Source organism: Octopus sinensis, linkage group LG1 (genome assembly GCF_006345805.1).
Source record: "Octopus sinensis linkage group LG1, ASM634580v1, whole genome shotgun sequence".
Classification (NCBI taxonomy): Eukaryota; Metazoa; Mollusca; class Cephalopoda; order Octopoda; family Octopodidae; genus Octopus; species Octopus sinensis.
In genome coordinates, this window is record NC_042997.1 from 207,764,100 (window position 1) to 207,836,188 (window position 72,089).

Here is a 72,089-nt window from a genome sequence, read left to right on the forward strand (position 1 = left end):
GTAAAAGCACCATCCGTTCGTGTTCGTTGCCAGCCTGGCCTGGCCCCCGTGCCGGTGACACGTAAAAGCACCATACGTTCGTGGCCGTTTGCCAGCTCTGTCTGGCGCCCGTGCCGGTGACACATAAAAGCACCATCCGTTCGTGGCCATTTGCCAGCCCTGTCTGGCCCCCGTGTCGGTGGCATGTAAAAGCACCATCTGTTCGTGTCCGTTGCTAGCCTCGCCCGGCCCCCGTGCCGGTGACACGTAAAAGCACCATCCGTTTCATGGCCGTTTGCCAGCTCTGTCTGGCCCCCGTGTTGGTGGCACGTAAAAGCACCATCCGTTCGTGTCCGTTGCCAGCCTCACCTGGCCCCCGTGCTGGTGACACGTAAAAGCACCATCCGTTTCGTGGCCGTTTGCCAGCTCTGTCTGGCCCCCATGTTGGTGGCACGTAAAAGCACCATCCGTTCGTGTCCGTGCCAGCCTCGCCTGGCCCCGTGCTGGTGACACATAAAAAGCACCCACTACACTCACGGAGTGGTTGGCGTTAGGAAGGGCATCCAGCCGTAGAAACACTGCCAGATCTGACTGGGCCTGATGAAGCCTTCCAGCTTCACAGACCCCAGTTGAACCGTCCAACCCATGCTAGCATGGAGAACGGACGCTAAATGATGATGATGATGATGATGAGATATATATATATATATATATATATATGTATCTTAGAGAATGTTGGTTATGGCTGGTTCATAGGGTTGGCCAGGGTTAGTGGCTTATAACCTCTCTTAAAAAGGCTTGTTTTCAAATACACGGACAAAGAAGAAAGGTCAACCACAAGGGATTGTTCTCATTAGACCACTACCTAAAATTCTTGTCAGCTTGAAGGTCCCAGGATTTCAGTAAGAATTGCCTGAAGTGTAAAACAAGATCTGAAGACATCCGTCTTGCACCCAGCAGCCAATTCCTCTTATGCCTAACTTCTCTCTCAGAACAGTGGCACTCTGTTGAACCTGTACACTTACATAACACATCCAGCAGAGCATACTAGCCTCATTCCTCTCCAACCTTCGCATGCCCTCTACATTTAGGGCCCACATCTCATTACCATGTAGAATTGCTGTCAATATACATACATCATACAATCTTCCTTTCACTCAGAAACCTTTTGGGGCCAATAGAGGTAAAAGCTCTCTGAATTTCCTCTGCCCTATTCTTCTTCTAGCTATCACACTCTTCTTGCATCTCCCCCCCCCACTATTAATTTGGTCCCCTAGGTAGCAGAAATTATCTACTACCTCTAATGAGCCACCAAGTCATTTGAGAAAATCAATTTCTCAAGTTTTTAAGGACCCTGTGCATCTTCCACATATGAAAACTATCTTCTCTGCTAACCTTACTATTAATCTGCTGCACCTCTTGTTTGTCCATAACTTACACTGGGTGCACAGTATGGAGTTCCTGCCTACACCTTTCCTACCAATTGAATAGGGCCACCTACCTGAGTTGGGAAGGATCCTGTCAGTTTTCTTGCTTGCTAGGACCTTAACCATTGCTAAGTTAGAATCCAGGTTTTGCTTCCACACCTGGAATTTCTCTTCTAGCTCTGATATGGAACCAGCTATGAGGACAAGAGGATCAGCATATAGTAGTGCCCGGAGACTGCTGGTCTTGAATTGTTCTGTTATGGCCTGGAGGACAATGATGAAAAGGAGGGGACTAAGGACTGATCCTTGATGAACCCCTGTGTGTGTGTGTGTGTGTTACAGAGTTTTAGGACTTTCAATTCTGTTTATTTTATATTTTTACTTCTAATATTAATTATATAAATATATGCATGTATACACATACACACACACACACACATAAACATATATATATAGATATATATACAAAATGAGAAAATGGAGAAACATACCTAAATCAATCATCAACCATCAGATAATACCCAATCAATACTTTATTAAACCATTACACAACAGCAATGACATTATACATAATATATTACAAATATAACTAGACATAGAAAGAGAAATAGAAAATACAATTACATTGTAGCTGACAGCTGTTTCAGCCGTGAAGACAGGTATGTCCCATTTAACCTATTAGCCATATAAAGCAGGTATAAATGAGACATTAACAAGAATGTCTCACGGCCTCTTCAGAGAATTTAATGTAAGTATGAAAAAAATTTACATATAAATATAAAAATGTGTGCATAGTCACTCATAATTCTACACATATATATATACACAATAATACAATATAAACAATATATATCAATATACATTAACAAACACAATAATGTTCCATATTGAACTCATAGTTCTATAACCAACATCAAGGAAATACATGTACACTCACATTTAAATTTAAAGCAGGCATATATATTTAACAGTCCAGCCTATTAAAATGTATAACCACACAAAAAGTCAATAAAATTAATATTAATATTAATAATAATAATAATAATAATAATAACAACCATGATTGTACCATGTAAAGCAAGCGGACATCCACATATATACTCAATAAGTCGAATTCATCTGTCCGCTTGGTATTGATTTTCATAGATAGATTCGATTGGCTTATAGTTTTAAATTTGAATCACAATGGAAATTTTACGGTTAGTTAGCCAAGAAACATACATACGCGCACGCACATCCACAGATCGCGCGCACATACATACATAGTTATATGTATACACACACACACCCACCCACACACATACACAGCCAAATCATAAATAAATAAATAAATAATATAAGAGGTAGAATCGCAACTATACACATGCAAAACAGAGGAACCCAACCGATTGCACATACATGCATGCAGACATCAAGCCACCCCAAACGACACCATGGCCGTGGTATTAACTAAGTAGATCCACTCACATATTTCCATAAAACAGTAAATGCAAACATACATATAATTATATCCAGATAGAGAATATTAATTTACGGTAATAATTTTACCCTTGCCCACGTAATACAGTAGATGAATTAATTGCATCGCAATTTTTAACATTTATGTATTAGTTTTGTTGGGTACCTCTCTAGCAGTATATTGGATATATGTTATCCCATGGAGCGTTGAATTTACAACCCCTATCTCATTTTATAACTAATATATATATATATATATATATATATTATATATATATATAACTCCAAGAAAGTTAGGGGTTGTGGATCCAACCCACTAAGGGATAATACCTATTTCTTATATACTGTTGGTATAATACCCAATTATTAATACACAAGTGCTTTTAATTGCATTGCAATTAACTTACCTATTGTATTAAAAGGGTGAAGGTAAAGCGGTATTTTAGCATTAATTTATATTGCAAATAAGAAAATGGAGGAGCCCAATAGTTGGTTCATCAAATTTAGGACATTAAAATGTTAACCTGTTTATTTATCAACACGACAACCATAATAACATACATACATTTTCTTATTTGCTATATATATATATTTTTTCTCTTCTTAGCCACAGCATTTGGTGAAGGTGTTTATTTTGCCAAAGACATCCAATATTCTGCAAGTGATACCTATTCTACTCCTGACCATCTCAGAATAAAGAGAATATACCAATGCAGTGTTCTTGTGGGAAGAGTGATGCGAGGACAAAACGGATTGAAAGTTTTACAGGAATCTTACAATTCTGCTGTTGATAATATTCAAAGACCCAATATTTATGTTATTTTCCATGACTCTCAAGCATATCCTAATTATTTGATTACATTCTCTAATCACTGAATATAATTGGAATTCATAAAACACATATAATGTGAACAGGAATATATTTAACAGAAGAAAAACAAAGAAAATACAGGAAATTCTCTAATTCTAGGTGCAACCCCAGGGTCTTTTGTAAGAATAAAACTATTCAATAGAATATTTTTCTATCATTCACACAGTGTTGTTGTCATTTTCTATCTTTTTTTACTTTAGAAATAATTATTGCTAAATATTAAAATACATGAAGGTACATGGCTCAGTGGTTAAAGAATCGGGCTCACAATCATGAGGTAATGAGTTCAATTTCCAGGCTGGGTTGTGTGTTATGTTCTTGAGCAAGACACTTTCTTTCACAATGCTCCTTGTTCAGTGAACTGTAGCAATGAGTTTCCACATCAATGGTGCCAAGCTGTATCGGCCCCTTTGCCTTTCCCTTGGATAACATTGGTGGTGGGGAGAGAGGAGGCTGGTATGGATGGGTGACTACTGGTCTTCCATAAACAAACCTTGCCTGGACTTGTGCCTTCGAGGAGAACTTTCTAGGTGCAATCCCACGGTCATTCATGACTGAAAGGGGTTCTTTACCCTTTTAATATAGAATGCAGGCTGAAGGCGGCAAGCTAGCAGAACCATTAGCATGCTGGGCAAAATGGTTAGCAGCATTCCCTCTGGCTTTACGTTCTGAGTTCAAATTCCATCAAGGTTGATTTTGCCCTTCATCTTTTCCGGGGTCTATAAAATAAGTACCAGTTGAACACTGGGGATCAATATAATCAACACACCTCCTCCCAGTTCAAGGCAATGTAAATGAGACAGTGTATTAACCAGTGGCATAGTTGTTAAGATCATGGGATACTAACCCCAAGATTCCAAGTTCAATTCCAGGCAGTAACCTGAATAATAATAAGAATAACAACATTGAAAAATACCTTAGGAATGAGAACCCAGGTTCAAAATTTCCCCAAGACACCTGATGAAGGCTGGAGGGTATATCAGCCGAAACATGTTAACAACAAACAAGATGAGGTCAAATATCCGTCAAATGTAAATAATGTACCAGTCATGGCTGTCAGACAATTTCTGCAACTACATCACCCCTAACATCTGGCCACCTAACACCCCAGACTGCAATCCCTGCACCATGATTATTATGTATGGAGCGCAATTGAGTGAGGAACCAACAAAACTCCTTGTAACACCAAAGATGAACTGAAGGCAAGGATTATGGCAGCATTGACCAACTTAAACAAGGAGACTGTCAAGAAGAGCTGCAGGAGATTCTGAAGTTGTCTGGAGGTCGTGGTTGAAGCCAATGGTAATTTTATTGAAGGAATTAACTCTTTAGTATTTCAAGATATTTTTATGTAATTTTGGTAAATATGTCTGTTAAAATGAGATGTCAGTGTTATTTTCGTTTCTGTGTAATTCAGACAACAATTTATTCACCGCACCCTGTATATATATATATATATATATATATATATATATAATTTATATATCATCATCGTCATCATAGTTTAACGTCTGCTTTCCATGCTAGCATGGGTTGAACGATTTGACTGAGGACTGGTGAACCAGATGGCTGCACCAGGCTCCAATCTGATCTGGCAGAGTTTCTACAGCTGGATGCCCTTCCAAACTCCAACCACTCTGAAAGTGTATTGGGTGCTTTTACGTGCCACTGGCACGAGGGCCAGGCTGGCAGTACTGGCAACGGCCACACATAAATAGTGTTTTATACGTGCCACCTGCACAGGAGCCAGTCCAGCGGCACTGGCAACAACCTCACCTGAATGTTTTTTCATGTGCCACTGGCACAAGTACCAGTAAGGCAATGATGGTAACAATCACATTCAAATAGTGATATTTACATGCCACCAGCACGGAAACTAGACAACTGCTCGGGCAATGAACATGCTCGGATGGTGCTGTTAGCACTCCACTGGCACGGGTGTCAGTCATTGAATTTGGTTCAATTATGATTTCGATTTTGCTTGCCCCAACAGGTCTTTGCAAGCAGAGTTTAGTGTCCAATGAAAGAAAAAGTACCAGTTATGTGGCACCAGTATCAACCATGACTAAGATTTCACTTAGCTTGATGGGTCTTCTCAAGCACAGCATATCACCAAAGGTCTCGGTCACTAGTCATTGCCTCCGTGAGGCCCAAAGTCCAAAGATTGTAATTCACCACCTCGTTCCATGTCTTCCTGGGTCTATCTCTACCACAGGTTTCCTCTGCAGTCACAGCCCATGTTTCACTACCGTGAAGCATGGAAGTTCGCACACATGTCATACAATCTACCTTTCACTCTGAGTGAGAGACCCTTTGTCACCTGTAGCAGTAGGAGCTCCATGAACTTTGACCAGGCTATTCTTATTCTAGTGGTAACACTTTCTGAGCATCCACCCCAGCTACTGACTTGGTCACCTAGGTAGCCAAAACAATCAACTACTTCTAGTTTCTCCCCCAGGAGTGTAATGGAATCTGTTTTCTGAGTATCAATGGTGTCTATTGCTCCTGTGCATCTGCTCCACATGGAAGCTATTGTAATGGAACTGGTTGTGTCTTTACACTGCTTGGGTGCAACACAATTTCCTTTCTTTTGTTTCTAGAAACTGCCAGTCAGGAACAAAAACGCAACCTTAAAAATATATATGACTCTTTATTTTCTTATTTTTAAAAGAAGTACGTTGGTATATTGGTATCCACTTGGTTCGATATAGCAAGGCTGAATTTTAACATTTGTAAGATTCTTACAACAAATTCAGCAGCAACAGAGCAGGTCAAATCCTAAGCGTCTGGGACAGGAGAATAGGCTGATCACACGTTTAACACGTCCTTTCTCTTCAATAGCCGTGTCTCAAGTCAACGACGCTAACAAGGAACGCGATAGAATTTTCTTCCCCAGTCTCTAGCACATGTGCATGAGGGAACTTCCTTAGGCCTTTCCAGAAGGTTCCAGTCCCGCACACGCACACTGAAGAATGACGTTGCGTGTGCGCACACTGGAAGATGACGTCACTACACTATCTCCCCAGTCAATTTTCCTTTGATAGTGCTGCACCTCTTATGTGTCCATAGCTTTCACTAGGTACATCTTATGGAGTTTCTACCGACACCTTTTCTACAGATCGAGCAGTGCCACTTACATTGAAGGGTGTGTGTTTTTTAGAGTTTCATGTCATCTAAATGGCGAGATTAAAGGAACCGATGCTCTTTGGAATCGAAAACGAACCTCTCATATATTTAAACATAAAAGATAATTGATTGAAAAACATCAAAGATGATACAAATTTTCCGAAGGCAGCAAAAAGCCAAGGCAAAAATAGTTTTAAAGGTTTAGAATCTTTTGATCAAGGTAAAATCTTTGTGAGAGTTTTTTTGAGTTTCATGTCATCTAAATGGCGAGATTAAAGGAACCGATGTTCTTTCGATTCGAAAACGAACCTCTCATATATTTAAACATAAAAGATAATTGATTGAAAAACATCAAAGATGATACAAATTTTCCGAAGGTAGCAAAAAGCCAAGGCAAAAATAGTTTTAAAAGTTTAGAATCTTTTGATCAAGGGAAAATCTTTTTGAGAGTTTTTTTGAGTTTCATGTCATCCAAATGGCAAGATTAGAGGAATCGATGCTCTTTGGAATCGAAAACGAACCTCTCATATATTTAAACATAAAAGATAATTGAATGAAAAACTTCAAAGATGATACAAATTTTCCGAAGGCAGCAAAAAGCGAAGGCAAAACTAGTTTTAAAATTCAAGAATCTTTTGATCAAGGTAAAATCTTTGTGAGAGTTTTTTTGAGTTACATGTCATCCAAATGGCAAGATTAGAGGAATCGATGCTCTTTGGAATCGAAAACGAACCTCTCACATATTTAAACATAAAAGATAATTGATTGAAAAACATCAAATATGATACAAATTTTCCGAAGGCAACAAAAAGCCAAGGCAAAAATAGTTTTAAAGGTTTAGAATCTTTTGAACAAGGTAAAAACCTTTGTGAGAGTTTTTTTGAGTTTCATGTCATCTAAATGGCGAGATTAAAGGAACCGATGCTCTTTGGAATCGAAAACGAACCTCTCATATATTTAAACATAACAGATAATTGATTGAAAAACATCAAAGATGATTCAAAATTTCCGAAGGCAGCAAAAAGCCAAGGCAAAAATAGTTTTAAAAGTTTAGAATCTTTTGATCAAGGTAAAATCTTTTTGAGAGATTTTTTGAGTTTCATGTCATCTAAATGGCGAGATTAAAGGAACCGATGCTCTTTGGAATCGAAAACGAACCTCTCATATATTTAAACATAAAAGATAATTGAATGAAAAACATCAAAGATGATACAAATTTTCTGAAGGCAGCAAAAAGCCAAAGCAAAAATAGTTTTAAAGGATTAGAATCTTTTCATCAAGGTAAAATCTTTGTGAGAGTTTTTTTGAGTTTCATGTCATCTAAATGGCGAGATTAAAGGAACCGATGCTCTTTGGAATCGAAAACGAACCTCTCATATATTTAAACATAAAAGATAATTGATTGAAAAACATCAAAGATGATACAAATTTTCCGAAGGAAGCAAAAAGCGAAGGCAAAAAAAGTTTTAAAGGTTTAGAATCTTTTGATCAAGGTAAAATCTTCGTGAGAGTTTTTTTGAGTTACATGTCATCTAAATGGCGAGATGAATGGAACCGATGCTCTTTGGAATCGAAAACGAACCTCTCATATATTTAAACATAAAAGATAATTGATTGAAAAACATCAAAGAGGATACAAATTTTCCGAAGGCAGCAAAAAGCCAAGGCAAAAATAGTTTTAAAGGTTTACAATCTTTTGATCAAGTTAAAATCTTTGTGAGAGTTTTTTTGAGTTTCATGTCATCTAAATGGCGAGATTAAAGGAACCGATGCTCTTTCGATTCAAAAACGAACCTCTCATATATTTAAACATAAAAGATAATTGATTGAAAAACATCAAAGATGATACAAATTTTCCGAAGGCAGCAAAAAGCCAAGGCAAAAATAGTTTTAAAGGATTACAATCTTTTGATCAAGGTAAAATCTTAGTGAGAGTTTTTTTGAGTTTCAAGTCATCTAAATGGCGAGATTAAAGGAACCGATGCTCTTTGGAATCGAAAACGAACCTCTCATATATTTAAACATAAAAGATAATGGATTGAAAAACAGCAAAGATGATACAAATTTTCCGAAGGCAGCAAAAAGCCAAGTCAAAAGTAGTTTTAAAGGATTAGAATCTTTTGATCAAGGTAAAATCTTTGTGAGAGTTTTTATGAGTTTCATGTCATCTAAATGGCGAGATTAAAGGAACCGATGCTCTTTCGATTCGAAAACGAACCTCTCATATATTTAAACATAAACGATAATTGAATGAAAAACATCAAAGATGATACAAATTTTCCGAAGGCAGCAAAAAGCCAAGGCAAAAATAGTTTTAAAGGTTTAGAATCTTTTGATCAAGGTAAAATCTTTGTGAGAGTTTTTTTGAGTTTCATGTCATCTAAATGGCGAGATTAAAGGAACCGATGCTCTTTGGAATCGAAAACGAACCTCTCATATATTTAAACATAAAAGATAATTGATTGAAAAACATCAAAGATGATACAAATTTTCCGAAGGCAGCAAAAAGCCAAGGCAAAAATAGTTTTAAAGGTTTAGAATCTTTTGATCAAGGTAAAATCTTTGTGAGAGTTTTTTTGAGTTTCATGTCATCTAAATGGCGAGATTAAAGGAACCGATGCTCTTTCGATTCGAAAACGAACCTCTCATATATTTAAACATAAAAGATAATTGAATGAAAAACATCAAAGATGATACAAATTTTCCGAAGGCAGCAAAAAGCCAAGGCAAAAATAGTTTTAAAGGTTTAAAATCTTTTGATCAAGTTAAAATCTTTGTGAGAGTTTTTTGAGTTTCATGTCATCTAAATGGCGAGATTAAAAGGAACCGATGCTCTTTGGAATCGAAAACGAACCTCTCATACATTTAAACATAAAAGATAATTGAATGAAAAACATCAAAGATGATACAAATTTTCCGAAGGCAGCAAAAAGCCAAGTCAAAAATAGTTTTAAAGGTTTAGAATCTTTTGATCAACGTAAAATTTTTGTGAGAATTTTTTTGAGTTTCATGTCATCTAAATGGCGGGATTAAAGGAACCGATGCTCTTTGGAATCGAAAACGAACCTCTCATATATTTAAACATAACAGATAATTGATTGAAAAACATCAAAGATGATACAAATTTTCCGAAGGGAGCAAAAAGCCAAGGCAAAAATAGTTTTAAAGGTTTAGAATCTTTCGATCAAGGTAAAATTTTTGTGAGAGTTTTTTTGAGTTTCATGTCATCTAAATGGCGGGATTAAAGGAACCGATGCTCTTTGGAATCGAAAACGAACCTCTCATATATTTAAACATAAAAGATAATTGAATGAAAAACATCAAAGATGATACAAATTTTCCGAAGACAGCAAAAAGTCAAAGCAAAAATAGTTTTAAAGGTTTAGAATCTTTTGATCAAGGTAAAATCTTTGTGAGAGTTTTTTTGAGTTTCATGTCATCTAAATGGCGAGATTAAAGGAACCGATGCTCTTTGGAATCGAAAACGAACCTCTCATGTATTTAAACATAAAAGATAATTGATTGAAAAACATCAAAGATGGTACAAATTTTCCGAAGGCAGCAAAAAGCGAAGGCAAAAATAGTTTTAAAGGTTTAGAATCTTATGATCAAGGTAAAATCTTTGTGAGAGTTTTTTTGAGTTTCATGTCATATAAATGGCGAGATTAAAGGAACCGATGCTCTTTGGAATCGAAAACGAACCTCTCATATATTTAAACATAAAAGATAATGGATTGAAAAACATCAAAGATCATACAAATTTTCTGAAGGCAGCAAAAAGCCAAGTGAAAAATAGTTTTAAAGGTTTAGAATCTTTTGATCAAGGTAAAATCTTTGTGAGAGTTTTTTTGAGTTTCATGTCATCTAAATGGCGAGATTAAAGGAACCGATGCACTTTGGAATCGAAAACGAACCTCTCATATATTTAAACATAAAAGATAATTGATTGAAAAACATCAAAGATGATACAAATTTTCCGAAGGCAGCAAAACGCCAAGGCAAAAATAGTTTTAAATGTTTAGAATCTTTTGATCAAGGTAAAATCTTTGTGAGAGTTTTTTTGAGTTTCATGTCATCTAAATGGCGAGATTAAAGGAACCGATGCTCTTTGGAATCGAAAACGAACCTCTCATATATTTAAACATAAAAGATAATTGAATGAAAAACATCAAAGATAATACAAATTTTCCGAAGGCAGCAAAAAGCCAAGTCAAAAATAGTTTTAAAGGTTTAGAATCTTTTGATCAACGTAAAATTTTTGTGAGAATTTTTTGGAGTTTCAAGTCATCTAAATGGCGAGATTAAAGGAACCGATGCTCTTTGGAATCGAAACCGAACCTCTCATATATTTAAACATAAAAGATAATTGAATGAAAAACATCAAAGATGATACAAATTTTCCGAAGGCAGCAAAAAGCCAAGTCCAAAGTAGTTTTAAAGGTTTAGAATCTTTTGATCAAGGTAAAATCTTTGTGAGAGTTTTTATGAGTTTAATGTCATCTAAATGGCGAGATTAAAGGAACCGATGCTCTTTGGAATCGAAAACGAACCTCTCATATATTTAAACATAAAAGATAATTGAATGAAAAACATCAAAGATGATACAAATTTTCCGAAGGCAGCAAAAAGCCAAAGCAAAAATAGTTTTAAAGGATTAGAATCTTTTCATCAAGGTAAAATTTTTGTGAGAGTTTTTTTGAGTTTCCTGTCATCTAAATGGCGAGATTAAAGGAACCGATGTTCTTTCGATTCGAAAACGAACCTCTCATACATTTAAATATAAAAGATAATTGAATGAAAAACATCAAAGATGATACAAATTTTCCGAAGGCAGCAAAAAGCTAAAGCAAAAATAGTTTTAAAGGTTTAGAATCTTTTGATCAAGGTAAAATCTTTGTGAGAGTTTTTTTGAGTTTCATGTCATCTAAATGGCGAGATGAAAGGAACCGATGCTCTTTGGAATCGAAAACAAACCTCTCATATATTTAAACATAAAAGATAATTGATTGAAAAACATCAAAGATGATACAAATTTTCTGAAAGATAAGGCAAAAATAGTTTTAAAGGTTTAGAATCTTTTGATCAAGGTAAAATCTTTGTGAGAGTTTTTTTGAGTTTCATGTCATCTAAATGGCGAGATTAAAGGAACCGATGCTCTTTGGAATCGAAAACAAACCTCTCATATATTTAAACATAAAAGATAATTGAATGAAAAACATCAAAGATGATACAAATTTTCTGAAGGCAACAAAAAGCCAAGGCAAAAATAGTTTTAAAGGATTAGAATCTTTTGATTAAGGTAAAATCTTTGTCTTCTCATTTGTTGTCTTTGTATTTATATTTAGGTGAGAGAAGAAATGTAATTTTGAACTTCATTTAATATTGGCATCTCTAGGAACTGAATCAAAATTTGTGCCCTTAAATAAAGTGGGTTTTTGTGTCCTTTATCGTAGCTAAACAAAGTTGTCAAGCCTCCTTAATCCTGCTGCCTGAAAATGAACAGAGGAAATATGCTGGAAATAACAGCCAAATCCCACAAAACTGCGATAACATAATGAAAGAAATATGGAATGAATCTACTCACCTTCTTTTCTGCAAAGGATTCTTTCAGAGTAATCCGTGACAAAGTGAAATGAAAGTGTTTTCGTTTTTGACGAGTGAAACCTCCCAGCCATGGACGGCCGTCGGGAATAAACTTGGGCAAAAGGGTTTGAGAAATGTTATAAGAAATTCTGGGAATCTTTTCTTCGCCGTAAATCCATAAATTTCTCCAAACATAGATCCGTCAACGCCAGACCATTTCCTATCGCCCGAATCACCCAACCATACACTTTGACTATTCGGGACCAACAGACCTCGACTTGCTTTCCGCAACGGAACGGGTTGCGGAAATCTTCGGAATAAGGAGGGGGGTCTTTTTTTTTTAAATTGAAATTTTACAAACAATTTTTCTTTTCAGAATCGGACATCTCCATAGCCGAAACGTGGGATTCCATAAAAACCAATTATTTTTTTCTAAAGGGATGGACGGGTCCCTTTACGTCTCCGCCACGTACTGGTTCAGTGAATTTACGGAATTTACCGAATGCCGTCTCAATCTTTTTTTTTTCTTTACTACCCACAAGGGGACAAACAAGTACAGACAAACGGATTAAGTCGATTACATGGACCCCAGTGCGTAACTGGTACTTAATTTACCGATCCCGAAAGGATGAAAGGCAAAGTCGACCTCGGCGGAATTTGAACTCAGAACGTAACGGCAGACGAAACACCACAAACTTCTCATTCTTTATTTTGGCACAACGGGGCCATAACACACAGAGGGGACAGTACAAGAACTGAGAGGACATTACGGTGGGGATATAAAACATTTGAACGAACGAAGGAAGGATGAATTCTAATAATGGGGGTGAAAATGGATGCATGCTATCCACTCGCAAGCAGAATAAATTTTAAATGTTTTTCTTTTTTCTCTTTTATTCCGTTTTGTATCAGTTTTATAGTCATTAAATTTGCTTTTCCCCACCCTTTTATGTACGGTAGTTGGTCCTCATAATCTATCACTGGCGGCAAGTCATCAAACTCCACGCGTTCTCCTTCTGGGTCGATCTTATTTCCAAATAATTCTCCCAGTTCTTCACATCCTTCTTTGTCAATCACAATTGCCTTGCTGTTTCTCTGGATAATATTCCGTCGTTAACTTCTAAGGCGGCAGGAGCTGGCAGAACCGTTAGCACGCCGGGCGAAATGTTTGGCGGTATTCCGTCCGTCCCTACGTTCTGAGTTCAAATTCCACCGAGATCGATTTTGCCTTTCATCCTTTCGGGGTCAATTAAATAAGTACCAGTCACGCACTGAGGGTCGATATAATCGACTTAATCCGTTTGTCTGTCCTTGTTTGTCCCCTCTGTGTTTAGCCCCTTGTGGGTAGTAAAGAAATAGGTATTTCGTCTGCCGCTACGTTCTGAGTTCAAATCCCGCCGAGGTCGACTTTGCCTTTCATCCTTTCGGGGTCAATTAAATAAGTACCAGTTACGCACTGGGGTCGATATAATCGACTTAATCCGTTTGTCCCCTCTGTGTTTAGCCCCTGTGGGTAGTAAAGAAATAGATAATATTCCGTTATTAACTTCACTCTCGCAACCGTCTTCATTTTGGTTATTCTCTTTTTCAATTTCCGTGTTTTTCGAATATGTCACCATCTGCCATTTCTTCTTTTTTGGTTCTTATTTGTTCCTGTGTTTCCAATTGGTTTTCTACTTTGGTTTCCCTTGTTGCCATTGTTGGAATCTCCTGCTGTGTCTCTTCCAGTTTATTTTCCTTCCTCTTTGGACCCTTTGGCGGTGAGTCTACGTATTCCTTCCTTTTTCTTTTTACCTATTCACCACCTTATTATATTCTTCCTCCACCTTCTCTGGACATTGGTCACTCACTCGCTGGGGTCGCCGCTTCGACATTTTGCTCCTGCTCGTTGCCCCTTGTTGCTGCTATTCCTGTCAATCTTTCTCGTCGTTCTGGGCCACACCTTGCTCTCATGTGTCCCCTTGCTCCACACTGGTAACAGGTCGGAGCTCTTCCCCCCATCACTAACTCTTAATTTCACCAAGTCTTGCAATGTCACCTTATATCACCACCTCTTTCGTTCTCGTTACTTTTAAAACTTTCGCCGCCTCCTCTTCCGTGTTGTACTTAATGCCTCTACGTTCTGAGTTCAAATTCCGCCGAGGTCAACAACCTTGGCTATACACACCATCAAGTAAACCGCAGTCAGCATTTTGTTGATCCAGTCAACCCATCAGTCCACACTCAAAATATTGAGCGTTTATGGCGAATGCTCTAGAATAGTATAATTCGATCTGGAATGGGGCCCGAATACCTGAAGCAGTAGGTCGCTCGGTTCCTTTTCCTAGGGGCTGCCTCACCACCAACCCAGCGACTTCATAAGTTTCTTGTGGGGGCTGCAACATTATATCCATGTTCCTGAAGACAAGGAAGACTATACACAAACATTATTTTAATTAGTATCTTTTAAAACACACAACTGAGGCCCTATGGGTCCCAAATCAAAAGATGGTTGAAGTGTATTACTGGATCATCGGGTGATATGAAATTGCCCAAGTTCATCCCCGCCAAATTACAACAGCGTACATGGCGGAGGTTTTAGTTGTAAAAAAAAAAAAAAGAACACTCTCATTTCACTTTGTCACAGATTACTCTGAAAGAAACCTTTGCAGAAAGATGAGTAGATTCGGTCCATATTTCTTTCATTGTGTTATCGCAGTTTTGTGAGATTTGGCTGTTATTTCTAGCATATTTTTCTCTGTTCATTCGCACACAAGCCGTTCATTTTAAATTTTAGACAGAGGAATGCAGTGGCGAGGGTTGTATGAATCAATTTCGGAGTTTCCTCACAGAAAATTAGAAATGAATTATTTTTAACCAATGCAATAGGTGGACGTACGTGTGTCACTGAAGCCATTCATTCATTCATAAAGTATATAAAACCGGAAACGAACACAGAATTAAGACTGTTGGGGCTACACAAAATCTACCCGACGACTTAGTTTACACATATTGGATCTTTTCGGTTTGAACGGCAGTTTTTAACACAATTTCTAGTTAACTAAACACTTTTAAACTTCGTATACTGGTAGAATGTGTTTATAAAACATCATTTTTTCTTGGCTTTATTGAGAAAATTCTATAGTTTGTAAGATATTTCGTCTGAAATTTCGAGCATTTCGGCAATTTTAACCAATCGTTCACCTCCATTTGGGGTGAAAATATACTGTGCTGTATGAATATGTCCCTCGTTTAAGAAACAGATTGGGTTTATTTACATTTTCGAAGAAAAAAGATATCCTTCCCCCACCCCTAACCCTAACTCTCACCCTAAATATAAAATAGATTGAAATGCAATAGATCGATACTAGGGTTATAATTATGGGTGACATTTTCATTTGACACCGCTAGAAAAAAATCCCATTTCCTATAGCGGTGTCGTATGAAATTGTCACCCATAATTATGACCCTAGTATCGATCTATTGCATTGCAATCTATTTTAGGGTTAGGGTTAGGGGTGGGGGAAGGGTATCTTTTTTTCTTCGCAAATGTAAATAAACCCAATCAATCTGTTCTTAAACAAGGGACATATTCATACAGCACGGAATCTTTTCACCCCAAACGGAGGTGAGCGATTGGTTAAAATTGCCGAAATGTTCGATTTTAAAGTGGAAATATGTTACAACATATAGAATTGTCTCAACAAAGCCAAGAAAAAATGATGTTTTATAAACACATTCTACCAGTATACAAAGTTTAAAAGTGTTTAGTTAACTAGAAATTGTGTTGACATCTGCCGTTCAATGGGTTTAAAACAATGTTTAGGAAACGAATATGAAAAAAAATGCGTGCAAAGCAACGGGAGGTGGGTAGAGGACTTCAGAAAATTCACAAAATCCAAGTTTTCCCCTCATAACCTTTAGGAAAATGGTTTTAAAAATTTTTTTAATGAATTTTTATATAAATACCTTTGAAACGGCATACGTTACGATTATAAAGTAATTTGTTGGGAGAGGACTTTCGGAAAATACCCAAGATCCGAATTTTTCACATTCCACTTTCTAGATATTCTAGCGTATGTTTATTTCTACCCACTTTCAATAATTTTTAGTGTTTTGGCTTCAATTTTGTTTCATTTTCAATTGTTTTTACCCTTTTTTTAACCCTTCATTCTTATTCTCATTCACGGATCTTTTCGGTTTGAATGGCAATTTTTCTAGCGATGTCATATGAAATTGTCACCCATAATTATGACCCTAGTATCGATCTATTGAATTTCAATCTGTTTTAGGGTTAGGGGTTGGGGGAAGGGTATCTTTTTTCTTCACAAAGGTAAATAAACCCAATCTGTTTCTTAAACGAGGGACATATTCATACGGCACAGAATGTTTTTTTGACCTCAATAGATGTCATTGATTGGTTGAAATTGCAGAAATTGAAAATAAAAAACAACATATATCTTACAAACAATAGAATTTTCTCAATAAAACCAAGAGAAAAAGATGTTTTATAAACACATTCTACCAGTATAGGAAGTTTAAAATTTTTTAGCTACCTAAAAATTATGTTAAAAACTGCCGTTCAAACCAAAAAGCTCTGAAAAACTAGCCAAAAACAATAAAAAATATTATAATAATTTCGTTTAGCTGTTGTTCCTAGCATGTCAGGTTTTCTAGTGGTCGTCTGATATTTTTGACATCTGCTATTTCAGTAGACGGTTAGACATGTTCTGTCAAAGTGCAGACTAGCACTAGAAACATATACATGGCGGCATAATTTTAATTTTAATTTTAATTTTAATTTTTTTTTGGCTCAAAAAGCAAAAGCAAGGCCATGTAGGGGGACATGGAGTTATGTACAAGGAGGGTGTTCATACAAAGAGTTCAGGCCATTTCTGGGGAAGAGAGACTTTGAACCGAGCAGTCATCGGTATCTTCACTATCTTGTCCGGCAGCTTATTCCATGGATCCGCAACCCGGACGGAGAAAGCCCCTCTCCTTCGATTGAGATGAAATCGTCGCAGATAGAGCTTTTCGGAGTGACCCCGCAGCCGACGTTCTGGAGCAGGAGTGAAGAACAGCTCTTTCGAGAGGTTACACTTTCCGCTTATGATGTTGTGAGCGAGAATTAGATCTCCACGGCGTCGTCGTTTTTCTAGAGAATAAAGGTCGAGCGTCTTCAGCCTTTCTTCATAAGACAAATTCTTGAGACCGAGAACCATGTGGGTAGCCAGCTTCTGGACTCTTTCGAGATGCTGTATGTCTTTGAGGAGATAAGGAGAAGAGGCTTGAATCCCGTACTCCAATATGGGTCTCACCAGCGTGACACAGACCGGTAGGAATATGGCTGCTGTGAGTATTCTGAATGACCGTTGAATCAAAAACAGAACTCCACGTGCTTTGTTGGCATAATCAAGTCCTAGGCGTCATAAGCGCAGCACTCAAGGAGAAGATTGAGAAGTACAATAGGGGAGAGTACCCAAAAGTATAAAAGCGCAGGAAAGTATACTTCCACAAGGAGGGAAACGGTTACAAAACCAGGCCTACAAGTAAAGTATACGAGATAGACGAAAGATGGAAAGGATACTGGGAGGTGGCCACGGACTTGGAAAGACAAGTAATATTTCCACTAATAAAAACGACAAAAAGACCAGATTTAGTCCTATGGGACAGAGACCGGAGAATAGGAATTTTACTCGAACTGACAGTACCTTGGGAAGAGAACATCGGCAATGCAGAGAAACGAAAGGAGAAGAGGTACGAAAACCTAATCGAAGAATGCAGAGAACAGGGATGGAATGTTGAATATTATCACCTGGCAGTGGGGGCTAGGGGCTTCGTTGAAAGGAAAATGACAATGCTTTTCAAAAGAAGATTTTTTTTTTCTAGCTCCGAGCTGCAAAAACTAATAAGGAGAGTACAGGAGGTGGTCGAAAAAGCCAGCTTCTATAATATGGCTGAAGCGGGAAGACCGAAAATGGCTTGAAAGTCATAACATGCCGGTGGGAAATAACATCACTAGATGAGACAAGCTGACACTGAATCAGCTTCACTGACTGACAGGTGACGGTCATTTAGAAAATGCGCGGACTAAAACTACGCGCCTTCACTAGACAGTTAAGGTGAGACAGTGTCACGTGACAACTTGCTGGGGCTGCCTGCTGGAGCCTAGCAGCAGGTATTTAAAGGGAAAAATTGACAAGTCAGTCAGTCACCGACTGACACTCGCTGACGATACATCGAAGAGGCCAGGGAACAGAAGAAAGAAGAAGAAAGAAGACATGCACCCAACACCAGAGCTGAAGACACCTCCGGAAGCGGGGCGGCCGCCACTTCAAAACAGTAGAGGAGTAGGGGCTGAAACCGGACGTGGTTCCTCCTGATGATGTCTTGAGCTAACTGGATCCTATAAAGGAGCTGTGGTGCATATTTTTTCTCTTGATATAGATATTCTTTCAGATATATATACTGTAACTGTTTTTCTGTGGTGAGATTTTCACACTAACAGCATGAGTTGAATCTGTATTTATCTTGTTGTGTACAAGTTGAATCTTTGTAGATAGAGACGATGTTGTGATGACGTTATGTCTGTCACCTGGTTTACAATAGCGTCTTCACATTATGTTTGGCTTGGCTGTCGTCTGCCTTTCGAACTGGAACATGGTTGAGTAAGCTCTGTGTGGTCTCCGACCAAGACCTTAAAAGGTCTTAAGCCGAAAGACAGTGAATCATCAAATAATCAGTCTATTTATGGAGTTAAGATGGCTCAAATGAAAGGTCCTATCCGAAAGCCGTGATCGGTCAGTTTACACACTGGCGCGAAGTAAGTAGAGAGACAGAACGCACTTAGATGCTAACCAATCAAAATAGTGGACACAACAGGGTTAAACTAGCCAAAGATGTTTGTAATCTCAAACAAGATCATTCTTAATATTTCTCTCAAACAGTGAAGATAGCAATGAAGAAAACAATATTGCTAACACTCTCTTTATCAGTCACTTCCTTTATATGTTTTTTTTCTTTCCATTTTGTCTGTTGTAAATGTGGTGTTAGTAGTGTCATGGGCTGTGATGGAGCTATGTGGTGTTGGTGGAGGGGATTGCAGATGAAGTGGACGAAAGTAAGACTTGCAGGGGCCGGTGAGACAGGCAGAGGGCGTGCGTAGGCAGGAAGCGCATGGGGTCAGTTCGAGCAGAGAGACAAGACGTGTTTAATTCGTGAGAGTGACCGCTGATTCTGCCGAGGTCAACAGGTCAGGCCTTTTGTATTTTTCCCATTTGCTTCCTTTTCTGTTGTCCTTTTCCTCCATCACACTACAGTAAATGATAATAATAAACTTTTATCACAAAGTTTTCATACAAGTAAATTGTGTTAAAAGAGGGCAGAGGGGAAGTGTTTTTCTCGGAAAAACACTGATGTCATACAAAGTTGTTGTTAAACCAATCAACGGCTTAAAAACGATTAAATAAAGATTCAAGTTTCACTTTTGCTCAGAGTTGTGACAGCTACACTTTCAGAGCATCCACCCCACTACTGACTTGGTCACCTAAGTAATGGAAGCTATCAACTACTTCTAGTTTTTCTCCCTGGAATGTTGCAGAAGTTGTTTTCTGGAGATTTTCAGTGTTTATTGCTCCTAAGCATCTGCCATATACAAAAACTATCTTCCCAGTTAGCCTTCCTTTGATATTGCTGCACCTCTTATGTATCCATAGCTTACACTGGGTACATCTTATAGAGTTTCTATATACACCTTTTCTACAGATCGAGCAGGGCCATCTACCTGAAGGCGTTTGTGATTTGTCTACCTTCCTACTGATTACGACTTTGGTTTTAGCTAGGTTGACTCTAAGGCCCTTCAATTCTAATTCCTTGTTTCCACACCTGAAACTTTCCTCGATTTCTGATAGTGACTCAGCTATTAGAGCAAGGTCGTCAGCATAGAGGAGCTCCCAGGGACATCTTGTCTTGAATTCCTCTGTTATTGCCTGGAGGACTATGAAAAATAGGAGGGGATTAAGGACTGAACCTTGGTGGACCCCTACCTCTACCCGGAATTCTTCACTGTACTCGTTGCCAACCCTCACCTTACTGATAGCGTCCCCGTACATGGCTCGCACAGCTCTCACTAACCATTCATCTATCCCTAGTTTCCTCATTGACCACCAGATAAGGGATTGTGGGACCCTGTCAAAGGCTTTCTCTATGTCAACGAAAGCCAGGTACAGAGGTTTATCTTTGGCTAGGTATTTCTCCTGCAGCTGTCTTACCAGAAATATAGCATCAGTGGTACTTTTCCCTGCACGAACCCAAACTGCACCTCATCTAAACTAACTCTCTCCCTAATCAGTTAGGCTATGACCCTCTCCATAACCTTCATTACCTGATCCAACAGCTTGATACCTCTGTAATTATTTGTATCTAAGGCATCACCTTTACCTTTGTAGCAGTTGACTATTATGCTGCTACACCAGTCATTGGGTATGACTCCTTTGTGTATCACCTGGTTAACTAATTGGGTAACTAGGCTATAGCCGACATGCCAGATATTTTGAGCGTCTCTGAAGTGATTCCTGATGGGCCAGTGGCTTTCCCTGTCTTCATACTCTTAATTGCTTTATCTACCAAGGTACTGTCAACTCAGATAGCTGGTCTCTCTGTTGGGTCAGCATTCGGTAAACTCTCTTTCTCCCATTCATTCTCTTTATTGAGCAACCTTTCTTAGTGGCGTCTCCAAATCTCTCTCTTTGCACATTAGATTAATATAAGCAATGTCAACCACTACCACTGTCATCATCGTCATCAATTTTCCATAAAGGAATATGTTGAATACTTTGACAGGATCTGGTGAGCAGCATTGACCTCTAGGGTCAGCTTTGGCATGGTTTCTATTGCTCGGTGCCCTTCCTAATGCCAACCACTTTACAGAGTGGACTGGGGGAAATTTTCCTGCTGTCATTACGAGTGAGGTTGCCAAGACAGAAAAAGAAAAAACTCCTACTAAATGGAGTGAGGAATCAAAAGGGTTATGTAGGGATTATGGTAGGTGTTGAAAGGCTAAAGTACGATCAAGGAGGTACAATAGAGAAAATATAGAGCACTGTTCTGTTTCCAGTTGCCACGCCATTCTGTGTCCACTCATTAAAACTTTTTAATCATCAACAATTTGGCTGTCACGGTTAAGCTTTTACAATGAAGAGGTCTCAACAGTGAAACATGTCTGAAGTTGTCTCTCTATTGCTAAATTCATTCCTTCACCATATGCTGAAGGAATGAACTTGATATTCCTTCAGCATTTGGTGAAGGAGTGAATTTGAAATGACACAGCCAGGAATTGAACGTGATGGAAGTTCCCGGCTCACACCCACAAGGTCGCCTGTTTTTCGTTTGTGATCGTGTAACAGGCATGCGTTTCTTGGTTGACACCAGCGCAGAAGTCCGCATCATCCCTGTTTCCAACACTTCAGGAAAAAGAAAAGGGACACCAGTCTGTCTTCAGGCAGTTAACCACTCACCCATTCCAACCTACAGTGAACAGTCCCTAACGTTGAACTTAGGACTATGCCGCACCTTTCAGTGGGTTTTTGTCATTGCTGAACTGCCGACCCCTATTTTAGGAGCTGATTTCCTGCATTATTTCAGTCTCCTGGTAGACATTAAAAACAGACAACTTGTCGACAGCACCACGCAGCTTACTGTGCGCGGTTTGGCCGCTCGTATGCCCACAACAACTCGTCACAGTTCTATCCTGAAAGAATATCCGGATGTTGCTCGACCAGTGTTCCACAACCAGTCGATCAAGCACAAAGTCACCCACCACATCAAAACCAGCGGTCCACCTGTTGCTGCAAGGCTCAGAAGGATACCACGTGATCATCTCAAGGCCGTCAAGTGGGAATTCCAGCACATGCTTGACCTTGGAATCATCCGCCCTTCCAGCAGCAACTGGTCCTTGCTGATACACTGAATCCCCAAAATATCATCGACCGATTGGCGGGTTTGCGGTGTACTGTACTGTAAGTGATGCGTATCCAGTGCCCTATTTGCAGGATTTTTCTAGCTCGCTGCATGGAGCTTGCATCTTTTCCAAGATCGACCTTGTGCGAGCATACAACCAAATCCCAGTGGAACCTGTGGACGTCCCGAAGACAGCAGTTACTACACGCTTCAGAATGTTTGAATTCCCGTGTATGCCTTTTGGTTTACGCAACGTGGCACAGACATTCTGTTACACATTCATATCTGTGTGTATATGTTGGCACACTTGTATGGTATACATCCCCACTTTTGGCACTATTTTGTTAGTGAACAAACTACACATAACATGGTGGCAGTGGTAAATAATTAATCGGAAACTGTGCCTTTACAGCAAAACAGAAACGCAACGAACCAGGAATTTAACAAACAAAACATCGCTTCGTCTTCGGACAACACGAGGATCCAAAATGGCCACCCCCGTCGCCATACAGATGAATCTACATCCGATCATGAATTGGGACTCCGGTGATATGTTGGAAGCATTTAAGAAATTCAAACAGAAAACTCAACTAGTTTCAAAAGTTTCCTGAAAGGCACAACTGATGATGAGAAGGTAAGCTATATCCTTTTATGGTCAAGCAATAAAGGTATAGACCTATTCAATAGCTAGGATATGTCAGAATCGGATTGCAATAACCTAGATACACTTTTAGAGAAATTTGAAAGGCACCTAGAGCCCAGATCGAACCATAGAATTCACAGATACGAATTCCAGGGCCTGAAACAAGACCCACAAGAAACGATTGACAATTTCCTGTCCAGACTAAAGAATGTTGCCGAAAAATGCAAATTCAAAGATAAGGACGAAAGAATCGTTGATCAATTAATATGGGGGTGTGCTCATAAAGAAGTTCAGAAATCCCTCATAGGTAAGGACGCTCTCCAGTTGATAGAAGCAGTAGACACTGCAAGAGCATTCGAAGCCACTACCAAACAAATGGCCTCACTTACCTTACAAACAAGCTCACTAGGCAGCAGTATAGATATTGTATCTAGGCACAGGACAAAACATACCTGCAAACAAAGAACATGCCAGTACTGTGGTACAGAGCATGAGTTCGATAACCGGAAGAAATGTCCTGCATTCGGTACACACTGCAAAGCATGTGGAAAACTTAACCACTGGGGAAAAATGTGTAGGGTAACAAAATCGCAGAAATACAAGCCCCAATTTTCAAAGAGGAGCGGAAATAGAAGAAGAGATATACATGCCCAACAACAAGAACAAAACACCTCAGAGGAGGAATTCTTGGCAGTCGGCACAATAAATGTGCATGAGATGGGAAATGACGACCAGAGAAAAAATGAGGCATACACAACAATAAGAATACAAAAGAAGTCTGGCAAGAAACGAATAAACATTGACTTAAGGCTGAAGATTGACACTGGAGCCCAGAGTGATATCTTACCTGTCAACCTCTACAAAAAGATGTTCCCAGAACACATGACAGAAGGGGATAAAGTCAAAGAAGGAATCCTCACACCAAGTGATGTAATCCTCACTGCGTACAGAGGTACCAGGATTCCACAACTGGGTAAAACAACTATCACAGGGACACACAAAGGAAAAACAATCAAGTGTTCTTTTTATGTCACAATTCTTGGACTAAATACCTGCAAAAAGCTAAATATTGTGTCAATCAATGCTGAAGTGAAAGCAGCTCCAAGCAGGATTGACAGAGATATGCCTATCAAAGACCGACCACCAATCACAAACAAAGAAGAACTGATAAGCATGTACCCTGAATGCTTTGACGATACAGTCGGGTGCTTTGTGAAATGTCGATATCATATAACAGTCGACCCCAATATCAAACCAATTGTTCACCCACCTCGCCGCGTCCCTCTAGAACTAAAAGAGAAGCTGGAGACAGAGTTGGACAGAATGGAAAAAAAAGAAATATTCACCAAAGTGACACGACCAACAGACTGGGTGAATTCAATTGTAATCAAGGAAAAACCCAATGGTACCCTACGGATATGCCTCGACCCAAGGGACCTGAACAAGGCATTAAAAAGAGAGTACCATCCAATTCCAACCCTTGAAGAAATCACACCATCATTGGCTGGATCCAAATTATTCAGCAAACTGGATGCCAGTAAGGGGTACTGGAATATAAAGATAGACAAAGAGTCATCCATGCTCACTACCTTCAACACACCATTTGGCAGATATCGGTTCAACCGACTCCCATTTGGATTAAAGGTGAGCCAAGATGTTTTCCAGCGCCAAATAGATGAAACCTACCAAGGCTGCAAGGGAGCAATTGGAATAGCAGATGACATCCAAGTGCATAGCAAGGATGAAACCACACATGACTTCAATTTACATGAAGCTATGGAGAAAACCCGACAAGCAGGCATCAAACTCAATGCAGACAAGTGTATAATAAAAGCAAAGGAGTGCAAATTCTTTGGAATTATATACTCTGCAGGGGGAGTTAAACCAGACCCCGCTAAAGTGGAAGCCATCAGAGACATTAAAGATCCTAAAGACAGGAAGGAACTCAGGAGCTTCCTGGGACTCATCCACTACATGGGAGCCTTCATACCCAAGCTGGCCGATCACACTGCAAATCTCCGAGAACTAAACAAAGATGACGTAGAGTTTGATTGGTGTGCTTTACACACAGGATTTCAAAACAATCAAAAAATTCATCAGTAAGGAGACAACTCTGCAATACTATGACAGACGCAAACCAGTAACACTCCAAGTCGATGCTTCTATGAGAGGAGTTGGCGCAGCACTGATACAGGAAGGTAAACCCATTGCATATGCCTCGAAAGCTCTCTCACCCACAGAGGCAAGGTACACAAATATTGAAAGGGAACTCCTGGCAGTAGTATATGGATGCGAAAAGTTCCATACATACCTGTATTGCAGACATTTCAATATAGAAACAGACCATCGCCCGCTAGAACAAATACATAGAAAAAACCTGACAAAAGCACCAGCCAGACTGCAAAGATTACTGTTAAGGCTTCAAACATACGACTGTGACATCAGGTACAAGCCAGGAAAAGACCTGATATTGGCAGATGCTCTTTCCAGACTATCCTCACATGATAAACAGGAGATGGAAGGACTAAGCATAAAGGTCCACCACATTGTAAATGTGACAACCACAAAGCTAGCGGAAATCAAAGAGGAGACCAGCAAAGATGAAGAACTTCAACTCCTTACTCAGATGGTGATTCAGGGGTGGCCAGAAAAGAGACATCAGGTGCAGCCCCTAATTTGTGAATATTGGGCCATCCATGATGATATATCAGTGGAGAATGGAATCCTGATGGCTGGATCCCGAATAATTATACCCAAGTCAATTCAAAAAGAGATTCTTGACAAGATCCACCAAGGGCATCTCGGAATGGAGAAATGCAAGCTCCGAGCCAAGTCAGCAGTATATTGGGTAGGTATGTACAAAGACATAGAGAAGACAGTTTCTACATGCCACATCTGTCAAAAGTACAGAAACTCACAACAAAAGGAGGAAATGATATCTAGTGACATCCCAAGAAGGCCATGGCAAACTATTGGAGTAGATCTGTTCACAGAGGGCCAAGAATGGTATTTGATAATGGCCTGCTACTATTCCAAATTTCCATTTGTGAGAAAAGTGAAAGATCTGACAGCCAAAACAATCACTACAGTGGCTCGAGGACTTCTAGCAGAGCAAGGAATACCAGAGCAGATCATATGTGACAATGGAACCCAGTTCACATCGCAAGAATTCAAAAAGCTAGCCGATGAGTATGGGTTCAATATTACAACTTCATCTCCACACTACCCCAAAGGTCATGGGTTTATAGAAAGACAGGTGCAGACAGTGAAGAGAACACTAGTCAAATGCAGAGAGACTAAGGAAGACCCACACCTGGCACTTCTGTCCCTATGAGCGACACCACTGAGAGCTGACATGAAATCCCCAGCAGAATTGCTGAATGGCAGGAAGTATAAAACTACCCTGCCAACCAAGATCCAACCTCCTATTGACCAGGAAGAGACAAGGGCAAAGCTAGCTGCCACTCAAGAACAATCACAGAGGTATTACAACAAACATGCACAATATTTACCTGAGATTCTTGGAGGACATGTGCATACTCAAGATCCCATAACTAAAACATGGATCCCAGCACAGGTTGTCAGTAGAGCTGAAACTCCAAGATCATATATAATAGAAATGGAATCTGGTAGGCAGCTGAGACGCAACAGGGCCCACATCCGCCCAACACCAAAGCTGTCAAGGACAACGTGTACAACACCTGCTGCATCAGTGACAACACCTACAGAATCATCACCCCAACGGGTACAAACCACCTATCAGCAGCCCAACAACACACCTCAGACACCGGTGCGAAGCACAAGATCCACCAGATGGAGAAAGAACATTCTGCCACCGGTTCGATACCGCTAAAGAAAAAAAAAAGAAATGAAAAGATAAGTAGCTAATTTAGCTAGATTACAAAGCAGAGGCAGAATAATCTCACGGTTTCTGCTGCAGGATTGCCACCTCAGGCTGACAATCCATTAGAGTAAGGGAGACTACTTATATTGTCTTCACTGCCAAAAGACCCCTTTATTTTTTCAAGAAGAAGGGATGTTACACATTCATATCTGTGTGTATACGTTGGCACACTTGTATAGAATACATCCCCACTTTTGGCACTATTTTGTTAGTGAACAATACAAACTGTGTGTAAAACATATTATGTATCACTACGCCGAATGTTGACAAGTCAGTGTAACATGAAAAGTAAATAAACACGTAAAACAATAACAATGGCTTTCATATTGGTTGTCTATCCCATTAGAACCCAAACTACACATAACACATTCCAAAGGTTTATCGACATGGTTACTAGAGATCTGCCTTTTGTCTATGCCTACATAGACGACATACTCATGGCCAGTAGCTCAGACGAAGAACGTGACCTGCACCTGCTATTTGAACGCCTCTGCAAATACAGTGTTGTTATCAACCCCAGCAAGTGTTCGTTTGAGTTGCTTCCCTTCATTTTCTCGGACACATCTCCTTCCCGAGAAAGTCAAGGCCATCGTGGATTTTCCACCACCCACATCTCTCTGCAAATTAAGGGAATATTTTGGCCTAGTGAATTTCTATCAAAGGTTCGTACCCCACCTCGCTGAGATAGTGCAACCGCTCACGGATTTGGTATGTCAGTGAACTTGCAAAAATACAGAAATTGCCCTGAACGAAGATCAATTCAAGATCTCTTTCACTGCCCTGAAAAAAGCGTTATCCAACGCTACCATGTTGGTTTATCCAAAACCATACGCCCCACGATGTTTACTCATTGATGCATCCGATTTCGGAATTGGAGGTGTACTACAGCAGCTTGTTGACGGCATATGGCAACCGTTGTCCTTCTTTTCTAAGCGGTTAAAATCCACTGAAACAAAATACAGCACATTCAGTCAGGAATTATTAGCGGCATACCTGGTCGTTAAGCATTTCCGTCACATGCTAGAAGGTACCAATTTTGCCATATACACCGACCACAAGCCATTGGTATATGCATTTAACACCAAGCTGGATCGCCACTCGCCGAGAGAAATCCGCCACCTCAACTTCATATCGCAGTACACGACAGATATAAGCCACATCAAAGGGACAACCATCTTAGCAACCGATGCACTTTCACGCACGCAGATCAATGCTATCCACACCACGGCTACAATTGATCTGGCACGTATAGCAGCTGACCAGGAGAATGACAAAGAACTTCTAAAGCTCCGGAATTTGTCATCTCTGAAATTTCAGCATGTTCCGCTACCATCATCCACGGCCCATATTTGGTGTGATATCTCCACCAGTCACCAACGCCCTTATATACCACTAACATCATCAAGAAGTTTTCTCCGCTCTGCATTCTCTGTCACATCCTGGTATTTACTCCACTCAAAAGCTGATATCGACCCATTTTGTGTGGACCAGTATCAACAAGGATATCAGAAAATGGACCAAGTGCTGTGTCGTGTGCCAAAAAGCGAAAATCTACCGGCACATAAAATCACCAATCGGTCCCTTTTCGCAACCCGACGCACAATTTCAGCACGTTCACATTGACATCGTGGGACCTCTTCCACCTTCGCAGAATTATACATATTTGCTTACCTGCGTGGATCGTTTTTCGCGGTGGCCCGAAGCTTGGCCCTTATCTGATACATCAGCAGAAACAGTCGCCAAAACATTGGTATCACAATGTGTTTCGCGTTTTGGCACACCCGCAACAATCACCACCGACAGAGGACGTCAGTTCGATTCCCACCTTTTCACCGAGCTGACTCGTCTCCTCGGGTGTAAACACACCCGCACTACGGCTTACCACCCTGAAGCAAATGGCATGGTCGAACGCTTTCACCGCCAACTCAAGACATCTATCAAAGCAGCTCCAGACAGTTCTCACTAGTTGGAACATCTTCCTCTAATCCTCCTTGGAATTCGATCCATGGTTAAGGAAGAACTGGGATATACTCCGGCTGAACTCATCTATGGCACAGCACTCACCTTACCTGGGCAGATGATCGAACCTGTTTTATCACAAGACTTTCCTGACCCACAACAATATGTGCACCGATTACGGACATCCATGTCGCAGTTATCACCTTCAGGCCCCAGAAAACAGAACGTCGTTTCACGAGTCCCAAAAGACATCAACACCTGGACTCATGTTTTCGTGAGGAATGATGGGATACCATCTCAACTTCGCCCACCATATTCCGGGCCCTACAAGGTCACCAAAAGAGAACTCAAGTATTTCGTCCTCAATATTGGAGATAAACGAAATACGGTCTCGATTGATCGTTTAAAAAAAGCCTTCATCGAGGAGGACTTACATTCAGTTCCCTCCTTTCCTCGAACAGACTCAACAACTCCAGCAAACACCACAGATTCTGCACAACCCCGACACACCAAATCGGGAAGAACAGTTTGATGGCCAGCAAGGTTTGTGCAAGTTTTTCGGGTAAGTTCCGAACTCTTAACCTACCCATCTTAAATGAAATGCATACATCAACACATAACTCACATGATTGCTCACATACAAACCAAAAGAAATCAACCAACATTTTGTATACATAAAGAAAAACAAAAAAGGAAAACAAAACAAAAACGTTCCACATCAATGAAAAACTTTCTGTACGTACGTATGTTTTGTTTTCTCTTTAAAATGTTTTGCCTTCTTGTAAAAATATTTTGCTACCTGTATGCTTACACACACTTACAACAGTCACATTCTCATGTGTGCTACCACTCGATCTTTTTCGCCACTGAAAGACACCTTGCCTCTATTAGACCTCTAGTGGGTCGAGTAATCAATAGACGCACATCTCTTTCAACGCGCCGACATATTTCTGCCTGGGTACATATACGTATTGCTCACCATATAGCACACACCAACAGTAAACTTTTGCTTCATATTTTTATATCCCGTTTTTGATATATATTCATTTGTCTGTTACAATGTGTAAATTCTTTCTGCATACACGCAAAAAAATAACATTTCCAATATCGTTCGATCTCTGTGGCTTTCTCACTAGATGTGGGGTAGTGTAAGAATTAACACTTCCTTCTCCAAGCCTAGATTCGAAACCGAATCCAAGAATTCTCGGTCGTCCAAACCATGACGATCAACAGGCACGAAAAAAGGTTTTCTTTGTCCTGTCAAAAATTGATTGATCATCTCCCTTTGACCTGTGACCTCAGCCATGTCATGCGAATTTCAACTGGACAGGGGCTGACCTATTTAGGTACAACTTCTGCCGCAGTATGTCTGTCTTTCTAGCTGCCAGTATTTGTTATAAATACAGTAGTGAATCGAGAAAGCGAGGCAGACAAACGGGGCAGACAGGCGAAAAAAGATATACGACACGACAGGTTTTGGCAGACCGCAGAGGCTGAGAGAAATGTTCGAAGCACCACGGTAGACTACTGTCTAAAATGAACAATGCACACACACAAACACACACAAATGTACTCCATATTTCTAGCAACTCGTTGCAGTTACCAACATTTTGTATGTAGTGTACCTATAACGAATCAAATCCTGTAAATAAATTCTTTTCAATTATGGATCGGTTTACGTATTTGTTTATATACACACTTAACCACTACACACACACACATAAACACACACACACACACATAAACACACACACACACACACATACACACACACACACACACACACACACACATATATATATATATATAAGTACAGCAAAAATTTATATTCAAATGAATATGGTACTTAATTTAGATGCACCAGAATACTGTATGGTGTTATCCATAAAAATCCGTGGGGTGGCTATAATCAAAATAAGCAACAAGAATGACCCCGGTAATTTGGTACGATCGTTTCGTACTACATCATTTTATTAAATGTTGTAAGTATTACAACAGTTTTAAAATGCTGAGCACTCTTCAGCCAATTATAGAGGTTTTCCAATAATACAAAAATTTTCATATCAAGTGGCAACATTATAGAGAAGGTAGATACATAGACAAAGATGTGGATTTAAATTTTAAGAACATTTGAGGTAGTGGAGCTCATCAACTGACTGACTAAGATTCGGTTGCTCCAGATACTGAAAGATTCTGAGAGGGAAGAATAAGTGGAAAGAGACAATAAAGAATTTTCTAATTATAGAAATGGGTTAGGGTTAGGATTATTTCTATAATTAGAAAATTCTTTATTGTCTCTTTCCACTTATTCTTCCCTCTCAGAATCTTTCAGTATCTGGAGCAAACGAATCTTAGTCAGTCAGTTGATGGACTCCACTACCTCAAATGTTCTTAAAATTTAAATCCAAATCTTTGTCTATTTGTCTACCTTCTCTATAATGTTGCCACTTGATATGAAAATTTTTGTATTAATGGAAAACCTCTATAATTGGCTGATGAGTGCACAGCATTTTAAAACTGTTGTAATACTTACTATATTTAATAAAATGATGTAGTACGAAACGATCGTAGCAAACTAACGGAGTCATTCTTGTTGCTTATTTTGAGTATATATATATATATATATATATATATATATGTGTGTTTGCACAGGGATTGCCCCTTTACCCATCTGTGTTTGCACAGGGATTGCCCCTTTACCCATCTCCCGGGGACTCGTCGGACATTTAAAGATAACCACTCACATAAAAATAGCCGCGGCCACAGTCACCTGCGGTTCCCTAGACAGGAAACCACCTCTTCTTCCTCTTTTTTAGCTATAATGAATCTAGCAAAAGAACTGGAAAAAAACATCCGAGCTATCACCCACCACCATCCACCACTATTACCCCACTACACATGCCATTAAAAAGCAATCAAATAAACAAATCACCAAAACAATTAAAACCATCCACTCTCGCCTCAACATTTCTGCTTAATGCCCAAGGCATCAGCCCTTCCACCAATACACAAAAATGGAAGATAAGATTCCTGGAGGACTGGGTCGAGGCCCATCCAAACCACATCCCTTTCTTTGTCCTCACTGAAACCCATCTTAGTGACCTCCACTTGGAAGCCGAGGTGAAAGTTAAAAATTTCAAAACCATTCGTGCTGATCGTGCTGGCAGAAGAAAGGGTGGGACTGCCATTTATGTCCATGATTCATTCTCAACAGAAGCCATGAACATATTTTCCAATGGATACTGCGAAGCAGTCACTGTATTCAGTCAAACCAACAACTTAACAGTAGTTGGGCTCTACAGACCACCCCAAATGCCCCTACCATGCTTCAAGGAATGCCTCAACAGCATAAAGTGTTTCATTCAGCAGTGTCAACCTGACAACATTTTAATGATGGGAGACTTCAACCTTCCCGGGGTTGACTGGTCTACAAACAGTCTGCCGCCAGGTTCTTCTCTCTCAACCCCTGACAGGGAGGCAGTGGAATCGCTTCTTGACTTCATGGATGACTTCTTCTTGTCCCAACTGGTACTCGAACCAACGAGATGTCACAAAAACGTCTTAGACTTAATTTTCAGCAATCACACTGATACTATCCACAATATTGCAGTGGAGAAAACCCTACTCTCCGACCATGACATGGTTCTCTGTGATCTGAGATTTCACTGGCCAAAATGCAAAACAAATGTCATCCCTCCTGTTCATCCATTCGACACTATGGATTTCCACAATGCAAACTGGGAAGCGATCAATAATGATCTTGCACAAGTCGATTGGTCCTTCACGCACACATACACACCCACTAACATCAAAAAGTCCTGGCAGTGACTTGTAGACACCATCACGAACATATGTGCAAGACACACCCCATTAAGATCTGCAAACAAATCTAAGTGTCGAATCCCTAGAAATAGAAAATCTCTCATAAGGAAAATTAAAAGAATCAACAAAAAGATCAACATGCTGAAATACTGTCAACAGCAACACACCAACCTGACTGCCATCTCGTCGCTAGAGATTAAAAAACATAAGCTCCAAAACAACATGATGTCTATCATCAATAGTCAGCGAAGAGCTGAAGAGGCCTGGGCCATAGAGAAGATCAAACTCAATCCCAAAGTGTTCTTTTCATTTGCAAACAAACACAGAGTCACTGGTTCTACTGTTGGCCCTCTGATTGATGAAAATGGTACTCTTCAAGACAATGCCAAAACCATGGGAGAGATATTGCAGAAACAATATTGCTCTGTTTTCAGCAATCCTGATATGACTGATCTGGGCTGTATCAGTGATGTTACTCCCCAATACACTTTATCGGACATAACATTTGGCGCTCCTGATGTCTTAGCAGCAATAAAGGAAATGAAGCATAATTCAGCAGTAGGTCCCGATAGGTTCCCTGCTTGTGTCTTGAAGATGTGTCAAAACCAACTTGCACCCCCTCTAGACAATCTGTGGCGGAACTCACTGGATGCTGGATATATACCAGAAGACCTTCTATCCCAGTCTGTTGTCCCAGTTTTCAAAAAAGGAAACAAATCGCTTGCCGTGAATTTCCGTCCAATCTCACTCACCTCTCATATCATCAAGGTATTTGAGAGGGTGCTGAGATCGCGTATGACTCACTTCCTTGAGAGTCATAATATGCTGAACCCCAACCAGCATGGATTCCGTAATGGGAGAGATTGCCTGACGCAGCTACTGCATCATTTTGATGACATTTTGAGAGCCTTGGGAGAGGGTTCCAACACTGATGTCATCTACCTTGATTTCAGCAAGGCCTTTGACAGGGTTGATCATAAGATCCTTCAGAGAAAGCTGTCCAATATTGTTGTCACTGGAAAGCTGCTGCAGTGGATCAAGTGCTTCCTGTCTAACAGAACCCAACATGTTGTAGTCGAAGGAGTCAAATCCAGCCCAGCCAAAGTCAGCAGTGGTGTCCCACAAGGCACTGTGTTGGGCCCACTTCTCTTCATCATCTACATAAATGATATTACTGACACCATCAAACACAGTAACATCAGAACCTTCGCTGATGATTCCAAGCTCCAGAAGGTCATCAATGGCGTGGATGACCGAATAAACCTTCAGTCAGACCTACTGGCTGTTGTCCAATGGGCGGAAAAGAATAACATGTTGCTAAATGAAGACAAATTTGAACTGATCCACTTTGGAAGGGAGGACGCTCTGAAACTCCCATACTCTCTTCCTTCTGGAGAAATTCTCATGGCATCCAACAACATCAGAGACCTGGGAGTAACAGTGGACAACAACATAAGCTGGGCTACACATATAAGCAGCAAAGTTGACATGGCCCGCAGAATGTGTTCCTGGATTCTCAGAACCTTCCAGTCGAGAGATTCCCATGCTATTATCCTTCTCTTCTCCACTTTTGCTCGACCCCACCTTGAATACTGCTGTCCACTGTGGTCTCCCTACACAAAACAAAATATTATGAGAATTGAAGGTCAATCACAAAAAAGATAGATGGCATGTCAGACCTTGACTACTGGGGTAGACTAGAGAAGCTGAAATTGTATTCACTCCAACGACGCCGTGAACGCTACATTATCTGTATGATGTGGAAAATATTCCATCAGCACTGTCCGAATGATGTTGGCATCACCTTCAAAATGCATCCAAGGCTTGGACCACGTGCCATCCGTCCACAACAAAAATCTAAATCGCATCACATAACGACAATACGGCACAACTATTTCACCTCAATTGGACCTGCTCTCTTCAACATTACACCAGGACACGTCAAAAAAGAAACTGACCACACAAAATTCAAGAAGTCTTTGGACAAATTCCTTCAAACAGTACCGGACAAACCACCCACACCCGGATATGTCTCCGCAAACAATAACTCTCTGCTCGAATGGGCCTTGGTGCCCAAATCCTGAACTGAAAGACTTCGCCAGGTGGTGCTATTAAGTTAGACAGGGCCTGGGCCAATACTGGCCAAAACCTTTGTAAGTTATTCTAAGTTATATATATATATGTATGTATGTATGTATGTATATATATATATATATATACGTTGCAGCTTGGTCCTAGCTGACACCTAAGAGACTGTGTTGCTCCTTGGTTCTTGCTGACACCTAAGAGACGGTGTTGTTCCTTGATCATAGCTGACACCTAAGAAACGGTGTTGCTCTTTGGTCATAGCTGACACCTAAGAGACGATGTTGTTCCTTGATCATAGCTGACACCTAAGAAACGGTGTTGCTCCTTGGTCATAGCTGACACCTAACAGACGGTGTTGTTTCTTGGTCCTAGCTGACACCTAAGAAACGGTGTTGCTCCTTGGTCCTAGCAGACACCTAAGAGACGGTGTTGCTCCTTGGTCATAGCTTACACCTAAGAGACGGTGTTGCTCCTTGGTCATAGCTGACACCTAAGAGACGGTGTTACTCCTTGGTCATAGCTGACACCTAAGAGACGGTGTTGTTCCTTGGTCCTAGCAGACACCTAAGAGACGGTGTTGCTCCTTGGTCATAGCTGACACATAAGAGACGGTGTTGCTCTTTGGTCATAGCTGACACCTAAGAGACGGTGTTGCTCCTTGGTCATAGCTGACACCTAAGAGACGGTTTTGCTTCTTGGTCATAGCTGACACCTAAGAGACGGTGTTGCTCCTTGGTCATAGCTGACACCTAAGAGACGGTTTTGCTTCTTGGTCATAGCTGACACCTAAGAGACGGTGTTGCTCCTTGGTCCTATCTGACACCTAAGAGACGGTGTTGCTCCTTGGTCATAGCTGACACCTAAGAGACGGTGTTGCTTCTTGGTCATAGCTGACACCTAAGAGACGGTGTTGCTCCTTGGTCCTATCTGACACCTAAGAGACGGTGTTGCTCCTTGGTCCTAGTTGACACCTAAGAGACGGTGTTGTTCCTTGGTCCTAGCTAACACCTAAGAGACGGTGTTGTTCCTTGGTCATAGCTGACACATAATAGACGGTGTTGCTCCTTGGTCCTAGCTGACACCTAAGAGACGGTGTTGCTCCTTGGTCATAGCTGACACCTAAGAGATGGTGTTGCTCCTTGGTCATAGCTGACACCTAAGAGATGGTGTTGCTCCTTGGTCATAGCTGACACCTAAGAGACGGTTTTGCTTCTTGGTCATAGCTGACACCTAAGAGACGGTGTTGCTCCTTGGTCATAGCTGACACCTAAGAGACGGTTTTGCTTCTTGGTCATAGCTGACACCTAAGAGACGGTGTTGCTCCTTGGTCCTATCTGACACCTAAGAGACGGTGTTGCTCCTTGGTCATAGCTGACACCTAAGAGACGGTGTTGCTTCTTGGTCATAGCTGACACCTAAGAGACGGTGTTGCTCCTTGGTCCTATCTGACACCTAAGAGACGGTGTTGCTCCTTGGTCCTAGTTGACACCTAAGAGACGGTGTTGTTCCTTGGTCCTAGCTAACACCTAAGAGACGGTGTTGTTCCTTGGTCATAGCTGACACATAATAGACGGTGTTGCTCCTTGGTCCTAGCTGACACCTAAGAGACGGTGTTGCTCCTTGGTCATAGCTGACACCTAAGAGATGGTGTTGCTCCTTGGTCATAGCTGACACCTAAGAGATGGTGTTGCTCCTTGGTCATAGTTGACACCTAAGAGATGGTGTTGCTCCTTGGTCATAGCTGACACATAAGAGATGGTGTTGCTCCTTGGTCATAGCTGACACCTAAGAGACGGTGTTGTTCCTTGGTCATAGCTGACACCTAAGAGACGGTGTTGTTCTTTTTCCTAGCTGACACCTAAGAGACGGTGTTGCTCCTTGGTCCTCGCAAACACCTAAGAGACGGTGTTGTTCCTTGGTCATAGCTGATACCTAAGAGACGGCGTTGTTTCTTGGTCATAGCTGACACCTAAGAGACGGTGTTGTTCCTTGGTCATAGCTGACACCTAAGAGATGGTGTTGCTCCTTGGTCCTAGCTGACACATAAGACGGTGTTGCTCCTTGGTCCTAGCTGACACCTAAGAGACGGTGTTGCTTCTTGGTCATAGCTGACACCTAAGAGACGGTGTTGCTCCTTGGTCCTATCTGACACCTAAGAGACGGTGTTGCTCCTTGGTCCTAGTTGACACCTAAGAGACGGTGTTGTTCCTTGGTCCTAGCTAACACCTAAGAAACGGTGTTGTTCCTTGGTCATAGCTGACACATAATAGACGGTGTTGCTCCTTGGTCCTAGCTGACACCTAAGAGACGGTGTTGCTCCTTGGTCCTAGCTGACACCTAAGAGACGGTGTTGCTCCTTGGTCATAGCTGACACCTAAGAGACGGTGTTGCTCCTTGGTCATAGCTGACACATAAGAGACGGTGTTGCTCTTTGGTCCTAGCTGACACCTAAGAGACGGTGTTGCTCTTTGGTCATAGCTGACACCTAAGAGACGGTGTTGCTCTTTGGTCATAGCTGACACCTAAGAGATGGTGTTGCTCCTTGGTCCTAGCTGACTCCTAACAGAAGGTGTTGCTCCTTGGTCCTAGCTGACACCTAAGAGACGGTGTTTCCTTTTTGGTCATAGCTGACACCTAAGAGATGGTGTTTCCTTTTTGGTCATAGCTGACACCTAAGAGACGGTGTTGCTCCTTGGTCCTAGCTGACACCTAAGAGACGGTGTTGCTCCTTGGTCCTAGCTGACACCTAAGAGACGGTGTTGCTCCTTGGTCCTAGCTGACACCTAAGAGACGGTGTTGCTCCTTGGTCATAGCTGACACCTAAGAGACGGTGTTGCTCCTTGGTCCTAGCTGACACCTAAGAGACGGTGTTGTTCTTGGTCATAGCTGACACATAATAGACACCTAAGAGACGGTGTTGCTCCTTGGTCATAGCTGACAACAAGAGACGGTGTGTTTCTCCTGGTCATAGCTGACACCTAAGAGATGGTGTTGCTCCTTGGTCATAGCTGACACCTAAGAGACGGTGTTGCTCCTTGGTCCTAGCTGACACCTAAGAGACGGTGTTGCTCCTTGGTCCTAGCTGACACCTAAGAGACGGTGTTGCTCCTTGGTCATAGCTGACACATAAGAGATGGTGTTGCTCCTTGGTCCTAGCTGACACCTAAGAGACGGTGTTGCTCCTTGGTCATAGCTGACAACAAGAGATGGTGTTGCTCCTTGGTCATAGCTGACACCTAAGAGATGGTGTTGCTCCTTGGTCATAGCTGACACATAAGAGATGGTGTTGCTCCTTGGTCCTAGCTGACACCTAAGAGACGGTGTTGCTCCTTGGTCATAGCTGACACCTAAGAGACGGTGTTGCTCCTTGGTCATAGCTGACACCTAAGAGACGGTGTTGCTCCTTGGTCATAGCTGACACATAATAGACGGTGTTGCTCCTTGGTCATAGCTGACACCTAAGAGACGGTGTTGCTCCTTGGTCATAGCTGACACCTAAGAGACGGTGTTGCTCCTTGGTCATAGCTGACACCTAAGAGATGGTGTTGCTCCTTGGTCATAGTTGACACCTAAGAGACGGTGTTGCTCCTTGGTCATAGCTGACACATAAGAGACGGTGTTGCTCCTTGGTCATAGCTGACACCTAAGAGACGGTGTTGTTCCTTGGTCATAGCTGACACCTAAGAGACGGTGTTGTTCTTTGGTCCTAGCTGACACCTAAGAGACGGTGTTGCTCCTTGGTCCTCGCAAACACCTAAGAGACGGTGTTGTTCCTTGGTCATAGCTGATACCTAAGAGACGGCGTTGCTTCTTGGTCATAGCTGACACCTAAGAGACGGTGTTGTTCCTTGGTCATAGCTGAAACATAATAGACGGTGTTGCTCCTTGGTCCTAGCTGACACATAATAGACGGTGTTGCTCCTTGATCCTAGCTGACACCTAAGAGACGGTGTTGCTCCTTGGTCATAGCTGACACCTAAGAGACGGTGTTGCTCCTTGGTCCTATCTGACACCTAAGAGACGGTGTTGCTCCTTGGTCCTAGTTGACACCTAAGAGACGGTGTTGTTCCTTGGTCCTAGCTAACACCTAAGAAACGGTGTTGTTCCTTGGTCATAGCTGACACATAATAGACGGTGTTGCTCCTTGGTCCTAGCTGACACCTAAGAGACGGTGTTGCTCCTTGGTCCTAGCTGACACCTAAGAGACGGTGTTGCTCCTTGGTCATAGCTGACACCTAAGAGACGGTGTTGCTCCTTGGTCATAGCTGACACATAAGAGACGGTGTTGCTCCTTGGTCCTAGCTGACACCTAAGAGACGGTGTTGCTCCTTGGTCATAGCTGACACCTAAGAGACGGTGTTGCTCTTTGGTCATAGCTGACACCTAAGAGATGTGTTGCTCCTTGGTCCTAGCTGACTCCTAACAGAAGGTGTTGCTCCTTGGTCCTAGCTGACACATAATAGACGGTGTTGCTCCTTGATCCTAGCTGACACCTAAGAGACGGTGTTGCTCTTGGTCATAGCTGACACCTAAGAGACGGTGTTGCTCCTTGGTCCTATCTGACACCTAAGAGACGGTGTTGCTCCTTGGTCCTAGTTGACACCTAAGAGACGGTGTTGTTCCTTGGTCCTAGCTAACACCTAAGAGACGGTGTTGTTCCTTGGTCATAGCTGACACATAATAGACGGTGTTGCTCCTTGGTCCTAGCTGACACCTAAGAGACGGTGTTGCTCCTTGGTCCTAGCTGACACCTAAGAGACGGTGTTGCTCCTTGGTCATAGCTGACACCTAAGAGACGGTGTTGCTCCTTGGTCATAGCTGACACATAAGAGACGGTGTTGCTCCTTGGTCCTAGCTGACACCTAAGAGACGGTGTTGCTTCTTGGTCATAGCTGACACCTAAGAGACGGTGTTGCTCTTTGGTCATAGCTGACACCTAAGAGATGGTGTTGCTCCTTGGTCCTAGCTGACTCCTAACAGAAGGTGTTGCTCCTTGGTCCTAGCTGACACCTAAGAGACGGTGTTTCCATTTTGGTCATAGCTGACACCTAAGAGATGGTGTTTCCTTTTTGGTCATAGCTGACACCTAAGAGTCGGTGTTGTTCCTTGGTCCTAGCTGACACCTAAGAGACAGTGTTGCTCCTTGGTCCTATCTGACACCTAAGAGACGGTGTTGCTTCTTGGTCCTATCTGACACCTAAGAGACGGTGTTGCTCCTTGGTCCTAGTTGACACCTAAGAGACGGTGTTGTTCCTTGGTCCTAGCTAACACCTAAGAGACGGTGTTGTTCCTTGGTCATAGCTGACACATAATAGACACCTAAGAGACGGTGTTGCTCCTTGGTCATAGCTGACAACAAGAGATGGTGTTTCTCCTTGGTCATAGCTGACACCTAAGAGATGGTGTTGCTCCTTGGTCATAGCTGACACCTAAGAGACGGTGTTGCTCCTTGGTCCTAGCTGACACCTAAGAGACGGTGTTGCCCCTTGGTCCTATCTGACACCTAAGAGACGGTGTTGCTTCTTGGTCATAGCTGACACATAAGAGATGGTGTTGCTCCTTGGTCCTAGTTGACACCTAAGAGACGGTGTTGCTCCTTGGTCATAGCTGACAACAAGAGATGGTGTTTCTCCTTGGTCATAGCTGACACCTAAGAGATGGTGTTGCTCCTTGGTCATAGCTGACACATAAGAGATGGTATTGCTCCTTGGTCCTAGCTGACACCTAAGAGACGGTGTTGCCCCTTGGTCATAGCTGACACATAAGAGACGGTGTTGCTCCTTGGTCATAGCTGACACCTAAGAGACTGTGTTGCTCCTTGGTCATAGCTGACACATAATAGACGGTGTTGCTCCTTGGTCCTAGCTGACACCTTAGAGACGGTGTTGCTCCTTGGTCCTAGCTGACACCTAAGAGACGGTGTTGCTCCTTGGTCATAGCTGACACCTAAGAGACGGTGTTGCTTCTTGGTCATAGCTGACACATAAGAGACGGTGTTGCTCCTTGGTCATAGCTGACACATAAGAGACGGTGTTGCTCTTTGGTCCTAGCTGACACCTAAGAGACGGTGTTGCTCCTTGGTCATAGCTGACACATAAGAGATGGTATTGCTCCTTGCTCATAGCTGACACCTAGGAAACGGTGTTGCTCCTTGGTCATAGCTGACACCTAAGAGACGGTGTTGTTCCTTGGTCCTCGCAAACACCTAAGAGACGGTGTTGTTCCTTGGTCATAGCTGATACCTAAGAGATGGCGTTGTTTCTTGGTCATAGCTGACACCTAAGAGACGGTGTTGTTCCTTGGTCATAGCTGACACCTAAGAGATGGTGTTGCTCCTTGGTCCTAGCTGACACCTAAGAGACGGTGTTGCTCCTTGGTCATAGCTGACACATAAGAGATGGTATTGCTCCTTGCTCATAGCTGACACCTAGGAAACGGTGTTGCTCCTTGGTCATAGCTGACACCTAAGAGACGGTGTTGTTCCTTGGTCCTCGCAAACACCTAAGAGACGGTGTTGTTCCTTGGTCATAGCTGATACCTAAGAGATGGCGTTGTTTCTTGGTCATAGCTGACACCTAAGAGACGGTGTTGTTCCTTGGTCATAGCTGACACCTAAGAGATGGTGTTGCTCCTTGGTCCTAGCTGACACATAATAGACGGTGTTGCTCCTTGGTCCTAGCTGACACCTAAGAGACGGTGTTGTTTCTTGGTCATAGCTGACACCTAAGAGACGGTGTTGCTCTTTGGTCATAGCTGACACCTAAGAGACGGTGTTGCTTCTTGGTCATAGCTGACACCTAAGAGACGGTGTTGCTCCTTGGTCCTATCTGACACCTAACAGACGGTGTTGTTCCTTGGTCCTAGCTAACACCTAAGAGACGGTGTTGTTCCTTGGTCATAGCTGACACATAATAGACGGTGTTGCTCCTTGGTCCTAGCTGACACCTAAGAGACGGTGTTGCTCCTTGGTCATAGCTGACACCTAAGAGATGGTGTTGCTCCTTGGTCATAGCTGACACCTAAGAGATGGTGTTGCTCCTTGGTCATAGTTGACACCTAAGAGATGGTGTTGCTCCTTGGTCATAGCTGACACATAAGAGATGGTGTTGCTCCTTGGTCATAGCTGACACCTAAGAGACGGTGTTGTTCCTTGGTCATAGCTGACACCTAAGAGACGGTGTTGTTCTTTTTCCTAGCTGACACCTAAGAGACGGTGTTGCTCCTTGGTCCTCGCAAACACCTAAGAGACGGTGTTGTTCCTTGGTCATAGCTGACACCTAAGAGACGGTGTTGCTTTTGGTCATAGCTGACACCTAAGAGACGGTGTTGTTCCTTGGTCATAGCTGACACCTAAGAGACGGTTTGCTCCTTGGTCCTAGCTGACACCTAAGAGACGGTGTTGCTCCTTGATCCTAGCTGACACCTAAGAGACGGTGTTGCTCCTTAGTCCTAGTTGACACCTAAGAGACCGTGTTGTTCCTTGGTCCTAGCAACACCTAAGAGACGGTGTTGTCCTTGGTCATAGCTGACACATAATAGACACCTAAGAGACGGTGTTGCTCCTTGGTCATAGCTGACAACAAGAGATGGTGTTTCTCCTTGGTCATAGCTGACACCTAAGAGATGGTGTTGCTCCTTGGTCATAGCTGACACATAAGAGATGGTATTGCTCCTTGGTCCTAGCTGACACCTAAGAGACGGTGTTGCTTCTTGGTCATAGCTGACACATAAGAGATGGTGTTGCTCCTTGGTCCTAGTTGACACCTAAGAGACGGTGTTGCTCCTGGTCCTAGCTGACACCTAAGAGACGGTGTTGATCCTTGGTCATAGCTGACAACAAGAGATGGTGTTTCTCCTTGGTCATAGCTGACACCTAAGAGATGGTGTTGCTCCTTGGTCATAGCTGACACATAAGAGATGGTATTGCTCCTTGGTCCTAGCTGACACCTAAGAGACGGTGTTGCCCCTTGGTCATAGCTGACACATAAGAGACGGTGTTGCTCCTTGGTCATAGCTGACACCTAAGAGACGGTGTTGCTCCTTGGTCATAGCTGACACATAAGAGACGGTGTTGCTCCTTGGTCCTAGCTGACACCTAAGAGACGGTGTTGCTCCTTGGTCCTAGCTGACACCTAAGAGACGGTGTTGCTCCTTGGTCATAGCTGACACCTAAGAGACGGTGTTGCTCCTTGGTCATAGCTGACACATAAGAGACGGTGTTGCTCCTTGGTCATAGCTGACACATAAGAGACGGTGTTGCTCTTTGGTCCTAGCTGACACCTAAGAGACGGTGTTGCTCCTTGGTCATAGCTGACACCTAAGAGACGGTGTTGCTCCTTGCTCATAGCTGACACCTAAGAAACGGTGTTGCTCCTTGGTCATAGCTGACACCTAAGAGACGGTGTTGTTCCTTGGTCCTAGCTGACACCTAAGAGACGGTGTTGCTCCTTGGTCCTCGCAAACACCTAAGAGACGGTGTTGTTCCTTGGTCATAGCTGATACCTAAGAGATGGCGTTGTTTCTTGGTCATAGCTGACACCTAAGAGACGGTGTTGTTCCTTGGTCATAGCTGACACCGAAGAGATGGTGTTGCTCCTTGGTCCTAGCTGACACATAATAGACGGTGTTGCTCCTTGGTCCTAGCTGACACCTAAGAGACGGTGTTGTTCCTTGGTCATAGCTGACACCTAAGAGACGGTGTTGCTCTTTGGTCATAGCTGACACCTAAGAGACGGTGTTGCTCTTTGGTAATAGCTGACACCTAAGAGATGGTGTTGCTCCTTGGTCCTAGCTGACACATAAGAGACTGTGTTGCTCCCTGGTCATAGCTGACTCCTAACAGACGGTGTTGCTCCTTGGTCCTAGCTGACACATAAGAGACTGTGTTGCTCCCTGGTCATAGCTGACACATAATAGACGGTGTTGCTCCTTGGTCCTAGCTGACACCTTAGAGACGGTGTTGCTCCTTGGTCCTAGCTGACACCTAAGAGACGGTGTTACTCCTTGGTCATAGCTGACACCTAAGAGACGGTGTTGCTTCTTGGTCATAGCTGACACATAAGAGACGGTGTTGCTCCTTGGTCATAGCTGACACATAAGAGACGGTGTTGCTCTTTGGTCCTAGCTGACACCTAAGAGACGGTGTTGCTCCTTGGTCATAGCTGACACCTAAGAGACGGTGTTGCTCCTTGCTCATAGCTGACACCTAAGAAACGGTGTTGCTCCTTGGTCATAGCTGACACCTAAAGACGGTGTTGTTCCTTGGTCCTAGCTGACACCTAAGAGACGGTGTTGCTCCTTGGTCCTCGCAACACCTAAGAGACGGTGTTGTTCCTTGGTCATAGCTGATACCTAAGAGATGGCGTTGTTTCTTGGTCATAGCTGACACCTAAGAGACGGTGTTGTTCCTTGGTCATAGCTGACACCGAAGAGATGGTGTTGCTCCTTGGTCCTAGCTGACACATAATAGACGGTGTTGCTCCTTGGTCCTAGCTGACACCTAAGAGACGGTGTTGTTCTTGGTCATAGCTGACACCTAAGAGACGGTTGTTGCTCTTTGGTCATAGCTGACACCTAAGAGACGGTGTTGCTCTTTGGTAATAGCTGACACCTAAGAGATGGTGTTGCTCCTTGGTCCTAGCTGACACATAAGAGACTGTGTTGCTCCCTGGTCATAGCTGACTCCTAACAGACGGTGTTGCTCCTTGGTCCTAGCTGACACATAAGAGACGGTGTTGCTCTTGGTCATAGCTGACACCTAAGAGATGGTGTTTCCTTTTTGGTCATAGCTGACACCTAAGAGTCGGTGTTGTTCCTTGGTCCTAGCTGACACCTAAGAGACGGTGTTGCTCCTTGGTCATAGCTGACACATCAGAGCAAGAGATAGAACATAATTGTTTTATCGGCTGTGGTCAGTAAACTTTAACAAAGGACTGACATTTCCTTGACCAGTACTGGTCTTAGGGTGTTGACTGTGTCCTCACTAATCATGTTGTGTGGAGGATTTCTCGTTCGTTTTGACAATAAGCCCGTTGGTTTGGTTTCAAATCTCAGGCAGGGTCAATCTAAATCTCCACATATGTATGTATGTACGTATGTATGTTGTATGTGTGTGTGTGTGTGAGTATATATATATATATATATTATATATATATATATATATATATATATACATATAAATATATACATATACATATATTCATATATGTATGTGTGTGTGTGTTTGTGTGTTAAGCAAGATATAAATTAGTGGTTCTGCAACCATCTAAAGAATAGCCGATTCCATTGGCCCTCTTGGTGTATTACCTCACTGTGTATAGTCCTAGCTATAAGGTATACGGTAGCAGATAATTTATATGCAAAACCGTGGTTTAATATATATGTGTGCGTGTACGTGGACACACCACCTGACTGTTTGTGGAAAAACGCTCCAACTAATGGCCACCATTGGAGAAAACCGGATAAATTCTGTGGTGACTTAGAAAAATGTAAGTGAAGTCTCTGGAGGTGTCAAAAATGAAAGTGAAATCTTCTCTAACCTACATTCACCTTCCTTTCCTATAAAAAAAACTTTTCAGATTTTTCTTCTTTTGAAAAGTTTTCTTTGTGTCGTCTGTTGTAAATAATAATAATAAACTTTTATCACAAAATGTTCGTACAAGTAAATTGTGTTAAAAGAGGGCAGAGGGGGAAGTGTTTTTTTTCTTTCTGGGAAAACCACTGATGTCATACAAAGTTGTTGTTAAACCAATCAATAGCTTAAAAACGATCAAATAAAGTTTCAAGTTTCACTTTTGCTCAGAGTTGTGACGAGGTAAGTTTTTTTTGTTTTACATCTTCCTAATTTAATTTCTTTAATCCCGTCTCTCCATTGCTTTACAAAAACTTTACAAAATCGATTTCAATACTTTTCCTTACATTATAACTACATGGATTTGTTTCCTCTCAATTTTAAGAATGTATGTGTGTGTGTTTGTGTGTGCATGTGTGCGTGCGTATTTCCAAGTTTTGCAGGTATATGTGATGTGTGTCATTACGTATGTCTGCAAAGCCATCGATATTTTCCCCCATCATCGGAACCTACAGCCTCTTAAAGCTATTTCTAGTAAATTTCATTCAAGAACATCAACTTTTCTGAAAGTTACAAAGAAACAAAATTGTTGGAGGGGCACCTGTCTAGGTATGCCATGTTTTCTTGGTCATAAAATGAAGACCTGTAATAAAGTCACAAATAATTTGTCCCCCACCCTAGGACAAAACCCCCTCGGACAATCCCCCCACCTCTGGTCAAAACTCCCATAGTTTTCCTGTTAATTTTTGGTTACCTGGATTCCATAAAATTATGTTGAAAGTTTTTACGTACGTGAAGCTAGAAATGGCAGCCAAATCTCCTCATATAGGCCACACCCTAGAAGAAGACAATTGTTTCATTATCAGAGATACTAACACGTCAGTTTTATGTTGATATTTAAGACGATGGGGGTTGTCTGGCAAATGACCGCCGCCCCAGTAGAATGAAAATATATAGCAAATCCGGGCTAGGATTGAAACAGGAGTTGTAGTGAGATGCAACCGAAGAGGTATGTGGAAACTTGTTTGGATTTGGTTTGAGAGAATCTCTGAATAAACAGATTCTATTTTTCTTTCGGTTCTTTATTGATCGATGTAATACATACATACACACAGATATAGTATACATTTCATACATATACACACATATACAATGCCTGTATACATTGATAAATGCGGGGTGGGAGGGGGACAGATTCAGAGTTGGAAATGCCGTGTGGTTTTTAGCGAAATCGGAATAATTTGTTATCATCGAAAACGTGGGAATTATTATCAAGATTCCCAACAGGTTTTCTATTAATTGAAGCCGCTTTGGTAAAAGGTTACTCTGTAATGTTTGTTGATCACGGAAATCTATTTACACTTACTCATCATCTTTTTTTACTGAGATTCATTTTCTGTCTTAATTTTATTGCTTTCATTTTGATTTCTTGGGTGTGGCGTTAAAAGGCCGTAACCTGACACATGGGTTTCTGTTTACATGTTTTCTTTCTTTCGTTTCTTTTCTTTACTTCTTTCTTTCTCTCTTTCTTTCCTTTCCTCCTCCCTTCTCTCTCTCTTTCTCTCTTCCTCTCTCCCTCCCTACCTCTCTTTCTTTCTGTCTCTCTCTGTCTGCTCTCTCTCTCTCTCTCTCTCTCTCTCATCGGTCGTGTTATTCCTTGCTCCGCAGTGAAAAATTGTTTTTGTGCCGAAAATTGTTTACTGTTTTGGTCGCCGAGACCACTTCTTTTCTGCTGTTGCAGCAAAGTTTTGCTGTTCTTTCCGCCTTGTTTCAAGAGGGAAACGGCAAAAAACATGAATTTGCCACCAATTTCTTCCGAGTCCGAGGAAAACTTTGAAAATTTGTTTGAAGGCAGAGAGACGAAAATGTGGGAGGAGGAAGGTAAAAGTATAGAGGCGTCTCACGCGCGCGTTACAAAAGCAGACGACAAGATGTCGAGCGAGGCTAAACAAGAGGAAAAGTCGAAATTAAATTTTCCGTGTTCAGCAACTGGCCCCTGTGAAACCATCGTAATAAACACGGAAGATTTAAAGAAATTTCAAGGACTACTCAAAAAAGAAGGTGAAAATGTGAAGTTGCTCCCTCCCAGTGAATTAATTAACCCGACGGAGAGAAAAGCTTTGATGTATAAGACGCACCATGTGAAAAATAGAAAAATTGACTTCACGCTGAGGGAAGCGATAGAAAAATGCTTGAGGCCGATATGGCAACAAACAGGTTATATAACGAGAGGTAGTCGCTTCGGCACTGTATAGGTGCGTTTCCCGAGCGAAGAAAAAGCCAGGGAACATTCAACAATGACATTGAAGTCGGAAGAAGTAGTCCTCCTGCAAACTTACTTAGGAAGGAGAACTTTAAAAGTCAGGGTCAGTGATATACCATCCGTAATAGATGTGGCCTGGGTGGTAGCCGCTATTCTCATGGGCAAAGAGGAAGAAATTACAATTCTTCAAACTAAGAGATACCACCACATGAACTGGATTGGACAAGATTTAGAGCTTGTGATCCAAGCAAACCCCTCAGACTTAGAAAAAATGCCCGGTTCACTTATAATTGCGGAAAATACCAGCCTGGTGGTGGTAGTCGTGGGGAGAAAGCCTAGGTGCTACAAATGTAGCAAGAAAGGCCACATAAAGTCGAACTGTAAGAAGAAGACAGCCAAAAAAAAACGCAGCAGAAGAGGCAAGCACGACACCAAAGACAACGACCACACTGCTAGAAATAGCAGCCACGTCGCACAGACAAATTGCCGAAGTACAGCCGACAGCGGGAGAAAACAACAACAACAACCAGGAGTGGGTCACCGTGGAACCTTCAAAGAGAAGATGGAAACAAAAACTCCACCCTCTTCAGATACACAGTACTATGCTCCGAGATAGACAAGCACACCCTCAGCTGCAAACACACATGTAGCCAAAAAACCACACACACTGGAAATAGCACACACAAACACACACACACCTACCACAAGCACACACACACCTACAAACATCCACGCGTCTACAAGCACACACACACCCCTCCACAATCGCCTAATATAAAAGAGAAACACCTTCACGGTGATAAACAAAAATAATAAACTCTTAAGAGACCAAATTGGTTTAATGAAATCAGCGAAAAAATATATTGCAACAGATTTAAATAGTATAATTCTCGAAAATGTCGAATTTTATACTATAGACAACACAGACTATTTCGAACTAAAAAAATCTTTTGCAGAGGATGTCGGCCCATTACAGATGAACTTTTCGAGCCATCTGTACAGGCAATTCATGAAAAAAATGACCTCACAAACCACAACAGTCACAGACAGAAAAGAGGAGGGTGAAACTACACCCTCTCTTCCGTTAAAACAGTAAGTTTTAAACATACAACTTATTTTTCACATTCTCGTTTAAAATCGGTTGTTTAAATATTCACGGCCTGGGGTTGTATTGGAAGCAAGGCTACCACCTTAATGACCTTGGATCGCATTGTTTGGATGTAATTGTAATTACCGAATCCAGACTGAGTGGGCTGCAGGCTTTTTTGCCCCTTCTAAACGGCTACGAGAAATACATTTCTCCCTGTCGACCGGGAGTGGGGCGGAAGAGTGGCAGCGCTGGTCACAGAAAAACCTGGATTTAGTGATTAGAACTGTCTTTATAGATCCAGAAGGCAGGCTGGTCGTTTCGGATGTGACGCACAGCAGTGGTAAAGTGTTCAGGCTGGTCGCTGTCTATGCTCCCTGCAAAGGAAAAGCCGGGCAGAAAGATAACTTTAAAAGCCTAGAGAATTTTCTCAGCACGTCAAACATGTTAGTATTGCTAAGTGACTTCAACACAATTTGCGATGCATGTGTAGATTATGTTCACTTGAGAAAGAATAGGAGGGGATTACCTCACCTGAACGATCTGCTAAGTCGTTTCGAGTTGGCAGATCGATTCAGACTGGACCACCCAGACACTCCAGCGTGGACCTGGGCAAGAAACGACGGGTCATCCAGATCTTACATAGATAGAATCATTACTAGAAGGAAAGATAAGAAAATACTCAGTGGTCCACAACACCATATTGTCAGCTACAGCGATCACAAATTAGTGACGTGTACACTCGACCTATATAGTATGTGTAGACAAGGTACCGGTTACTGGAAACTAAACAAGTCACTATTGAACTGTAAAGCCTACAGGAAGCGGATTAGACAGTTAGTAATGAGGGCGTTAACTGGATCCATTATCAACAACAAAAAAGAGCCATCAAATTTGAGTCGATTAGGTTTAGCAAAGAATTAGATAGTTCTAGAAACAAATTAGAAAAGGAACTAGTTAAGGCAGTAGATGAGGCAATGAGGTCAGGCAGTGCATCGAAAGTGTTAGCGGCGAGGTTGGCACTCGACCAACATCTCAAAGCTAAACACGAAGGGTGCATTGTCAGGGCTAAGATCCGTGCAATGAGACAGGAAGGGATCAACGCAACTGGTTGGGCCCGGGTGGTAGAGGGCCAGCATGGCAACAACTCAACCATTCGATCTTTGACAGACCCAAATGCTCAATCAGTAAACGGAGATGTGCAAGGTGTTTCTCGATCATTTCACCCAGCTATTCGGGAGGAGTGGCAGACTGGAGCGTCGAGAGAAGCTCGCAGACTTCCTGGCCGGTTCGCCATGTCTATCGAAGCCGGACGCGGAATCTTGTGAGGCGCCGATCACAGCCAAGGAAGTCGAGGATGTGTTGGCAGACTGCGGCAGGGACAAATTGCCGGGACTCGATGGTCTGCCTTACAAACCCTATAGTAGCATGCCAGACTTGTTTGGGCACCTACTTGCATGCGTGTACACCAACTGGCAGCAGAACGGGAGAATTCCCAAGTCTGTGAGCCGAGGGGTGGTAGCGCTGTTAAGAAAGGACCCAAACAATGGAGATTTAATTGATAATTTTCGGCCTATCACTCTGCTTGACACAGAGTTGAAGATTTTGGCCAAGGTCTTAGCAAAAAGGTTGGCGCAGGTCGTGGGTGAACTTGTTGGTGAGGCGCAAACTTGCGCCATCCTGGAAGGACCATCCACGACAATCTCCACTTTCTACGCTATGCCTTAGAAGGGTAAAAGGGATTCCTGGCAAGGGTGGGGCTATGGTCCACTTGGACCAATTGAAAGCGTACGATAGGGTAGACCATCAGTATCTGGCGGCGGCTGGCTTCGGCCCGAGCTTCTGCAGATAGATCAATGCTTTATACAGCAACAGTGAATCGGTAGTTCGGGTGAATGGTTTCTTTTCGGAGCCATTCCGTTTTGAACGTTCAGTACGTCAAGGGTGCCCTCTCTCCCTGCTTCTCTACGTTTTGGCCCTTGAGCCATTGCTGGGGAGGTTGGAAACTATGAGGAGTGCTCCGCAAGATCTAGAGTGTGGAAAGTCAGCTTCGGCGTATGCGGACGACATAACCGTCATCATGTCCCGGGTCGAGTACCTACAGTTAGTGGGTGAGGCCTTAAGAGATTATGAAGCGGTGGCAGGAGCGAAAGTCAACCAGGATAAATCGGTTGGCTTACAACTCATAGGACGTTGGATGGAAGGGCCGGTGAAAATGCTTGGAATTTGGTTAGGTCCAGATCTCCAGATAGAGAAGAATTGGAGCGAGGTGGCGAGAAAGGTGGTTCTCCTAACTCAGACCTGGTCTGAGCAGAAGCTGTCCTTGAAAGGGAGGGCGGAGGTTGCAGAGGTGTTTATCGCCTGACCATCGTGCCTTGCCCCGATTCATGGCTGAACAAGCTGCAATGCATGCTCTTTCGCTTTTTGTGGAGGGGCAGCAGACTTCTTGTAAGGTACTCTATCTGCTGCCAAAAGCCGCAGAGGGGTGGGTTAGGGATGCCGTGGCTAAAAATGTGCAGACATGCGCTCATGCTTAGGCACCTCTGGTTTTACCTGGATGGTGAGCTGGTGTGGTCTCCGTTCATCAAGTTGTTATTTCCACAGTTCGCATCATTTACCAAACTGAGCCCAAGGATCAGGTGTAGACCGAGGTTGCGTGTGTGGCATGCAGAGTGCCATCAGGCACTTGTGCTTCTCTCCCAGTCGGGCTACGCCGGTGGCGGGGGTACTACCTCATTCTTCTATAGAGGGTTAGTAGAGTTTAAGTGTGACGACGTCCTGAGAGAAACCCTAGGCTTCGACGCAGATCAACTGGCCAGCCTGTTCCAAAGAACATTTGGTCCGTGGCCTATGGATAATTACCAAAAGTCCCTGGCCTGGCAATGTTACAGAGGAGCTTTACCTGTTTGAGATAAGCTCTTTAGACATGGGTGTGCACCTTCGCCGGCTTGTGCAAGATGTGAGTGGGACAGTGAAACTGTCCTACATGCGATTGCGCAATGCTCCAAGGTGACTGAACTCTGGGCTTATGTCGAACACCTGCAGTCACATTCAAGAAGAGTACAACTGTCAAGTGAATCTGTAATTAAGGTTGTTCCGCTGACCTCCCTGAACAGGGAGGAGCGAGCCTGTTTTCTCTCGGTAGTTGCTGTGGTGAAAGAGGTAGTATGGAAGACGAGAGTGAAAGGAATTGCAACAGGCATGTTCATCTCCAGTCTCGAGCTAATCAACTTTTTCGTTTTCCACATGAAACGGAAAATAAGGCTGGAGAAGAAATGCCTGTCACAAAGTGTGTTTCGTAAAAGATGGAGAATGTACTCAACTCATCCTCTCCCCCAAATTTTCAGACCTTGTGCTTACAGTAGAAAGGATTAAAATTGACATAGATGTGTAAATTTGATGTTGAAAGGGAGAAAAAAGCAGTTCAACTCCAATTGAAATCAATTTTTTCCTTGTAACATTGCGTCTGCTTAATGTTTGTCATAGAAAGGGCTCCACTCATTTTCACTTAGACATTCGACTCTTGAAAAAGGAGAAGACGGTCTTTCGGAATAGCTACAAATAAAGTTCTTTATATAATGAATTTGGAAATAATCTTTAGGAAAAATTTATTTATTGAACTGCTCAAATAAATAAATTTTTGTAGATTTAATAAATGGAATTTTGTAAAATTTCAGTATGACTTAAAAAATTACAGCTCAACTTTAATTGAAATTTCCTTTTTTTTTGTAACAATTTGAATTTGTGATGAGTGTATTTAGAAACTTTATTTTCCCCTCATTATTTTTTACCAGAATTTCTTTGGGTCCCTGTCTTCCATATAGGAGATTAGGATTTTGTCTCAAAAATATGTTTTCAGAATGTTAATAACTTTTACTCTCCCCACCCCAATTTTGAATTTTTTATTTTTTTCAAAATTATTTTTTAAAAATCCACATAGAAAAATAGAGATTACATATCTTTACTAATTTTTGTTTTTCAGTTTTTCTTAAAGAAACTCAAATTCCTTCCCCCAACCTACACCCATCACCTCCGAATGTTTTACCGTTAGTATTTTTTAAAGCATCGAAGTTTTTCTTGAAATAATGTCGTTTAGCTGTTGTTTCTAGCACGTTGGGATTTCTGGTGGTGGTCTGATATTTTTGACATCTGCTATTTCAGTAGAATTCTATGCATTTGTGAAACATCAGACGAAAGTGAAACATTCTGAGTTTTTAGTTTTTTGAAAGCAGGGAGATGATGGGTGGGTGTGAGGGGAGGAACGGGCATTCTGTGTTTCTTAAAGAAAAACACACAATGAATTTTTTTAAATTCTAAAAAGAGTTTAAAATTAAGAAATTGGGGCACGGGTGGGGGAAAATCAAAATTTTGAAAACTGGATTTTTTGACAAAACCATATTCTCCTATATCAAACACAGATATTCAAAAGAGTTTTTGACAAACACACCATAAATGGGTGGTGTACACATTCTTTACCTTTGCCAAATTTTATGCTTTTAACAGGTGTAGTGTTTATCTTTACTTTAAAAAAGTGTGGTTGTTTGTATGTTTGGAATCTCCATCATCGAAAACAGGAATCCAGTGCAAATAAAATAATTGGAAAGGTTGGTAACTGTGCACCAGGTCTGCCATAAAAATACATGGTGGGTACACACATATTAATGGGGGTATGGTGCAAAATTAGTAAACGGGGCAAAATGAGTAACTTCTGATTTCTTCCTCCCTATATGAAATCCCTTACTTCGTAAGCATTGCATCGCCATTTTGCATTGCTACATTATACTTAGGGATAAAAACTGGTTGTTGCTGTTGAAGTTGTGGAAGTACAAAGCATAGTCAAGGGGCAGGTCCCGTTTTTTTTTGTCAAGAAATTTCTCTTCAACTTTGACCCAATTGTAATTGAGGTTGCTAATAAAATATCTGGATAATTTTTCATGCTAAACAATCAATATTGATTTCTCTGCTTGATTCCAAGTTGATTTTTCCTCATACTAATGTCTAATTTGATAATCTTCAAGTTTCCCAAAAGTTACAACGAGTAATGACTAATTTCAGTAATTTCTTCTCTTTAACTGCATGGTGGGTAAATGTATCATGAAGGGAACATTCCAGCAGATCGTGAAGAAGAAGAAGAAGAATATTTTATGTTGGGTTTTCTTATATTTAGTTGAATTTCATTAATTTCATATCCTGTGCCATTTTTTCCCTGATCCTCTTTCATTTCATTTAGATTTTTAAATGTTATTCTTTTGGCATGTCTGAATGTTTCTGACGTTTTCAGATGGATATCTGTATGCGTCTGTTTTCTGAAGAACTGAAGTAGTTTTTTGTAGGGTAAGTAAGCATTTGTGACAAAAATTTCTTTTATCTCAAACTCAAAAATGCATTAAATGCATCTCATTCGAGGCACATCACAATGTTTTTCCAAATTTCAAGTTTCATTTTGTGAATCTCTGTGAAGTGTGTCAGTATGTATGTGACCCACCTATTTTAATAAGACTAGCATCAACAGAAACCTGAAAAGAAAACCTGCTGTAGAAAGGGTGTCACGGTAGCCAAAAGCTGCCCTTTAATCTCAGATTCCTACAAAGCCCTCCTCACTGTCACTTCTATAATGCTTCACTTGGACATATGTCTTTGTCAAGTCTACAAAGCAATTCCATTATACTTTCTGGCAAATTCTCACAATTTCTCAAAGACCTGCTGTGGAGAGAATATCTGGTTGGTTGTGCCACGGCTAGGATGGAAACCACACTGATGTTCTTCCTCACATCTCTTTTCCAGACATCAAGGAGGCTCAACAAAGAGTTTCCTCGACAATCAGAGCTCTCTCTCTCTCTTCCTTTCTTTCTTGTCCCTTTTTGAAAATGATGATTACCACTCTGACCTGCCATTGCTTTGGTGTCTTTCCAGAGTTCCAAGCCATTTGGAATACATGAGACAGCCAGAGAATACCTTCTCCATTTAAGTCCTTTCACATCTCAGGCTCAGTTTCGTCCTCCCCCCCTTGTGCCGCTTGTCCACATTTTAGCAATTTAGTCACATCTGTGTCTTTAGCGTCTGTTAGTTTAGTCTTCATCCCTAGATGCACCTCCTGTCCACCGGAAGATTTTATTGTAACTGGAAACCAGAACTTTTGGCATTGTCATCATCATCATTGTTCAACCGTGGTCGAGACAATGGAATTTACTATGTTACGCCAGACTTCACGGTCCATCATAGCATTACGGAGGTCCTGTTGCTGGATGCCTGTATCCCTGGAGATTACAGGGCATTGTACAACAGAAAGAACACCTATTTTTCCATAAGTTGTAAGATAGTTGTTTTTACAAAATATGTAAAACATCTGAATGAGGTTTATCAAGAGTATGCACAGTAAAAAAATTAAGTTCTTTAATAATATGTTGTCTTTCAGAGATTCATTAAAAGATAGAGAGAGAGAGTGGGGAAGGAGGGTGTGTGTGCTCATGTGTTCTAAGTTGGTCGATGAAAGCAGTGAGAGAGAATGTCTATTCATGTTATATGAACCAAGATTGGTAAAACAACCTCAAGCAAAGTCAACTTACTCCTCAAGATTCTTTATGTAAAGCATTGGTAAGGCACCAAAGAATGGCTTGTTGAGAATTTGCTGAGCCTTGTTGATTGGCCAGTTGTAATCCAAAAGTTGCACGTTAATCTGTTAAAAAACAAAACGAAAAAAGCAGCAGATTTTGTTTTCTTGCTTTCCACATTTGAGCAGGAGTCACGGTGACTGGCATTGTGACAGGAGTACCACAACCCCAACGAAGCAATTGACCAATCACAATTGCTGTATTATGTGGTTCAAGACCAAGGTGTTGTTGGCAGAAAACAGACCCTGGGAAAAAGCTAGTGAACTTTTGCACATCTTCCTCCCAACTCATACAGATGGCTCACACTAGGAAGGCCAGACTCAGTTGCATTTTATGTGATATTATGCAGAGCCCCTTGTTTGCACATTCCATGACAATACCTCTTACCAGCTTAAAAACTGGACAGTGTTTTTGCTTGCTGTCAACCATTGTCAACTGGTAAACATTTTGATTTTATAAACACAGGCATTTGTGCATTCATTTTCTATCACACGTTTGGCTAACACGTTATTCAGCTGACTTTGTTAAATGTGAAAATATCTTTTGTACATTCTCACAAACACACGTAAACCTTATTACCTTGCATAATGTTGTCAATTAACCCTTTAGCATTTAGACTGGCCAAATCTGGCCCTAACATATAACTTGTTTTATATTTAAACTGGAAAGATCCAGCCTTTGTAACACCTACAATGTCATGCTAAAAAATAATCACGTTATCAAAATGTTTAAAACCCTTTCAGTATCAACCTGGTTGAAACCGGCTCTTGCTCTGTAGTACAAATGTCTTGTTTTCATAAGTTTAGAATTAAAATCTTCCGCCAAACTTTAGTCACAATTTATGTTCCTAACAATAGCTCAATAAAAACAAAGTTATTTAACTAAATTCTTTGTTATATTTAAAATGATTAAAAGAAATACAGAGCATCTCAAAATAAATATGGTAACGAAAGGGTAAAGCCATGTGATAATGGCATCAATTCAAAACAATGTGAATAGACAGGCATTACATTTGACAAAGTAATCCGAATCCACAAGTCATTCTGTAGACATTATGGTTGGAGGCAAGTCGTAAGCAGTATTCTTCACTTGCACGGATGTGCATGAACCACTTGAAGAATTGGATGCAGGTGGATATTGGAGGTGTTAGGATGTTGTTTGAAATAACTAGGGGAAGGATTTTCGTCTCTCCCTTAACTGTGAGAAGGAGAAAGAATATGAGAGAGAGGGAGTGAGAGGGAAAGAAAACCTACTTTGAGTACAAATGATGTATTCAATGCCTTAACAATGTTTTTTCCTAATTATTTTCTTTTCATTTTGCAGAGCAAAAATACATGTTGAAATCATGGCGGAGAAAGGTATTTATTTATTTTTTAATCATATTTATATAAAATTTTCTTTTTTGGATTTAAAGTTTCAAAAATAAAATTTGTGAAAACTTACTGAAAAAGCAATAAAACCATTACCCATCATCATCATCATCATCATTTTTGCATCCCCTTTTCCTTTGCTTGCATAGATCTGATGGAATCCATTGAAGCAGCATTTTCAATGGCTGGGTGCCTCACCTGTCACCAACCTTCACCAGTTTCCAAGCAAGATAATATTCCTCAAATAACAAACGTGTTTCTGTAGAAGATTGGAAACAAAGGACACTGCTTGTTTCTCTGTGTCTGTCATTGACCACCACCGGGGAATGCCAAGAAAATTATATAAACACACACACATTTTTCTTATATACATATGCGTGTGTGTGTGTGTACTGGAATGAAAAGTGCAGGTGCAGAATGCTAGAATATTCTTTTGTATTGAATCTGTAAAAATAAAGGACAAGAAGAAAAAAAGAAACAAAAAATATTTTTGTTGAAGTTAAAATTTGCTAAATAATTTTCTGAAATTGTTCATGAAATAGTGTGTGTGTGTGCGCGCACACACTTTTTGGGGTTTTCTTAATATTTTTTTGCTTTTTATTGCAATTCTTTTATCAATTCATGTCAATATTTCTGATTAAAAAATTTCCTTGTATTAAAGAAAAAACATTCTTATTTTTAGTGTTATATTATTTTTTTTATTTTTATTTTCTTCACAAAACTCATTAACCAAAAATTTTAAATCACTGAAATTGTGTTAAAATTATATTCATGTAGAAGTATTTTTCTGCAATATACACATGACCATGTCAACACTTCTGCTTGGAGTCGTTTACCCCCCCCCAAATTATCGTCAAGACGCACAGCTTTTTGATATCCTCAGAGCTGCTGCCATGAAAACAGCCACGTATGTTTATATTGCGGGCGACTTCAATTTCCCTGAGATTGACTGGGAGGCCTGGTGTAGGCCGCAAAGTGCAGACGACTTCCTTGAACTGGTGCTGAATTCAAATTGGTCCCAAGTCGTTACCTCCCCGACAAGGGGCAACAACACTTTGGATCTGCTATTTATCGCTTCTCCTGAAACAATCATTAGTGTCACTACTGAAGAACCTTTAGGTTACTCTGATCATTCCATGATCATGGCCGATTTGTCTCTGATTGGTTGTAACAAAAACCACAACCATCTTCAGACTGCCCGCATTGACTGGAATAAAGCAGACTGGAGCTCTTATTGTACTGAGCTGCAACGCCCAAACTGGCTCGAATTTTATGCCTCTGGAGATGTGAACACTATACTCCAGAACACTATACAGAATTCAATATGGGCAGCATGTGCAGCATCAGTACCATGCAAGCACAAAAAACCACCAAATAGTGCAATTTGGGAGACTGCAGCAGTCTGACTTGCCAGGAAAGAACGCCGTAATGCTGAACAGGAATACAAATTGCACAAATCAGAGATCAACAGGAAAAAGTGCAATAGGTCAGCCAACCACCTCAAGCAGGTGACAAAACAGGCAGTGCTTGAATTTGAACAACGCATTGCAACTAATCCTGACAGCAAAGTGTTCTGGAAGTATGTGCACTCCCCACTCTCCAGTTGGTCCCCTTCGCAATCCCCACACAGGACAGATTACTGGCAATCCCGAAGAATGTGCAGAAATAATTGCTGGATGCTATGCCGGCATCTTTACTGTCGAAGACCAAAATGTTCCATCTTCATCAACACTGACATCGGACTCTATATCTACTATGCAATTTACACCAGCAATGCTACAACGCCACCTTAAGAATAAACGCAACTATGCCTCTCCTGGTCTCGATGGTGTTACATACCTACTTCTCAAACGCGGTGGGTACTTTCTTCTAAGCCAACTTTCTCTATTCTTCCAATTCTGTCCTGATAATGGTGTTACTCCAGAACAGTGGAAAACTGCCAGTGTTATCCCTCTGTTCAAAAAAGGCGACTGCTCATCGCCTGTCAACTATCGCCCCGTTAGTCTTACTAGCTACATCACATAACTGATGGAATCCTGTATCAGAGAAACCCTCTGGAACTTCTGGAAGTCTCACAGCCTCATCCAGCCGTCACAATTTGGATTTATTCCTAACTCCAGCTGCTGTAATCAACTCATCGAGTTTCTTGAGGATGTTACCCAAATCTCTGATCGTGGATCCTTGGTGGATGTTGTTTACCAGGACTTTGCTAAGGCTTTTAACTCTGTGCCACACAAAAGACTTATGGTGAAGCTCTCTGCATTGGGCATAAGAGACAAACTCTATAACTGGTTGAAGTCCTTTATTTTCAGCCGAAAAGAGGTTGTCACAGTTCTAGGACAGCACTCTTCACCCTATGAGATGACATCTGGTGTACCACAGGGATCTGTTCTTGGCCCCCTTTTATTTGTTACATATGTTAATGACATAGATGCCAACTTAAAGAATGCCACAGTGCTGAAATATGCAGATGACATCAAGCTGTACCTTGAAATAAAGAGGTCAGATCCTGTACACTATAGACCTCTATTGCAAGCAGACCTGGACACAATGCAGCAGTGGATCATGGACTGGCAACTCAAGCTGGCTGTGGACAAATGTACCACCATGCATTTTAGGAGGAGAAACCCAGCGTCCACCTACTCCCTCCACAACACTAATCTCAAAAAGTCTTCATGTGAACGTGACCTGGGTGTTATTGTCGACAGTGATTTGCGTTGGACAAAACACATCGCTAAAATTGTCAAGAAGGCTGAGGGTGTCTTGGCATCACTCACCAAATCCTTTGTGAGACGCTCTCCGACTATCTATCTGCAGCTTCATATAGCTATGGTAAGACCTCACCTGGAATTTGCATCACTGGTCTGGAACCCCTATCTTGCCCAGGATGTTAATCGTCTGGAAGCCGTTCAGCGACGTGCAACCAAAAGAATACCCTCCATCAGGCATTTGCCATATCCTGAACGCCTTACTTCCTTGGGCATGGACACATTGAAACTCTGACGTCTGGCAGCTGACTTGGCAGACACCCATAAAATTATCAACCATCTTACAAACAATAACTCTGAGCACCTTTTCAAACTCCACCCATCTAACACCCGTGGACATATTTACAAAGTCAGAAAACAGCACAGCTCCCATGACTTTAGGAAACATTTTTTCACGCTGAGAGTTGCTGAAGCATGGAACAAACTGCCGGCGTCAGTTGTTAGTTGCAGTATGCTCCGATGGATATGCAACGTCAGTGTGCATGTATGACAAAGTGGAAATGTGCTGAGAGAAAAGTTGGTCGTAAGCGGAACGAATTGCTGCATGCAAGAGACAAGATTGCATTGGTTTGGACATGTGATGTGTATGAATGGAAATAGCTGTATATAGAAGTGTTGATTGCTTAAAGGGGATGGCAGCTGTGGAAGAGAGAGCCAATCTCAAGATGACAATGGATTGAGATGTCTGGTAAAAGAAGGTTCTCGAGAAGACCTGCCCACCCCACTGCTGTGTCTTCCACCCCTATCTAACATTAAATCATTCATCACACCCTACCTCAATAGACCAAAACTACATCTCTGCTCCTCTTCCTCATGCACTATGCTTACCTCTCCCTCTCTTCTCCTGCAATCCTGTCCTTCCTCTCCTGCTGGCATTCACATGAACCCCCTATTCATGCACCCTGGGAAATCCAATACTATCCCATTTACATTCCCATCCTCATACATTAAGAGTATACCCTGGCACATTACCACCGTCTCGCTCTCTCTCTCTCTCTCTCTCTTTCTCTTTCCCTCTGACTCGGGTAACCATGTCTCTCCATGTCGTGCAATGCTTCCCACCCCCACCCAAGTGAATGAAAGTGGATTAGCACATTGCTATAAAATGGAGAACTGTCCAAGTGTCAGCGGTTGATTGGTTGGCAAGCAGTTGACTGTGAGCCATTTGGCAGAGAGTGCTTAACCTCATGTTTCTTTCTTCTGTCCTTCGTTGAATTATTTGTCCAACACACAAGGATGCAAAACTCCACTACAGCAAGACACCTGTTTCCATCCTTCAGTCATACTTTATCTACACATCACCTCACACCACAAAGCCACCTCCTTCAATACCACAGCCCCTCCTCTCAAAGGATCTTTGTTTTGCAAGTTACTTGGTGACCTTGCTGGGTCTGGTGCCATGTATAAAGCATCCAGTCCACTCTGTATAATGGTTGGCATTAGGAATGGCATCCTGCTATAAAAACGATATGAGAGGAGACTTTACCAGTGCAGGTGTCACTTAAAATGCCCCTTGCCCTCTCTGTGAAATGGTTGGCATTAGGAATGGCATCCAAATGTAAAAGCCATGACAAAGCAGACCCCACCCCATTCTACCCCCTCATACCCTAGTCACTTCCTTTTGGACAAGCCTTCTCTCTCTCTCTTGACCCTCTCCCATCTTCCTTCTCCTTCCTTGTCCTACTAGCCTTTCACCCTTTCAGGGTTCAAGAAATTAGTACCAGTTGAATACTGGGGTCGATGCAATCAACTAACCTTCCCTCCAAATTGCTGGCCTTGTGTCAGAATTTGAAATCAAGGGACATTTGGGGATGTGTTGTGCTTGAGAGGACCCATCAAGTCAAGCGCATGTGTGCTGGTGGCACATAAAGAATATCTTTTGAATGTTGGGCCTCCCAGAAGCAAAGTGGCTGAGTTCTTTTCAAGCGTTGGGCCTCACAGAGGCAATGACCAAGATTTTTGGTATTATGTCATGTTTGGGAAGATCCATCAAGACATGTAAAAGCACCCGTTACACGCTCGGAGAGGTTGGTGTTAGGAAGGGCATTCAGCCAAAGAAAACCATGCCAAATCAGACTGGAGTCTGATGCAGCCTTCCAGCTTGTGAGCCCAGTCAAAGCATGGACAAAGGAACTTAAATGATGACGGTGATGATATATCTTTAGAAATGGTTGGGTAGTTATATGTATTTTTAGTGAAATAGTTTTTATTTTTCTTTTGTCTAAATAACTTCATCACTAACTTGTCTCTGATATTGTCATGTCTTTAACCAAAGTACAATATTCTAGAATACAAGAATGAGCCCCGACGAGAAATGTTGAAATTCCCATCTCTACCTTAAAACACACAGTTTTAATGATCTGAAGACCTTTACACAGTTGCTCAGGCTGATAGAAATAGCAGGAAAGTATCCCTCCCATTACACCCTGCCTTCTTCAAAACAGAAGCTACCATTCTAGATATTGGAATGGTCGTGGCTGGATTGTCTTTTGTCATAAATCTGCTCAATCAAATTTTGTTTCTTATATTTTACACTTTACTTATCCCTAAATAGAAATACCTTTTACATTTAAGGATCAGTAAACATTAACTAAAGGACCCATGATCATCATCACCATCATAATGATCATCATCACTGTTTTAACGTCCGCTTTTCCCTGCTTGCATGGGTTGGACAAAATTTGATGATGAGTTGGATTTTCTACAGCTGGATGCCCTTCTTGTTGCCATCCCTCACCTATTTCCAAGTAAGGTAATGTTTCCCAGTGACCAGACATGTTTTAACCCTTTCGTTACCAATCCGCCCAAAGCCGCCCAAATTTACCTATTCATATTTAAATGAGAATATCAGAGCAAATCTCTTTAGTACATTCGTGAAAACATGTATTATACTTCATAAACAGTTCAACTACAGTTTTGTACAATAATTGAAGTGTAATTTTAATTCCGTGTATTTTGGGAGATTTTTTTCCGAAATTTATTCCTATTGTATTTTCAAAATTTATAATTCTGACAAAAAATGGATACAAATTTCATTATATCAAGCAGCGAGTCAGAATTCGAAGGATTTTCTACTGAAAACCTTCATAAATCTAACTCTGTGACTGAAAAAAAAAAGCACGAGGTATTTGATAATGAATCCGATGTTTCATTTTCCGAAAGTGAAAACAGTGAATCCGAGATCTCCGACAGCGATAAAGAAAATGAATTGGCACCTGAATGGAGTGAAAATTTAAAAACTGTTTCTTTCGGTGATTTTTCTGAAGAAACTGGACCAAGCCACAGACTTTCCCAGGAGAGTAAAGCCTTAGACTATTTCTATTTACTTTTTCGAATGAGCCTATTTGAAATCATTACGGCGGAAACGAACCGTTATGCTAAAGGAAAGGATAGTTAGTGGTTTCCCACAACCTTAAATGAAATTAAGACTATTTTGCCATAGATATTATTATGGGTATCAGAAAGTTACCCAGAATAACAAATTCTATCGTAAAATTTTGTTGTATACCCAATTGAATATTAGCTAATAACCCATTTTCTATGGCGATGTTTGAACAAAATTTTAATAATTTTATATTTTGTTGAATTTACCTGTATCTACCTGCAATTAGAGTCACTTTGTGACAAAAATTATAGTATAGAATTGGTTGAGAATATTTCATTAAATTATCTTCCAAAAATCAGATTAATATATTGATAAATAAAATAGTTATAGCTGTTTAATGAAACCAGACTAAATTTATGATTACGTTAGAAATTAATTGAAACACATAAGGGGTGTATTTTGGTCAGAAATATAGTAACAAAAGGAAGATTGGAAATGAAGGACACTGCTTGTATGACAGGGACACTCATTTACAACAAGCACGGAGACAGTAACATACAGACGGACAGACAGACAGATGGCTTCTTTCAGTCTTCGTCTACCAAATCCACTCATAAGGCTTTGGTCAACCCAAGGCTATATTAGAATACATTTGTTCAAAGTGCTACACAGTGGGACTGAACCCAGAACCATATGGCTGGGAAGCAACCATCTTACCACACAGCCACACCTGTGCCTATATGGAGTTGTTAAATAATTGGAACTGCATTTTAATGCTAAAATCTCCATATTTGAAGAATTCTCAAAATCATTTAAAAGTAAAATGTGTTAAAATGTCAGTAAATTGACTTCAGTTTGATTCTTTTACCAAAATTTCATTTATTTCCATTCATTGTATTTATTGCAGATTTTGAGAATGTTCAGAGGATGTGTCCAGAAACCCCCTTGGATGGAAATCAACTGGAAGTGGAAAGAATTGAGGAAATAAACAGTGTTCAAGTGAAAAACGTTTCTTCAAATGTCAGCTCTGAGATTCTTAAAAGCTATTTTGGAGACAGAGAAAGAAGTTCTGGTGGAGAAATTTCTTCAGTTCAAAAACAAACCTCTGATACTTACATTGTAAGTTTTAAAGAGGCGTATGGTAAGTAATTTTTTTTCTCCTCTCATTGTCTAGTCTACCTATCAGAATCAGTTATTATCATTCTTTTAATTCAGGTTTTGTTGGAACTCCTGGTGGCTTGCTATCCACAGCCTTCGGTACCTCTTCTGTTCAGCCATGGAATATTTTCTTGATGATAATGGCTGTGACAAGGTGGCAGACAGCTCTGTCCTCATTTCCTCTTAATATTTTCTGATACTGTCCCCAGGGCCCCAATAATAATTAGTACTATCTCCATCTTTCACGGTCAAGCACATTTAAGAGGATTGTCTACTTGTTCACCTAACTAACTGTGGGTCAAAGGCGTATGCAACATCAGTTATAGAGCACATGTGGTTCACCTTGTCCACAACGACCAGGTCTGTCTTGTTGTACTCAAGCGCTTGGCCCATTCTGCATTGAAAAATCCCACAAGATTTTACAGGTCTCTGCCTCTGTGATTCTCTGTGGTTTGTGTTTGTACCATGTTTTGCTTCTCTCTAAACCAAACTTTCCTCACACTTTCCAATGCAGCACTTTTGCAACCTCATCATGTCACTACAGCTCATATTGGTTCGGGGCAAGTTAGTTAGTTAGTTAATTTGGCTCAAAAGCAAATAGCAAGGCCATGTAGGGGGACATGGAGTTAAGTACAGGGTGGTGTTCATGTAAAGAGTTCAGGCCACTTGAGGTCCAGGGAGGCTTTGAACAAAGCGGTCGTCGGCATCTTCACCATCTCGTCTGGCAGCTTGTTCCACGGATCCGCAACCCGGACGGAGAAAGCTCCTCTCCTTCGATTGAGATGAAATCGTCGCAGGTAGAGCTTTTCGGAATGACCCCGCAGCCGACGCTCCGGAGCAGGAGTGAAGAACAGCTCTTTCGAGAGGTTACACTTCCTGCTTATGATGTAGTGGGCGAGAATGAGATCACCATGGCAGCGGCGTTTTTCAAGAGAATAAAGGTCGAGCGTCCTCAGCCTTTCTTCGTAGGACAAATTTTTGAGACCATGAACCATGCGGGTAGCCAGCCTCTGGACTCTTTCGAGATGCTGTATGTCTTTGAGGAGATAAGGAGAAGAGGCTTGAATCCCATACTCCAATATGGGTCTCACCAGCGTGACATAGAGTGGCAGGAATATGGCTGCTGTGAGCATTCCGAATGACCGTCGAATCAAAAACAGAATTCCACGCGCTTTGTTGGCAGTATGGACGCACTGGGCCGAAGGCGAAAAGGAGGAATCCACCAAGATACCCAGATCCTTTACCTGATCGGTCCTCTCCAGCAGCAGACGACCCGGCTCGAAATCAAGTTGAGTTGCAGGAGTAGAGCCGACAGGCAGATGACAGCACTTTGACACCTTCAGACACAGGTCCCAATCGTTAGACCACTTCCAAATTTGGTGGAGGCATCGACGAAGATCCTCTATACTACCGCGAGGAGCGACCAGTTTGATATCGTCGGCAAATAGAAGGGTGTGTTGCGTGAGGTCGACGGGCAAGTCATTTATGAAGACTAAGAACAACAAGGACCCAAGCACTGAACCTTGAGGCACGCCACTGCTCGCACTGGAGACGTCGGACCGCGAACCATTAACTTGAACTTGGAAGGAGCGATTTGAGAGGAAGGCACCAACCCATCGTACAATATCCGGATGGAAACTATATGCTTGAAGCTTGACAAGTAGTAGGCGGTGGTTTACCGAGTCAAAAGCTTTGGCAAAGTCCAATAAAACGATGTCAACAGCATCACTATCATCGAGGATGCGCGTCACCAATTCTTCCATTACTAGTAAGTTGGTCAAGCATGATCTCTTCGGCACGAAGCCGTGTTGGGAATCAGTGATCGAGGCTGTGTTTAGGAGGTGGAGCATCATACTTTTCTTAAGGATGGTTTCGAACATCTTGCTGATTATTGATGTAAGGGAAACCGGTCGGTAGTTAAGCGGGTCTTCGCGGCTCCCTTTCTTGAAAATTGGGCAGATTATCGCTGTTCTCCAGTCTGCAGGTATAACACCCGTCGCCAATGACATATTGAATAGTCGTGTTAAGGGCTCGCAGATGACCGGAGCCAACGCTTTGATAACCCGTGGGTGTATGCCGTCAGGGCCGTGACCCTTGTTGACATCGAGGCCTTGAATAACACGTTTGACTTCGTCCCGCATGATGATCAATCGAAGCATTGGAGGTACCGATCTATCAAATAGAGGGGGTTCACGACCATCATCTTGTTTGAAAATAGTTGAAAAAGCCTCGGCAAATAATTGACTCTGTTGATAAGGGTCCTCAATCGATACGCCTGTTGAGTCTACCAACGTTGCAATCTGGTTGTTCAAGCGGGAATTCCGCTGGACATGGGCAAAGAAGGTTTTTGGATTGCTACTGGCATTTGCCGCGATTTTGTATTCATAACTGAAGCGTTCTTTCTTTTCAATTTTCACGGCTCGGTCTCGTTGAGTTTTGTACACCTCAAAAGCTGCAGTCGAATCCAGATTTTTGAATTCAGCCCAAGCAATATCTCTGAGTCGATGTTCTCGTTTAACCTTCTTCGTCACCCAGGGCTTGTGTTTCTTCCTCTTTGGAAGCCCAACGGGAACTGCCTGGTCAGTCAAACAGATTACATATGCTTTGAGGGATGACCATAGTTCGTCAACTGAGGACAACGTCATCAGGGATCGCCAGTCCAGAAGCGCGGAAGCCTCGGTTAGAATTTCAAGATTAATTGCAGAGAAGACTCTACGTGGCAGCGAAGTAGTCGTGGGCGTGGAAAAAGTTGTGTGCATGACGAACTTCAGGACCGCATGATCACTCTTGGCAAGAGGGGCGCACACAGATACGTCTGACACTGATCTTGGATAGCGGGAGAATACCAGATCTAGCATAGATGGCTGCTGCCCAGACCGATGCCTTGTCGGATATTCAACATGTTGCGATAGAAAACAATCTTCAGCCACGTCAAGAAGGGCCTGGCCGAACCGGGAAGATGTTGTACAAATTGATGCGGGCCAATCGATCGTGGGAGCGTTGAAGTCGCCTAGTACCAAGCAGTCATGCGAAGCTGAAACGAATCTTATCGCTTCGAGTAGATGAGCATCGTCCTGGGGGTCGGCTAGAGGCGGCCTGTAGACAGCCAACACGGGCAGGCAAAACTCAGATAGGCTCAGCTTGCAATAGACGGCATCGAATTTGGTTGTAGGTTGAGCATTTGTGGGTAGAATACCGCAGGACGGTTTGTGCTCAGACTTAACATACACAGCAACACCTCCACCTTGCCTTTTTCCTCTGTCACATCTGAAAAGGACGTAGCCCTGCAGGTGGATTTCTGAGTCCTTTACTGCTGGAGTCAGCCAAGTCTCGGTGATAGCTATTGATAGCGGTGATAGCGGTGATAGCATTCATTCACAGTAAGGGCAATGGTTTCATTAAATTATTATTATTATTATTATTATTGAGTGAGAGAGCAGTGCATGCCATCAAAGTGATACTGGGGCAAAATATACGAAGCCCAGTATACACATCATGACTATCCGTCTGATAAGGGTACACCAGGCACATGCATCACAACCATATGTGTGCAATATGGTGATCTCATATCTAGATAAACAGTGCATGACCTTGCATGTAGAGCCCAGTTAGAATTTTCTTCTGGTCGAGTAACCCATCCTGCTCAAAAGGTTCCCAAATAAGGGTTGTTTAAGGATTTTGAACGAAACCCCCATGTTTCCAGAGGTGAATAATTCAAACCCCAAAGACTCCCTCTCAACACATGGTTATGATGCTCCCCCACTACTTCTGCTCATAATCAGAGATTCACATATCATCAGCCACTAAGGGACATGCTCAACTGGTTACGGTCAAACAACTGACAAGCAAATCTGTGGTATTGAGCAAAATATTTGTTGCAGCCCATCTTTTATACTAAGGCAAAACAATGTACATGATAACACTTCCAACCAGATCAGAAGCCACGAGAGCCACTGCCTGATACTGCATCAGGGCAGATTATTATTATTGTTGTTGTTGTTATTGAGAGAACAGTGCATGCCATCAAAGTGACACTGATGTAAAATATACAAAGGTACACCAGGCATATGCATCACTACTATATGTGCACAACATGGTGATCTCATATCAAGATAAACAGGGCATGATCTTGCAGGTGGGGCCTAGTTAGAATTTTCTTCAGGTCGAGTAGCCCATCCCGCTCAAAAAGTCACTGAACAAGGTTTTTATAAGGATGATGAGTAAAACACCCATGTTTCCATGTTTCAAAGGTGAATTATCCAAACCCCATAGAATTCTTCTCAGCACATGGTTATAATGCTCCTCCACTACTTCTTCTTGTGATCAGAGATGCACTTATCGTCAGCCATCAAGGGACATGCTCAACTGGTAAAGGACAAGCAAATCTGTGGCATTGAACAGAATATTTGCTGTAGCCCATCTTTTCATACCAAGACAAAACAATGTACATGATAACACTTCCCAATCATTTAAGATCAGATGCCAAGAGAGCAACTGCCTGGTACGGCATCATATCAATAATATTAATACGCTTAGTTTTGTTTGTTTTTGTATGTACAAAGAAGTGAGTGGAAAAGCAAGAGAGAGGAGGACAGAGAGGAAGAAAGAGAGAGTGAGAGAGAAAGAGAGAGTGAGCAAAATAGGCAGTAAGTGGTGGCGGTGTTCGTTTTGTGCTTTTAAATGTTTCAGAGAGAAAGAGAGAGAGTGAGAGGCAGTGATTGGTGTTGGTATTCTTATGTTTTGAATGTTGATACATATACACATTGTTAAATTAAAAGCAGGAGAGGAGGGACAGAGAGGAAGTGAGAGAGAAAGTGAGAGAAACAGTAGAGGCATAGATCCAAAGAAAAGTTGATACATAGACACGTAGTTAAATCAAAGCAAATAACTGCAGCAAATATTGGATGTCACTTTCGCTTTTCATTACCATACGAGGATAAAATTAACTCGCAAGTGGCTGAGTACTCCACAGACATGCATATCATTATCTCAGCCTCACACAGAAATTGACATGGCTTGCCCCTTTGAATTACAGCTAGAATTCATTTTGGCCAGCTGAGTGAACTGGAGCAAGACAGACCTTCAAGTGATCGGAAGAAAACAAATAAAAATCCTATATAGGGGCAGGAAAATTTTTTTAATCTTTAGGGTCAATATGGATATTAAACCAGTCATAACAGTGGCATTTGTGGGCCTCACAGAACTGGAGGCCAAGCCCCCAGATCACAGGCTATTGTTATCAAATTGAGAGTGAATACATGATGGAATAGCAATTATTTCATCTGAGCATTGATAATGCTAAACACACAACATTTTTGACTTACGATATGGAACATTTTCTTTTCTTTCACTTTTTTTAAAAAATGGCACTCCATTGGTTATGATGATGAGGTTCCTGTTTATCTGATCAACAGAACAGTCTGCTCGTAAAATTAACGTGCAAGTGGCTGAGTACTCCACAGACATGCATGCCATAATGTAGTTCTCAGGGAGATTCAGCCTCACACAGAATGTTATAGGGCTGACCCCTTTGAATTACAGCGACAACTCATTTTGGTCAGCTGCAGCAAGGTGAAGTAGAGTACCTTGCTCAAAAACACAGTGCGCTGCAAGGAATCGTACTTGTGACTTTATGATCATGGGCCGAAAACACCTAAGCACTGAGCCACATACCTTCACTCTCTTAACCATAGAGAAAAGGACTGAAATGAGAGAGGCAGAGAAAGGAAAGCCTCAGTCATTTAAAATGACAATTAGACTGGAATACGATCGATCTTTCCTTGCTTCTTTACTCTTAACAATGAAGAAGAGGGAAAGACATTTAGGAATGAATAGAGGGAAAATTCTTTATTCTAGGAGTTCTCTCTTCTTTCCTCCCACCCACCAGTACTTATTCACCTCCTTTCATAGTTCTTCATGTCTTTTAGTTGGGGGGAAAGACCACGTTTTTATTTTCAGGCATGTTTAATGTTTTCTCCACAAACTACAATCAAGCCCCACTCTGTTCCTTTTCTTTTCATACAAAAACTAATCCAAATTTCGAACAGGATACAGCTGTGAAAAGAGCCCAGAAAAATGAGTAATACCCCTTACAAAATGGGTGGGGGAGAAAAGTTGCGAACAGGTGGCTACATGAAGTTCAACTCTATACTTTAAAGAGTGTCTACTGACCAAAGCCTCATGAGTGAATTTGGTAGATGGAAACTGAAAGAAAATATCAAGAGAATAAGCACCAGGCTTACAAAGAATAAGTCCAGGGGTCGGTTGCTTCAACTAAAAGGCAATGCTCCAGCATGGCCACACTCAAATGACTGAAAGTAGTAACAGAGTAAAAGAGTAACATATATATATATACAAGAAAAATTTAGATTCAGACGTATTAAGTACTTAAGCTGAGGCACCAGAATTTAGTATGGTATTATCCATACAGTTTCAAAATAGCGTGATTAAAATCAAAATAAGCAACAGGACATCCAGAGGTAATGCAGTACGATCGTTTCAAGCAACTCTGTTTAATTGAACAATGCAATCATTACATCAATTGAAATGCAGAGCAATCCTCAGCTGCATAAATACATAGGATTAAATTAAAACAGATGGACACATTAGTATAATTTTACCTAAAACCTCCAAGAAGGTAAGGAGATAGACAGAGATCATGCTGTTTTCACTTCAGCTTAGAAGTTACTAAGGCATTAGGAAAAGAAACTTTTAAGGATTTAGCTTAGTCACTGATGTTTTTTGGGAGGTCAACTTTAATTTATAGTCTAGTTTATCTTTGTACATGAAGATGAAAGGCAGAAGAATAATACGTACTGTCTGTTAGGGAAGGGGCCAAGAGAGTTGAAAGAAATCATAGTGGGAATAGCCATAAAGCTATCAAGATTAATTTGAAGTAATACAATGAGATTTGGCAAAGGAAGATCTTAAATCAAGATGCTAGTTATTCAATTAAAAGGGCAAGACTCCAGTAAACCAATAGTGATAATAAGGGGAATTTTATCATGGGGTGTTTTAGTTGAATGATTTGAACAATATTACTATAATGAATAAAGTTAAATTTTAGGGTTATCATGAAAAGTTAATTAAGAAGAATATTTTAACCAAAAGGATAAAATTTTTGAATACTCTTAAGTATATACCAAACATTTACCACAAGAGAGAGAGGATAGAACATCACATAGAAATATTATAATATTTATTCATATCATACACCCAAAATATTAACTTATCAGGTGGTGTCTATGAAGACTGATAATTGGCATTTACTGGCATTTAATAAGAGTACTGAAGTGAAAGAATATGCTGACTATATGGTTATTAAATTATAATCTAAGCATTTAATAATAGTACTGTTATATATAAGCTAGATATGAATTTCCTAGGGGTACAAAAATTAGGTTTGATTTCATAAAGGCTATTACATGTGCATGTATATATATATGCATATACACATGCTTGAGAAGACTCAACAAGCCAAGTGAGAGCATAACCCATGGCCTATGCCAGTAGGTGTAACCAGCCCACTTACAAGTACCCTGCATTCATTGGACAATAAACTTCGCTTGCAAAGACCTGTTGAGGCAAGTGAAAACAAAATCAGAATTGCAGACATGGCTGATGACAGTACTGCTTGATTGGCACTTGTGCCAGTGGAACATTGAAAGCACATCCAAGCTGATTGGCTCCCATGCTGGTGGCACGTAAAATGCACCATTCGAGCATGATCGTCGCCAGCACTGCCTTACCGGCACATGTGCCGATGCCATGTGAAAGGATAACATTCAAGTGTGGTCAATGCCATAAAACACCTTTGAGCATGGATGTTGCCAAAACCGACTGACTGGCTCGCGTGCTGGTGGCACGTAAAATCACCCACTACACTCTAGGAGTGGTTAGCACTAGGAAGGGCAACCAGCTGTAGAAACTCTGCCAGATCAGACTGAGCCTGGTACGGCCTTCTGGCTCACCAGCCCTCAGTCAAACCGTCCAACCCATGCCAGCATGGAAAGCAGACGTTAAACAACTATGATGATGATGATGATGTGTGAGTGTGTGTGTGTGTGTGTATATATATATATATATATATACATATATAATAATAATAACAAAGGGTAAAATTGATTAATTAAGAAGGAATC

The 72,089-nt window shown here is 41.5% G+C and overlaps 4 protein-coding genes across 4 annotated transcripts; all 4 read left to right on the plus strand.

Moving 5' to 3' along the window:
* Window positions 1-23,740: 23,740 nt before the first annotated feature.
* On the plus strand, window positions 23,741-25,126 carry LOC115232452 (uncharacterized protein K02A2.6-like). The gene has a single exon (XM_029802335.1). The coding sequence runs from the start codon at window positions 23,741-23,743 to the stop codon at window positions 25,124-25,126; it is 1,386 nt and encodes a 461-aa protein (XP_029658195.1).
* A 61-nt stretch (window positions 25,127-25,187) lies between these two features.
* On the plus strand, window positions 25,188-26,357 carry LOC115232461 (uncharacterized protein K02A2.6-like). The gene has a single exon (XM_029802347.1). The coding sequence runs from the start codon at window positions 25,188-25,190 to the stop codon at window positions 26,355-26,357; it is 1,170 nt and encodes a 389-aa protein (XP_029658207.1).
* A 2,575-nt stretch (window positions 26,358-28,932) lies between these two features.
* On the plus strand, window positions 28,933-29,418 carry LOC115232472. Its single transcript, XM_029802358.1, has one exon. It carries the CDS (start codon window positions 28,933-28,935, stop codon window positions 29,416-29,418), a length of 486 nt encoding a protein of 161 aa, XP_029658218.1.
* A 19,037-nt stretch (window positions 29,419-48,455) lies between these two features.
* LOC118765973 lies at window positions 48,456-68,903 on the plus strand. The gene is made up of 5 exons (XM_036508911.1): window positions 48,456-48,721; window positions 56,651-56,685; window positions 63,698-63,931; window positions 67,224-67,226; window positions 68,884-68,903. Exons 1-5 carry the CDS (start codon window positions 48,471-48,473, stop codon window positions 68,886-68,888), a joined length of 528 nt encoding a protein of 175 aa, XP_036364804.1. The 5' UTR covers window positions 48,456-48,470; the 3' UTR covers window positions 68,889-68,903.
* Window positions 68,904-72,089: the final 3,186 nt, after the last annotated feature.

Bases quoted from the DNA above. Each gene is read 5' to 3' on its own strand.
- LOC115232452 (XM_029802335.1), top strand. From the start codon at position 23,741: ATGGGAAATGACGACCAGAGAAAAAATGAGGCATACACAACAATAAGA.
- LOC115232461 (XM_029802347.1), top strand. From the start codon at position 25,188: ATGAGAGGAGTTGGCGCAGCACTGATACAGGAAGGTAAACCCATTGCA.
- LOC118765973 (XM_036508911.1), top strand. From the start codon at position 48,471: ATGAAATCAGCGAAAAAATATATTGCAACAGATTTAAATAGTATAATT. The intron at 48,722-56,650 runs GTAAGTTTTAAA...TTCATTTTGCAG, and splicing joins CCCTCTCTTCCGTTAAAACA to AGCAAAAATACATGTTGAAA. The intron at 56,686-63,697 runs GTATTTATTTAT...TATTTATTGCAG, and splicing joins TGAAATCATGGCGGAGAAAG to ATTTTGAGAATGTTCAGAGG.
- LOC115232472 (XM_029802358.1), top strand. From the start codon at position 28,933: ATGGTTAAGGAAGAACTGGGATATACTCCGGCTGAACTCATCTATGGC.